Raw genomic sequence first — 72,089 nt, 5'->3', positions numbered from 1 at the left:
CCTCCAGTTCCTATGCCGTGCCATAACTGAACCAATTGGGTATTTGTTCCCTGTGTAGTCATGTCCTCCATTTTCCTCCTCTTCTGTTCTTGTTCCCTCTGTTTCAAATGTTAGATTGTAAGGCCCTTAGAGCAAAGACCAGTGCTCTTATATGCTGTAAGGTGCTACGAACACACTGCTAACACTATAGAAATTAATTTTGCACCATCTAAAATTTCCAGTGCTGTTCCATTTAGAGCACATTGCTGTAATCAACCTGTTGACAGGCTGGATTTTTGTCATGAAGACCTGCAATATTTAAGGATAGCACAGCATATAATTCCGGAGTCGAGACAGCACTTTGGCCATTTCCCTTTGGTGCTGCTGCTGGTGGTTCCAATCCTCTCTGAATAAGAGAGTTCATCAGCCACCAGCCCTACCGTACTTTTGCAAGTTGAAGAGAACTGTCCGTGGATCCTGATTGCTACATTCTCATGCATGCACATGCCAGAATAGCTCATGCTGCGGATTTTGCCCAACCTCATCGCAAGTCATAAATCAAGATGAAAAGTATAATAAACAAACCATCTCCGGGGAATCAACAAGAGGGATCTTATATCATCCCGACAGCCAGCTGCAAAAAGAAAGCAACACGCCCAAATTGTGGAGCAAGAGGAGATATACCTTGAACTGCAGAGAAACGAGCCGCCTGCATCTCTGAATGTATTACTCAGCTGGAAACGTTCTGGGCGTGGAGTGCGCAGTACATAGTTTCAAAAATGTACGGGAAGGCTTTGTGAGATGTCTCCAGCCTAGGCAGACATGCAAGTTTCAGATCAACAATGGCAACAATCATGCTGGAACAGATGCATATGTTCACACATTGGACAACCAACTGCCCACACAGGACATGAGAGTATAGCAACACCCTCCCACCCATGCTTCCCACACAGGCAAAGTGGTGTGACACACTCCGAATCTCACGGAGTGTCTCCCCTAGTATGACCCTATGTAGTATGACACTACAATCATAGAATCATAGAATAGTAGAGTTGGAAGGGGCCTATAAGGTAATCGAGTCCAACTGCCTGCTCAGTGCAGGAATCCACCTTAAAGCAGCCCTGACACATGGTTGTCCAGCTGCATCTTGAATGCCTCTAGTGTGGGAGAACCCATGACCTCCTTAGGTCATTGGCTCCATTGTCATACTGCTCTAACAGTCAGGATGTTTTTCCTGATGTCCAGCTAGAATCTGGCTTCTTGTAACTTGAGCCTATTATTCCGTGTCCTGCACTCTGGGATGATCGAGAAGAGATCCTGGCCCTCTTCTGTGTGACAACCTTTCAAGTATTTGAAGAGTGCTATCCTGTCTCCCCTCAGTCTTCTCTTCTCAACGCTAAACAAGCCGAGTTCTTTCAGTCTCTTCTCATAGGGCTTTGTTTCAGACATCTGAGGTTCAAAGAATGACAACAGGCCTGTGCAGTGACACACACACACACCATCCAATGGGAAATGCTCTTCTCAGTGAGCCCACTGGTGCCAACATTATTTATTTATTTATTTATTTATTTATTTATTTATTTATTTAGAATATTTATATACTGCTCCCCAATGAAAAATTTCAGAGTGGTGTACAAGATAAAATGAAAATAAAAACAGAATAAAAACAAAATTTAAAAGAAAAAAAATGTCTTATTTTTTGCACCAGGTGACTTTCCTTCTCATGGGACGCAATGGGTCTTTCATGTATTCATGGAATTGGTTATGGTTGTAACTAGGGGTGTGATCCGCTTCGCTTAGAATCGGAGAAGCAACAGCAAATTGGGGTGATCCGCCTCCTCCTGAGGCGGAGGAGAAGCAAATCGGGGGGGCAGAGAAGCATGGTGAAGAGAAGTGACCATAAGCGGAGTGCTCCTCTTTTCGCGGAGCGATCCGCCCGCTATTTTGGATTTTTCACCCATAGGATTGCATTGCGGAAAAGATAAGTGGATAACTTTTTTGTTTTTCAAGCTAACTATTTGAAACTCGCTGTGCTTAGAGAGTCGTGGGAAGAGGTCATTTTGAGCCTATTTTCAGCACTCTGCATTGTACAGTTTGCTTGCTATAATTTTTTAAAAGATAGGATAAAAAAGCGGGAGAGGTACCTTTTTGAAGTGCTGAGAGGCAGATTCAACTCCCAGTCATGATCACCTGATGAAGCATCCTCCAATCCCAAAGTTGGAGGGGGGATAGGCAAAACAGGATACTTAGTAACTTGGGATACTGGGAAACTTCTCTTTCTTAGTCTCTGAACGGACTTTTCCCAGTGTTTTTTTAAACAGTAGCCCCACCAAATGCACAAACACAACCTGAAATCATATACTAAGCAAATAAATAACAGATAGGAAACACAGCACTGCTACCCACCCTAAACTTGGTGAACAACTGAATAGATGTGGTGCACACACTCCTGCTCTTAGAGGGTCATCCGAACACTCCAAAGCTTAAACAGTCTAGAACTTCCAGAAGCTAATGCCTGTCATGACTTGAAGTGTCAGGTAGCGTCTTAAAGACTGGTACTTACTTAGGGCCAGTCAAATTGGTATATCCCCCTCCCCCTGGGCACGTCCACTTTCCTCTTACTGGTAAAAGACAGACATAGCCTTTTTTAAAAAAATTCTTCTTGTTGTTTATTCAGCAACACTGCTGCTTTTAATTCCACCCCTCCTTTGTTTATTTATTTATTTATTACATATTTATACACCCCATAGCCCAAGCTCTCCTGGCTTTTCCTCTTCAGTGAAGTCAGGCAGGCTTTCATTGTGGTTCAACTCCTTGTTGTTGTTGTTGTTGTTGTTGTTGTTGTTATGGCTATTAATATTAATTAGTACTGCTATTATTGACGTTATTATTTTGTTGTTGTTTAATATGGCTGTGATCACAATGCAGTCAATCAACTCTGAAGCAAGGATCACAAAGCTTTACTCTTATCCTCCCAACCTCCTAGTTATAGGATGAAAAAGAAAAGGCATCTCTCTGTGCTGCTCCCGCCTCACAGGGATGGTTTGCATTACTGGCTTTGAAACAATCCTTGGCTCACTTCCTTGTGCCCCCAGAAATGTCTGCTCCATGCCTGCCTGGCTGCCTTCCCGCTTCCCCCTGGGTGCTGCTGTGGTGGGGCATCTGCCGGGACTGACTCCCCCATGGAACTATGGCATATCTCTGCCTGCCTATCTGTCCGCCTGGTGCCTGGGAGCTATACTACATGATGGGCTTTGTGGTTCAACCCCACAAGCCTCTGGCATGCTTGCTCCAAGTGCTGCCTGTCCTCCTCTGTGCCCGCCTCGCAGGGATGGTTTGTGTGTGTGTTGCTTTGACTCAGGGTCCTTCCTGTGCTCACTTAGACTTTTTGAAGTTCCAAATAAATTTTTCAAGTGTGGAAGAAGATTCATATTTAGGTTTATCTACTTCCCAATTCATGGCATGTTGGGATTTCCTTTGAAATGGCCATGAATAAAGCCCATTGAGCTGTCTGCAGCTTCCCTGAGATACTGGGGTGTCCGATTTTCAAAAATCCCCCCAAAATCAGGGGAGGCTTGGATTTGCTTGAGGCTTGGCATGCATGTGTATACATGCATCGGGTGTCATGGTGCCTAATTTGACATTTCTAACGTGAAAATTGACGGAGTTCTAGCATGGGACTTGAATTGGGGTGTGTTAAAAGGTTAAACCCCCGCCAAAAATCAGGAGATGATGGAATTTGCTTGAAACTTGCCATGAATGTGGATCTAGATGGCATCTGTGAGGGTACCCACTTCAAAGTTTTTGATCTGTCAAAATGTCAGAGTAAATCCCATGTCTGGAAATGGGGTGTCTGATTTTCAAAAATCCCCCAAAAATCAGGGGAGGCTTGGATTTGCTTGAGGCTTGGCAGGCATGTGTATACATGCATCAGGTGTCATGGTGCCTAATTTGACATTTCTAATGTGAAAATTGACAGAGATATCAAAAGGGGTGTGAATTGGGCTTAGGGGTGATGTTTTAAAGGTTAAACCCCTGCCAAAAATCAGGGGATGATAGGATTTGCTTGAAACTTGCCATGAATGTGCATCTAGATGGCATCTGTGAGGGTGCCCGCTTCCAAGTTTTTATCTGTCAAAATGTCAGAGTAAATCCCATGTCTGAAAATGGGGTGTCTGATTTTCAAAAATCCCCCCAAAATTAGGGGAGGCTTGGATTTGCTTGAGGCTTGGCATGCATGTGTATACATGGATAAGCTATCATGGTGCCAAGTTTGAGGTTTCTAACATTAACAAAAAAAAAAGTTGTAGGCTTTTTTGGATTTCAATGCAAGCCTATGGGGGGGAAAGCGGAGCTCCGATCCGGATCCGGAGCTTCGCAGCGAAGCGGAGCGGACCATAGGCGGAGCGGAGCAGACATGATCCGGAAGTTGTGAATCTGAAAGGGAAGCGGATCGGGGGGGTCCGTGCACACCCCTAGTTGTAACTGTAGTTTTAATTACTTTGTGGGCTGGTAGTATTTTAGAGGGAGATTTTGTTTGTTTGCTGTTTTTAGCTGTTTAAAGTTTTGTGTGTTTAATTTTGTTGTAAGAACCTTTAGTCTTTTTTGAGAAAAATGGCTAAGAAATCTAAAACATGATCATTATTCCAGTGCTGCTACTAATAACGAACATGACACCTAACAATGAATATGACACTAATTGAGTGGCAATGTGAGGTAGTGGCTGGAACATAGAGGAACAAAAGAAATGGACTCCATTTTCTGCTCAGCGACAAGGTGTTTTGGCTCCTTCATTTTGTTTTGGTTTCTGTTTTTGCATATGTATGTTTTCACAGTAAGGCATTTGGAGGACACCAACGTGGTATCGTCCTGAAGTTTTGGACTACAAATTCCTTTATGGCTGACCATTAACCCTGCTGTCTGGGGTTGTTGAGTTGTAGTCCAAAACACCTGGATGGCACCATGTTGGGGGAATCATAATGAAGAAAGAAGAAAGCTTTGCCGGCAGCAGTGCTGCCCAGTGAGAGTTTCCACCTGATGGGAGATAGTACCTATAATTTCCACCTAGTCCTCCCAGGTGCAAGCAGAGCACTATCTTGATAAGTGACCTTGAGGCTGCAATTCCCTGGTGCTCACCATCGCTCACATACCATTCTCAGTGTTTCCATTTAAATAAAAACAATCCCAGCTCATTTGTATTATTACGTCCAGTTACAAGAAAGGAATTAAAAAACACCCTAACAATTACAAGGCCCTTTAGTTTAATAACTATTTAGTTCCAGAGATCGTGCTGCTAAATCACATGCTAAACATTAGCTTGTGACATTCAAAGCTTGGGACTGTGCAAATAATGTTATTCCCCCAGGAGCAAAGCACGTTCTATGGCAGGATCTTCTTGCCTTGGGTAGTACGTTCATTTCAGCATGTTGTTTTGTATGCCGCATCTTCTGGATCTGAAGCAACAGCCTGTTCTATAGATGGAGGCAAAATGTAGGCTAAACTGCAAAGAATTTTGAGTCAGGCTGTGATATTTGATAAGAACAAAGTGTACAGGAATATCTTTGAATACTCTCATCTGTGGTTTTGTCAGAGAGTGTAACTGGGAGGAAGATAGGATATTAAGCAACCTCATGTATTGTTAGTATTTTGTTAAGATTTATACCCTGGCCTTCACACACATTATCAAGGCAGTTTGCAATAAACCATCAAGGACTGGTAGGACATTTTTCTGTCTAAACATGTATAGGATTGCACCCTAAGGCTGCAATCATATACACAGTTACCTGAGAGTATGCCTCACTGAATGAAATGGGACTTATTTCTGAGTAGACGTGTGTAGGCTTGAACGGTTTAAAAAATAACAACTAATTGCTGTCTACTCACTTCTGAGTCCAATTCAAGTGCCTAGCTTTGGAGCTCTTGGGACCCAAATACCATATGAATTTCCCAGTACACTAACATCTTCAGATGATGCCTTTCTTCAAGTACGACCACTGGGAGGAGTTCATTGCGGATATATAAAGGTGAGGCCCATTCTTGCAAAGGTGTTTCAACTCTAGAATATCCTCCCTAAAGGAAGTTCAACTGGCGCCAACATTATAATCTTTTCAATGTCAAGTCATTTTTATTTGCCCAGACATTTTAATTAACTGTAATTCTTCTGCTTGTGGTATCATTTTATTGTTTGTTGCCTCTTGGTCTTTATCCCCAGGATGATGGTTAGTTTTGTTGTTTTTATTTGTAATTTTAATTTATTTTATAATGTGTGCACAGCTCTGGAGTCTGTCAGAGGGCAATCCCCTATTTGAAGGGTGGTCCAGTCCAGATCCAGTTTAAAGTTCAGGAACCATAGGGAGAGTAGGAGCCTACACAAGTCAACTGGTCAGTTTTTCCCATTCTGGTGGGGTGTTTTGTTATATAAATATCCTCTTTTGTCCTCTGTTTTGTGATGCATTTCCTCTTTGGGCAAGTTTTAAATGGCCACATCAGCTTGTTCCCCCACCTCTGTTAGCAGAACTTGGGCTACAGGTCACTGAACCTGGAGCTAAGGGGTTAATGTGTACCTGAACAAGGTGGGAGGGGATTCCTGGGATGCTTGTTTTCCCCTTTCCTGTCTCCTCCCCCTACTTCCTTCTTCTTGTTGTTCCCTGCCTCATGGGTTGCTGACCCCAGGATGGAAAGTCGGTTATTCCTAAAGTAAAGTTTCTTTCAATCCACCAACAGAGTGTTTCTTTTGTCAACAAACATGGCTACTCACAGGGAGCTGATTCAGATGACAAGAACCTCAACTGTCTTACTTATTCAAGCCTTACATGGCTTGGGACCACAATACCTGATGGAATGCCTCTCCCGACATGAACCTACCCACTTATTATTATTATTATTATTATTATTATTATTATTATTATTATTATTATTATTATTATTTGTATCCTGCCTTTTGCCCAATACTGTGCTCTACATCTAAGGTCCTCCTCCGAGTGCCTACTCTGAGGGAAGCTTGGAGGATGGCAACAAAGGAAAGGGCCTTTTTAGTGGTGGCCCCCCAATTATGGAATGATCTCCCCGATGGGGCTCCCCTGGCACCAACATATCCTTTTTGTCACCAGGTTAAGACCTTTCTCTTCTCCCAGGCAGTTTGTTAACTGCCTGGGAGAATTTGTTCATTTTTAACTAACCCCAGAATAGCTGTTTTCAGAAGGTTACTGTTGTTTTTATGTTTTTAAAATTTGTATATTTGTTTTTAATGTTTACTGTTTTTAACTTTTGTAAACTTCCCAGAGAGCTTCAGCTATGGGGTGGTATATAAATGCAATAAATAAAATAAATAAATTATTCTGTTTCAAATATACTGTACACCATCTTATGAACTTCACTTAAATGGAGGGGAGGTAGATAGATAGATAGATAGATAGATAGATAGATAGATAGATAGATAGATAGATAGATAGATAGATAGAGTGTGTGTGTGTGTATCTGTGCACTCTTTGTAGTTCTTAGACTACAAAATTGCTAGCAGTGCAACAGTCTGAGTCCTGTCCAGACTTTTGTCAAATCTTCCCATGCTGCCTGTTTCTCGAGAGGGTCAAAACAAGTACAGTAATAATGCTGATGTTTGATCTCAGTCCCAACCATGTAAACATGGCAGAATTGTTGCATCAACCGTTGGCCCAGCACAGATGGTTAATCCATCTGTAGCATTCTTTGATGCTGTCTCACACAGCAAGGAGCAGTCTGTCAGCAAAAGGTGGCTGCTTGCTTTGCTTGCAAAGCTTCAACCAGGCCAGACTGCTAACATCCAAAATGATGAATGCAAGAAATGTAGGTATGCGTTCAACCAGGGACCCTTGCTGTGGAAGCACATTCACTAGATTATGGCCCAGCATGGAATTGCCTCCAGTAGATCAAGCTCAGGGGAACCCGTTCATCCTGTTTGCAGCAGAAGGCACCCTGCACAGCACAGATTGGCCAGGACCTGGAAGGTCACTATCCCACTTCTCCCTTCCTCCCCATTGGGAAGGGAGGAATACTAAGGATGTGTAAGAAATGTGTTTCTGTCCATTCTTTATCAGAATTCACCCAGTTTGCATCTTCCAGGCTCAACATGGAGTCAGACGCGATCTGCAGCCAAAATCCTTATGTTTCTGAGCTTGCGATGTGGATTTGCAGACTAAAAAAAAAAAAGTGTTCTATAACATGTGCACATTTGAAAAATGTGGTGGTGGGGGGGGGGAAATGCACAGATTTGAAAAAGCAATAGAAGAACAATGCATGCATTCCAAATATGCCCACAACTGATGCATCCATTTGGAAAACGCAAAACAAAACAAAAAAACAAAGCCGACAATCCGATACGGACTTGAGTCAGGATGAGCTTTGAGATCCAATTTGAAGAACTTTGGTGAGCCTGGGTTTTGCTGATTCAAACCTCCCTAGGGAATCCATATGTTTTCAAGGGGGATAACAATGCCAGGCTGCTGCTCAGGCCTCTGGCCCAGTAGGGAACATAGGAATCTGCTTTATTATGGAGTTGAGCTCAGTAGTGTTGACCCTGACTGGCAGCAGCTCTCCAAGGTTTCAGGCCAGATCCTTTATTCACCCAACCTGGAAAAGCCAGGTATTGAAACTGGGACCTTCTTTATGCAAACCACACACTTTACCACTGAGCTGCAGCCTGCATCCATTGCCAACCCTTGGAGCCTTCCAGTCCTGTTTCTCTTCTTGCTTCTTCCTCCGCCCTCTCCAGGTGGGCAAGCAAACAAGCAGAGAGAAGAGCAAGAGCTGTCACCTTGGCACACCTTGTCCTCTGCCTCTGGGAGATGGAGTAGACCAGGGAGAGGTCAGTGATTGGTCAGTGACAATAAAGCTGGCAGGAGATGGGTTGGGAAAGCCAGGAAAAACACAAGTGCACACTTTACATAGGACAGAGCACTACTTGAAGAGCGGTGAGAGGACCGTCCTCTATTTGAAGGGCTGCCCAGACCAAGGTTTGTTTGTTTATTCATAGCATTTCTATGCTGCTCTACATCTAGATTCCAGAGTAGTGAACACTAAAAGATTAAATAATAAGGTAAAAGAAAACATTTAAAACCGCTATTTTTAAAACATACGGATAAAAACCATGGCTGGTCAAGGAATAAAGTGGTTTTCAGGAGGCGCCAGAAACAACAGTGTTGGTGCCCACCTGACCTCCAGAGGCAGGGAGTTCCATAGAAAGGGGGCCACCACACTGAAGGCTCTTCTCTAGGTGGACTCTAGTTGGGACCTAGGAGCATGCCTTCTTATGACCTCAGTGACTGGGTAGCTTGACCAGGTTAAATTGTGAATTTTAAAAATCAAGAACCATCAGAAGAGGGAGCAGGGAGCCTTGAAGCCGTCCATCAGCACCATGGCAGCCGACCGAGCAGGTGACCACTGATCACGATCATCCCCACTAGGGTGAGATATATTCTTTTTCGATTACAGTAATTACCGTGCAGCTACATATGTACATTTTATGGACATCTGTGCCCTATTTTCTCCTTTTCAGCAATGCCTCTGTGGAACGCTTAGGCACAAGCTGCGGTGTGCAATAGGTTCTGATCGGTTTGCCCGTGTGCGCTTACAATCTCTCATCAGAGAAGCCATCTATAAAGGATGCCTTTTTGGTTTTGCTTGTTTCCTTTGTCTCTTCGGTGAGGCAACCCATGATGAGCTCTGCCATTTTCCGGCAGCTGAAGGCGCCTCCTCTCCTCATCCGAACGGCATGCGCCTCGTCTGCCTCCGTGAACATCTGTCACAAGGAGCCGTCACCTGTCACCTTTTCCCAACTGACTTTAGAGAAGAGAATACGGGACGCGTAAATAATTTAGGGGCCGTCTCCGTTGGCAGAAGAGCAGACTTTTAAAATGACTCTACTGAAGTTTTGTCAGACAGCAAACAGGCTGTGCAGTGTAGGCCCTGCACAGAAACGGACACGCTTCTGACATTAGAGTGATAGCTTTTGTCGTTCAATAGAAACGGGAGCATTGCCAATACAACTTTGTAATGAACCATGTTTGGAGTGTGTGTGTGTGTGTGTGTTTGGGGGAGGACATTGCTGAGAGTATGCTAGGGTAAGCAGGAGGAGGAAGTTGAAGGGGGCATGGAAAGACAGTTGGGCTGGTGGTGGAAATTTGGTTGGTTGACAGCTGGAAGAGGGAGAGCAGAACGGATGGCTTAGGAAAGCACTATTTCTCCATTTGCTGCCAGGCCTCAGTAAATTTGTTTTCATTGTTTGTCAGACATGAACACTTTGCCTGCAGTTAACCTTGGGTAATCACCGATGAAGCTCATATTTAATGGGTTTAAACATCAAGCTTGATTATCCACAGCTATACCTAACCCAAGACCTACACTTAAAGGACGTACTTCAAGATGTAGTGATGGCTTTAAAAGAGGGTTAGATAAATTCCTGGAGAAAGCTATCAATGGCTACTAGTCTTGATGGCCATGTGCTTGCTCCAGTATCAGTATGCCTATGTACACCAGTTGCATGGGTGGGAGGGTGCTGTTGCACCTGTTGGACCTTGGGGGTCCCAGCTCAACAGCTGGTTGGCCACTATGTGAAAAGAGTGCTGGACTAGGGCTTTCTCCGCTGTGGCACCCCGGTTGTGGCATGAGCTCCCCAGAGAGGTCCGCCTGGCGCCTACACTGTACTCCTTTTGTCGCCAGCTGAAGACCTTTTTATTCACTCAGTATTTTAACACTTAATTTTAACTTAAATTTAAATTATACTGTTTTAACTCTGTATTTTAACCTTATATCAATTTTGCTGCGTGGTTTTATCCTGGTTGTGCTTTTTATATTGTATTTTGTATTTGTGTTTTTAACTTGTTGGTTGTTTTATGATGGTTTTAATTTTTGTGAACCGCCCAGAGAGCTTCGGCTATTGGGCGGTATAAAAATATAATAAATAAATAAATAAATAAATAAATGGACCCTTGATCTGATCTAGCAGGGCTCTTCTGATATTCTTAGGAGTGCATGACACAGCCACCTTTCTGAAGCTAATCAGCTTTGGGTGCTGTCAATACCTTTACGGGAGACTCTTTTTTTTTTCATAATATTGACAATAAATGCTTCCATTCTGGGCTTCATTCAGCTTGAGGGGGGGACAATTTTTGCCATGGAGAAAGAATTATGCTCCCCCTTGCACGATGCCATGGTTCTAATCCAGATTGGTGATAGATAAAAATCTCAGCTCCACTTTCTTCTGCATCCATTTAAATAATACTAATAAGAAGAACAAAAATATACACCACTGGCCATGGAAGTCAAAGAACTATGGCAACAGGGAAAGGTCACAATTATTCAGTTAGTCATATCAGTCACCGGCATCACATCAAAAAACTATACAGAAAACCTTCAGAAACTGGGCCTGCTAAAATACATCCACACCAACATCCAGAAAGCAGTCATACTTAGGCTCAATTGTCAGGAAATTCCTGAATCTGTAAAGGACAGCATGACTTGGTAATGCCCATCATGTCTGTCTAGAAAAACTCCCATGAGTGAGAAAGAGATGATGATGATGATGATGATGATGATGATGATGATGATGATGATCTCAAGTTCTTTCTCTCCCAAATAGGAAGAACTTTAAGAATTTAGGTAAATTCTTATCAAAGCCAAACTGAAACACATTTCTCAGCCATCTCCAATCCTGTTTGCCCCCAGCTGTTATTTGGAAGAAGATAAAACTAGACACATTAAATGCAATCGCACATTTAATGTATGATCTAGTGCGGTGCGCAATCTGTCATCCGGATCAGGCGATGACTCTGGATGTGAGACAACACGCGTGTCAGGAAATACATAAGCGTGCCCTGCTACAGTGGGAAGAAAGCAACTCCCCACCTCCTGTCTGTCCCTCTCTATTTGCATGCGTGATTCATTGATTGGATCCTGAAGTCATCTGAGAGCATGTGAGAAGTTGACATCAAAGCCACCAAAGGGAGGCAACAGAAGAAAGGTGTTACATCAGTGTCTGGCACTCCTGTAGGTTTATGCATTTTCAACCGTCAAGATTTCAACTTCGCTGCCATGTTGAATGGGAAAAAAAAGAATAGGAAAGAAAATATGCCATGCACAAAGCACATAAAGGAGTCACCCGCCACATGTGAGGCACTTTGCAAGTCATGGCAGCCTGCTAAGCATCTCACCCCCTTGAAAATACACTTGCAAGGAGGGTGTGCAGCTGGCACTTGAGGGCTGGTTAGAATGCAGCAAATCTGTCACTGTTCCACTCAAAGTTTAGAATAGCATGGATTCCTTCCAGTTTCCCTATCATTGCAACATTAACAAATTGCTCTGTTTGTGGCTCATTTCACTGTTGCACAAGCCCACTCTTAAATCCCTTCAGTCCCGTTTCAACATTAATGTTTTATATGACAATTTTAGCAATTAACTATTTTAATTGAATTTTAATGTATGTCATGTATTTTAAAGTATCTAATTTTCCTGTAAACCATGTAGAGATATTTTTTGAAATATAGTCAGCAGTATATTATATATGCATATACACACAGGGGATGAAGAAGAAGAAAAAGAAGAAATAGATATGTGGGGGGGGGTTTTAAGTCCAGGTAAACTTGCATTGTAATCAGAGGTGTAGAATCTCTTTCAGTCCATGCACTGAATTCTGTTTCAGAGAAATTCCAGAAATTTGGGGAAACTCTGCATTCTAGTAGTAGGGCAAAAGAGGTGGAGTCTCAAATACCAAAATTATCATCATATTTTAGCTGAAAGCTCTTCCTGCCAGTAAATCAACCTTAGGCAAGGCAATTCCCTCCTTTAGAAATGCAGTAAAAACCAGGACTGTGCACAGACCCCCTGAACCTCTTCGTGGCCCAATCTGCAACTTTCAGATCTGGCCGATCTGCTTCGGGTTGATCTGACCCTCCCCTGCTCTGCTTCATGGAGCGAGATCCAGTGGGGCAGATCAAGATTTTGCCCCCCCCCTTCCCTACTTACTTGCCTTTGCTGTGGGCAGCAGAGACAGGTAAGTGGGGAAAGGGGGGCAAAATGGGGGCCGAATAAGCCCCCTCCCCCACCGCCTTACCTAGCTCTGCCATCATCGCCGGATGGACTGCGGCAGCAGAAGCGGAGCCAGGTAAGCCCCCCTCCCCTCCCCACTTACCTGCCTCCAGCGCAGTCTGACGCAGGCTTCAACTGAGGGCCAGGCCTCAGCCTGCTCTTCCAGCTTGACCCCTGGCCCTCAGTTGAAGCCTACACTGGACCACGATGGAGGCACGTAAGCCCCCCCTCTCCCTGCCCCTTACCTGGCTCCGCCGCCATTGCCACGGCGGCGGAACCAGGTAAGCCCCCCTCCCCGCCCCAGTTACCTGCATTCAGAGCTCTGGATAGAGGCGAACTGCTTTGTCTCGATCTGCAGCTCCCCCGACCCGATTCGGATCCGCCTTTAGCAGAGGTGGATCGGGTCGCTCCACTCCAGATTCGCGATCCAAATCGGAGTGGACCACAGCCCTGGTAAAAACAGGTCTAAAGTTCTGAAGGCTTATTTTTAAATGCATACATATTTTTATTTAATTTCATTATTGCATTTATATCCCGCCTTTTTTCCCCTCCAATGAATCCGAGGCAGCGTACATCCTCCTCCTCCTCTCCATTTTATCCTCACAACAACAAGGCTGTGAGGTGGATTGGGCTGAGAGTCTGTGACTAGCCCAAAGTCACCCAGTTCATTTCCATGGCCGAGTGGGGACTAGAACCCCAAACCTTAGCCACTACATCACACTGGCTCTTTTAAACAGATTTTGTTTCACAATGCCTATTTTGATAGATGTGATTGCTTTATTACTAAGAACTGTGTTAGAACACCTTTTTGAAATCAACCAAAGTGGTTTACAAAAACTGGGGGGGGGAATCATACAAAAATAAAGGTCGTGTAAACCACTCAGAGAGCTTCGGCTATGGGGCGGTATATAAATTTAATTATAAATAAATAAATAGTAAAAGCAACTTTAAATACCATAGCAATGATTTGCAAAACCAAAAGCAAGATGTGTCTTGACCCCCTTCCTAAATGCAGAGAGAGAGTGTGGACCAGTCATAACTCTAACAGGAGTGGTTTCCAGAGTTTGGGAGCAACGCAGGAGAAAGCCCTTTCCTGTGTGCCTGACAAGTGGGCTTCTGAAAGCAAGGATATCTTCCAAAAGGCCTCTTCTGCTGATCTTCATAACTGAGCAGGTTCATACCTAGGCAGGTGGTCCTTCAGATAGCCAGGTGACAACCCATCTAGAGCTTTAATGCTTAAAACCATCACCTTGAATTGAGCCCAGAAAACAACTGGCAACCAGTACAGATCTTCCAGTATTAGAGTGATGTAATCACAATACCAGACACCGGTTAGCAGCTTAGCTGCCACATTTTGCAGCGATAGAAGCTTCCACATGCTCTTCAAGGGCAGCCCCATGGAAAGCACATTGTAGTAGTCTAACCAAGCTGTAAACAAGGCATGGATAACTGTTCAAGTTTTTGACTCCTGTTTAAATTTATGGAGGGAGTTTGCTCCAAACCCGCCCACTTCTAGGAGCCTGTTTTGAAACTGTCAGCTCTTTCATAATGAGAAAAATAACCATTGTTTAGGAATCCTAAAGAATTTTCGTCATGCCATGAGGAGCAGGACTTTTTGCAAATGCTCCCCCAATTGCATTGTTTTTGCCACATTGCTGAAGTTTTTGAAGTACACCAGGCACTCTCTCTGCACCTTGGGCAGAAGAGATGGGCCCTTTTCCTTAGGTTTGTCTCGTCCAATAGCCCTTCCCCTAATGTCCCCCTCACTGAGATAATCTCACCATCACTAGGGATGGGTAGAAAATTCATTTAATATGAGCTTCTTAGCTTGGCACTTTCGAACCACTCTGCAAACCGAAATTCCGTTATCCTTCAAAATTCGCACGGCTCCAAATTTTGCAGTGGAGTTCTCCAATAAAACAACAACATTAAAATGTGTTACATCAGGAACATCACTTGCAAAAAAAATGCATCTATTAGGCAAAAATGTGTGCACACAAATGCATGTATTTGGAGAAATGTACAGGAAAAAATGCTTATGAATTTTTATAAGAAGGAGAAGAAGGAGAACCTCTCAATGTTCAGGCTGAACTGAACTTCAGCCTGGAGAAATTCTCAAAGTTTGAGACAGGCCAACCTTAAGATTGAAAAAAATAAGAAACTGACAAACACCAACACTGAGAAATTCATCCAGACCTAGCCATCATTCCCCACCACACACACAGTCTTTCCTGATCATCTGTCAGTCACAGAGGGGATGCTCCTCCTTCCTTTGCTCAGTGGGGGAGGCCCATTAGCTCCACAGCCTGCTTTCTTTAAGGCTCCGTGTTACAGTTTGCTGGGAGATTTATGATCTGAGCAGCTTTGATGTGGGCCTCTGATAACCATCAGGGGTATTTTGGTTTCATGACACAGCCAGTCAGTAAGCTCTGAATGAAAAGGGTTTATGGGCAACTATGTTTCCTGGAGCTATAGAGATGGCGAGTGCCGCATTCCAAGGGAAGGTGGCAATTAAAGTACACAGACACGTAAAGGGAAAGGGTTGAGGGGAGGACGGCTTTGTGATAGAGCTCAGCTTTTCCTTTTCAAGGCATGGACAGAGAGCTGGGGGTAGGGGATATTTTCATTTAAATCAGAAGCAGCCCTGAAACAAGAGCACAGAGCTGTGTAGAATTTGTCAGAGGATTAGTCCAGGGGGGAAAGCGAGTCCAGGGCTTTCCCGTTTCACACTTAAACTGTTATTCCCCATTAGGCTATTCATGTTTGACTCAGGGAAAAGATAATAAAAAACAGAAGACCAAGCAACCATCACAGCAATGCTGAGAAAATTGCACTAGATGAGCCAGCAGGAAACATTTCACTTTTAGTGACATCTTTTCCCCCCACCCTTCCTCCAAGGAGATCAGGGTGATATGTAAGATTATCCCCGTTGCATCTTCACAACAACCCTGTGAGGTAGGTTACATCAGGCCACGTTAGGCTGAGAGAGACAGAGAGAGAATGCACCAGTAAGGTAGTAGTGAGTACTGAATTGCAGGTGCTCATCATAATGGTGTTTGTAGCCTTTCCCCAAAGGAGAAGCCAAAATTGCAGGCAACTGCCTTGATCCATATCAACAAACTAGTTGGAGCAGTTTTTGCTTTCATTAGCGGCAATTCTTTCCTTCCTTTTTAAGCTAATAGGCCTTAATTACCCATTCAAGACCAGGGCATCCCAAAATACTTTGCTTTACAGCAGGGCTAGCCCACAACGATATATTATTACTGGGGAAACCCATGGGCAACGTCCCCAATAGGACTTACTGCTGAGTAGACATGCATGAGATTGTGCTGTGAGTCTCTATTTTTTCAAGGTCCCAGAGGAAACAGTGCTCTGTGCTGAAAAGGCTGATATTCCAAATACTTTTCTCGAGCAATCCTGCCTTCCCGCCCCCATCCCTAAATAATAGTCATTAGAGCAGAGCAGAAAATGAGGCCCAGCCCATGGACTAAATTATCCACTAGGAAATTATTTACTCAGCCTAGTGCTAACAAGACACACCATCTTTGAAGGCAGAGCCCCAGGGAGCGAGGAGAGGTTCCAAATACATTTCGCAAGCCAAGGCAATCACAGCATTATTCTAATAGAAAACTGGATTCTACCTCCAGAATTCCCTAAGCGCTCTGCTTGCCCAATTCAAGCCCCAGTTAAGCGCCAAACATGCTTCTCAGGTGAGGCTCTAAGGTTGCATCTCTAGTGGGCAGGAATACTGGGAGACACATTTTATTGATTGATTGATTGATTACATTTTTTATACCGCCCGATAGCCAAAGCTCTCTGGGCGGTTCACAAAAATTAAAAACATTCAAAGTATAAAACAACAGTATAAAACCATAGTATAAAATACAATATAAAAGCTCAACCAGATAAAAACAGCAGCAATGCAAAATTACAAATTTAAAACACCAAGTTAAAATTTATTTATAGACTGTTAAAATGCTAGGAGAATAAAAAGGTCTTCACCTGGCATCTAAAAGCATATAATGTAGGTGCCAAGTGAACCTCCTTAGGGAGCTCATTCCACAGCAGAGAAGGCCCTCCTCCTGGTAGCCACCTACCTCACTTCCTTTGGCAGGGGCTCGCGGAGAAGGACCCCTGAGGATGACCTTAGGGTCCAGGCAGGTACATACGGGAAGAGGCATTCCTTCAGATAACCTGGCCTCAAGCCATTTAGGGCTTTAAATATTAATACCAGCACTTTGAATCGGGCCTGGACCTGGACTGGCAGCCAATTAAGTTGGAAAAGGACTGGCGTGATGTGGTCTCGTCGGCCAGTCCCTGTTAGCAACCGTGCTGCCCTGTTTTGTACCAGTTGAAGTTTCCGGACTGTTTTCAAAGGCAGCCCCACGTATAATGCATTGCAGTAATCTAAACGAGAGGTTATCAGAGCATGGATCACTGTAGCTAGGCTATCTCTGTCCAGATAAGGGCGCAGCTGGTATATCAGCCTAAGCTGATAAAAGGTGCTCTTTGCCACTGAGTTCACCTGTGCCTCAAGTGACAGTTCTGGATCCAAGAGCACCCCCAAACTACAGACCCAATCCTTCAAGGGGAGTGCAACCCTGTCCAGGACAGGGCAAACATCACCTCACCGGACAGATGAACCACCCACTAACAGTTCCTCCATCTTGTCTGGATTGAGTTTCAGTTTATTAGCCCTCATCCAGTCCATTACCGTGCCCAGGCACTGGTTCAGAACAGCCACTGCCTCACCTGGGTTTGATGAAAAGATAAAACAACCAACAGTCTAAAAACACAAATACAAAATACATATTTGTATGCACACAGGTGCAATACAACCCTCCCATCACCACCACCATCTCACATCAATGGACATAGGGACACAGGAAGCTCTTTATACACCTTCCTGCTCAGACTGATCCAATCACCACCCTGGGTGGGCGGAGTCAGTCCAGATGTCGAAGGTTCTGTGCTGAGAGGCTGCAGTTATGGGTCTCACCACATGGGGCAGTGGTCTGCAGTTCCTGATGAGTGGAATGTAGGACTGAACGAAGCAAAGGAATGATAAAGGCATGCAAACTAGGGTGGCCCTGCCTCCTCCTTTACAAATGATAGTCCTCTATTTGAAGGTCTTTCCAGTCCAGATTGAAGATAAAGTGGCCTTGAAGTTGCCCATCAACGGTTAGCACCTAGGCAGCAGACTTCCCATTAGGTTGAGATATAGTGTATTTCTATTTCCAAATATGTACCAATACACAAAAAATGAATGTATGCAAATCAGTGTCCCCTTTTGCCCTCTTTTTTGGTGACATGGCAAGGCATAAGTAGCCACCCTAACTTGTAACGTCCCTATTCTATCCCGGTAACACATGGCTGAAGATGCTATCCAAGCTGTTGTATTCCTTTCTGTGGGGTAACCTAACATCCAATGATGGAAAGGCCAAGAGGATCCTGTTCTTTGGCTTACAGTTGTACTATAAAACCAGAATTGGCCTGCTGCACCTATTGGTGCTATCAGTGTAGAGCTCCATGGTCCCACTCAGCAGAATGAGCAAGACGGACCTCAAATGCTGCAGGGCTGGCTCAGGGGAGGAGCCATAACTCAGTGTGATAGAGCACATGTTTTGCATGCAGAAGGACCCAGGTTCAATCCCCAGCTTCTCCAGGTAGGGAGAGGAAAGAATCCTGCTTGAAAGCCCAAAAAGCTGCTGCCAGTCACTATTAACACTATTAGGCTAACTGGACCAATGGTCTGACTCAGTATAAGGCAGCTTCCTATGCTCTTATGTTCCATGTGTATCACATTGCTGAAGTAAGTGAACTAATACCAGTGGAGGCTGGTGGCTGTGATGCTAGTGGGGCTGGGAGTCTGAGGGCTCATCTGTCCCTATGAGCCTTCCGGGAAGGAGGTGGGAGGATCCCAGGCTTTCCAGCTTCCAGGATCCTTCCCCAGCATCCAAACAGCAGTGTGAGATCCCAGAAGTAAGGAGGGACATTGCAGGCAGCATTTTTTTTCCCCTTGGAATGGAGACTGGAGCGCAATTGCACTCCATCACAAAGTAAGTTTTTTTAAAAAAAACTTGTATCTTCTCCCCACCCACCCCACAATGGGCATGGACTGCCCCCACACAGCTCCGTGCCCAGGGCTGGTGCCAGGCTTTTTTGCGCCCTAGGCAAGGTGACCTGCTTTCACCCCCTCCCACCCCACCGTATCCCCCACCACCCCAGGTAGGCGGAGACAGGTTACCTGTCCCTCTCCCGAAGTCCTCCTGGCTTGGCAGGACACTGCAGTGGGGGGATCAGCGGGCGGGCGGGCAGCTCCACTTCCATCCGTTCCCCCCTCCCCCAAGCTTGGCTTTGGCTGGGAGGGCCCAGCCGAAACCAAGCCAGGACGCTGGGGGAAGGCAGTCAGACGGCTCCATGTTCTGACTTCCGGCGCATGCCGGAAGTCAGAACGTGGAGACGTTCCTCCCCCCCGCCCCCCAGCATCCCAGCTTGGCTCTGGCTGGTAGCGCTCAGCCGAAACCAAGCCGGGACGCTGCTGGTGGTGGGGGAAGGAACGGCTCCACATTCTGACTTCTGGCATGCGCCGGAAGTCAGAACGTGGAGCCGCCCGCCCCCGCCCCCCAGTGTCCCGGAAGGCTTCGGAACGACGCACCCGGAAGCTGTCCTCACTTGGCCAGAGAGGCTCTGGGAGTGGGAGGGCGACTTCCAGGCACGCCATTCAGCACCCCCTTACCAGTGTGGCGCTCTAGGTGGCTGCCTAACTGGCCTCTATGGAAGCGCCGGCCCTGTCTGTGCCCATTTCCAGAGCTCCACTACTCACGGAGAAGAAGGGATAACCCATGATTGCGCACCACACTGGCTGTGGTCCTTGGAGGTGTCCCAGGAAATCCACAGTCCCAGTTATCCCAGGGAAAGTCTCTGGTTGTCCCTGCTTGACTCTGGGATCCCATATCCATTATCTGGATGATGTAGAGATGACCCTGGGATATACGCATGGTGTAGACATGCCCAGAATCAATCAGGTCTGTATAGCAGCTATCCAAGGTGCTATTTGGATTTCCTAAGTATTCACCAAAATTCACCAGATTTCTTCATATTCAGGACATTTGAATACAGGAGAAAGCAAAACTAAGAGATCCATCAATCCCAACATCCTGCTGCAAATCATGGCTTAAATCAGTACATTCCATTGGGTTTTGATGTTCATCACACCAGCTGTCCTGCTGTTAGTCCTTCCCCTCTCCTTCCTCTAAGCTTTGGAAATGTGGAGAAAAGGACATTCAGGTAGAAGCCTGAAGGACCAGTGAACAATTTGTTTTTGTTAAGACTATTGACATCAATTATATTATATTAGTCATTTCTTTATGGAGATTGAAAGCTCTCTCTGCTTCCTTTGGACCAACATATCTTCAGAACTGAGCTTCAAGAAAGTGAATCATATCTGATGACTTTCGACATCCCAATAGCTGGGAGATTTATATAGGAATGGTCTTCCTGAACTTTACTTAAATATCATGGGATGGAGGATCCAGCATGAATATTAACAGGCTGTCTGGAGAAGGGTACAAAGAGAAATGTATAGACGTTCAGGCACATTCACAGAATGGCCTGGAGATCTGATGAGAATCTATGCCTGTAAAAGCGATGGAATTACTGTGATCAAAAATAAAACACATCATTTTCAAAATGAGCAGGAGACTTACGAGCAATATTGAAGTAGGTTCCCATGCACTGTATGTGAATCCTGCTGTGTGAACTTGCCTAAGGACACTCATTTTGTTCAGAAGTTCCATGTCTACTGCAGTATCCATGCATCCACCCCCACCCACCCAGTTACCCAAAGAATGAATTGAGCCAGTTTGTATTCATAGGGAGAATGACCTGGATACAGAGCTGGTATGAATTATTTGTACCTTCCTATCATTCGGCAAACCCATGGAATGTTGGGGTAAATTTCAGCACTACTATAGATACTTAATACTTAAAAGGTTGTCACACAGAGGAGGGCCAGGATCTCTTCTCGATCCTCCCAGAGTGCAGGACACGGAATAACGGGCTCAAGTTAAAGGAAGCCAGATTCCAGCTGGACATCAGGAAAAAATTCCTGACTATTAGAGCAGTGCGACAATGGAATCAGTTACTAGGGATGTGCTTGGCTTCTAATCGGACCGGCGAATTAGAAGCGGAGCGGGGTGCTTCGCCTCCCCTTAAGGTGGAGGCGAAGAGGATTGGGGGGCCGGTGGAGCGTGGCGAAGAGGATCAAGGTGAAGGCGGATCCTTCACCTCGATCCGGAGCTCCGCCGGAAAGGTAAGTTATTATTATTATTATTAATTATTTATTTATATAGCACCATCAATGTACATGGTTCTGGTTTACCGGGCCCTGCCGCTGTCGCTGTCGCCCATGCGGCAACAGCGGCAGGGCCCGGTAAACCCCCCCTCCTCTCCCTTACCTGCCTCCGTCCACAGTCCCTTGGCTTCTTCAATTGAGCCCGCAGTTCAACCAGGAAGTCTAGGCCGCACTTGCGGTCCAGACTTCCTGGCTGAACTGCGGGCTCAATTGAAGAAGCTGACGGACCGCAGACAGAGGCAGGTAAGGCCCCTCCCCCTTGGTCCCTTACTGGGCTCTGCCGCTGTCGCCACACGGGCGGCAACGGCGGCAGGGCCCAGTAACCCCCCCCGCCCTCCTTTCCCGGCCTTACCTGGTACCACTCCCCTCCACTGCGGAGCTCCGATTCAGAGCCGGAGCTCCGCGGCGAAGAGGAGCGGAGTATGGGCGGAGCGGCACAGAGCGGAGCGGGCCAATCCAAAATTTTTGGATCGGCCCACGGGGTGGAGCAGGGGGTCCGTGCATACCCCTATCAGTTACCTAGGGAGGTTGTGTGCTCTCCCACACTAGAGGCCTTCAAGAGGCAGCTGGACAACCATCTGTCAGGGATGCTTTAGGCTGGATTCCTGCATTGAGCAGGGGGTTGGACTCGATGGCCGTGTAGGCCCCTTCCAACTCTGCTATTCTATGATTCTATGATTCTACTGCTTTATAATGGTATTGAAGTGCACTAACAACTGTTGGGGCCCATTGACACATTCCATATACTGTTTTCAAGCTGCTTTCATTGTGTTATATCCTGTTTGGTGTAGATCTGGCATGATGGCTATTCAATTTGGGTGTTGGCATCAGGTGGATTTTTCTACCCAACAACCACAATGAAATTCGTAGGCCCCTAGATCTTCCTTTCCTTTTAAATAAATAAATAAATAAAGCCACGTGTTCATCATCAGTCTCTCAGCACTGAATAGGCTTGTTTGTTTTGCTGTTGTTCCTTGCAAGCAAATCCCACCTACAGTCTTAAATGGTACAATCCAGGCACAGATTTACTACTTCAGTAAGAACTAAGGCTTTAGCTAGACGTAGCAGTCCAGCGGGGTGGAGGGGTGAACATCCCACAATATTTTTATTGAAAGATCTCCCTGTCAGTACACATGCGGTGCACGACGACCTCAGTGGGAGAGGTGTCACGCCTGCCATTTTCTTTTTTTTTTCTTTTTTCTTAAGAGGACAGCAACGCACGAATGCTTGTGCGCAAAAGGTAAGGTTTTTTTTTAAAAAAAAATAATTACTTTCCCTGCTCACCCCACCCCACCACTAATGGGCACAGTGCTCCTGAGGAGTGCTGCACCCCATGTGCAGGTCCCGGCTCCACACGAGGAATCATGAGGAGCCGGGACAAACTTCGGCACCTGGCCACACTTTCTGCGGTCGCGGGAAAAAAAGTCCTAAAAGAGAGGGTGAGATCCTGGGGTAAGGGAGGGATCATCCCTCCCTCCCTGATCTCGGGATCCCCTGTGCGTCATGTGAATGCACAGTGATGATCCCGGGGATCACCCCAGGATAAAGCCCCATCTAGCTATGGCCTAAGATTAATCCAGTTTGTGTTTTTGAAAATGCAAAATGGAGTAAAAATGAATAGATGATGTAGAGGACCTAATTATCTGGTCTACCAAGCAACAGCATTTAGCTCTTGTGAACTCCAAAATAGAATCTTTTCCCATGTACCTTCTGCTCTCACTTCTGCCCATACAGAAAACCTCTGCCAAATGACCTCATTTAGCAATGCTGGCAATATCCACAACCACATCTCTACAAGTTATAGCTGCATTTGCACAGAGACATATGGCATAATTCACTTCCCCAGTCTGAACCTCTTTAAAGCAGACTTCTGCAACCTATGCGATCCAGATGCCTTGGACTACAACTTCCATCGGCCCCAGACAGTATGGCCACTGGCTAGGGATGACGGGTGTTCTAGTCCAGAGGATCTGGAGAGCATCAATTTGGGAAAAGCCACTTTAAAGCAAGGGACATCAATTACACAGATGATGGTTGTGCATGCATTTCACTTCCATGGACACAAACAACAGGACTAGCTACTTAAAAGTGGAATGGGTAATAGAGATGACTGAGGAATGTAATCCATTGAAGTGTTTTTAAACAGATTTACCCAGGTCACATCTCCCAAACTTTACAAAGAGCTGATTCAGATTTGCTTTTCAAAATTGGCAATTTGGTGGACTTCCCAATATTGCGCATATTAGGGAAAATGCAGATGCTAGGAGGAAGTGCACACAAAATGTTTATATATGAGAAATATGCACACGAAACATAATTTCAGCAATGCATAGTACTTGGGGAGAAATGTGCAGGGGAAAGGTGTACATTAATGCATAATTACAAAAATTGCACACACAACATTGCAACCCTCTGTATAGCTTTTAGAAAGAAAAGAAAAGAAACTAGAATCTCCGCTGAACTGCAGAAATTGAACAGAACAAGCTTGACCTACAAATAACAGCCTTGGCAAGATCAAAATTTGCAGATCCATCCATGCTTAAAATGCATGCCAAAAGTCAGGACATATTCATGTACTTGCAACTATCCCTGATTACCAGGGAACATAGGGAGATACCTTATACTAGGTGAGACTGCTGGTATATCTAGTCCAATATTGTCAACACTGATTGGCAGCATCTCTTCAGGGTATCTCTCAATACAAGGTGCCTCGTATTGAACCCAGAAACTCATGGGTGCAAAGACAACTCATGGGCCACTATGTGAACAGAATGCTAAGTTAGATGGACCCTTGGTCTGATCCAGCATGGCTCATCTTGTGTTCTTATGTTCTATCTTTGGACTACGGTCCTTCCCATCTGGGTATGAAAACCAGGGGGAGAAAAAAAATGGCTACAGACACTCCCAGTTTTCTGGTGTCTGTCTCTGATGAATTGTTGTTCCTATCCTATATGGCATCCCTGTTGGGCTGTTCAAAGGATGCCTTATGAAACACTTTGTCAAGGCAGGATGGAGACTCAGGCAGCAATCCTTGATTCAGCAATAGCGGTGTTAAGAGCACAAGGCTATTTTTCATTTCCAAAATATTGGAGATTCTGCACCCAGTCCCTTGAACCATGCAACAACCCACCCACCCCATGCACTTGAATCCAACATTTGGAGTGAGCAATGTTTTCCCCCCCTGACTCCTCCCTGTGCAGAATGAAATCTAGCTTCTAATGCAGCTGGAAAGTAAGCCCCCAGCATTCGCTTTGGGTTAGCAAAGGTAGCAAGGCAAGCAGCCACATTGCTTAGCTCTGCAATCTACCCAGGACAGATGAGGTGTCTGAAATTACACGACTCAGCATAAGGAAATGAAACTTTTTTTTAATTGGATTCTGCTTGCCCAGCAATCACGCCAGAGGCTGTATTATATGGGGCTGTGTACATGTAAAATGAAATTTACAGCACATGTTGACTGTAGCGGACACATCTGGGCTTCCAGCTCCTGCCTGTTCTTATCCAAAGGGTTTTGCAGTCCATGGCAGAAGGAACATGCACAGGCTTGGAAGAAAGGAGAGTCTACTGCAAACAGAAATGCAGAAAGACACACACACACACACACACACACGAGAGAGAGAGAGAGAGAGAGAGAGAGAGAGAGAGAGAGAGAGAGAGAGAGAGAGAGAGAGAGATTAATTCCCCCTCCCCAAATCCTAGTGGCTAAGCTGTTGTTGGAGTTCAGCTCTTTGAAAGAACGGGAAGATTTCCAGAAGGACACTTACACCGCCAAGGATATTGTGAGGGAAGATAAATCTTTCCATGATGTGAAGGTATAGGCAAGCCTGTGCATATGATCACATCGGTTGGATTTGCCAGGTTTGACTTCGAGCTCCAGCATTTTTTTTCCCCTCCTCAAGGTCTCAGGGGAAGAAGTTAAATCTCCAGGTGAGGAGGCAAGGAGGAGAAATTGATTTTCTCAGCTTTCTCTCCCCATTCTAAATAATGCTGGGTTGAACTTTGGGAATGCCAAAAGTTCAGCCCAAATTTAGGGGATTTCAGGGAAGGGTGAGTGGAGAGGTGAGAAACTGCCTCCCTTCATTTGTCTTTGGGGATCAACAGGGGAAATCCACCAGTGTTCTTCCTGTTGCCATCAGCCACCATTTTATCTATTTTTCCTAATGGGGAATTAAAATGGTGGCTTGATGTAGTGAGACCGCTGCAAAAGCATGGGCAAATTTTATGCCCTACACTCTGAAATACACTGTGCTCCTCCCCAGCTGAAATTTCGCAATGTGCTTTCACATTCAATGAATAGGGCTGCAAACATCAGGGGTCATTTTGGTCCAATCCACATATCTTTTCAGCCTTATTATCATAGATTCATAGAATAGTAGAGTTGGAAGGGGCCTATAAGGCCATCAAGTCCAATCCCCTGCTGAATGCAGGAACCCACCTTAAAGCATACCTGACAGATGGCTGTCCAGTTGCCTCTTGAAGGCCTCTAGTGTGGGAGAGCCCACAACCTCCCTGGGTCATTGGTTCCATTGTTGTACTGCTCTAACAGTCAGGAAGTTTTTCCTGATGTCCAGCCAGAATCTGGCTTCCTGTAACTTGACCCATTATTCCATGTCCAGCACACTGGGCTGATCAAGAAGAGATCCTGGCCTTCCTCTGTGTGACTACCTTTCAAGTATTTGAAGAGTGCTATTATGTCTCCTCTCCTCTTCTCAAGGCTAAACATGCCCAGTTGTTTCAGTCTCTCCTCATAGGGCTTTGTTTCCAGGCCCCTGATCATCTTCATTGCCCTGCTCTGAACCCCTCCAGCTTGTCTGCATCCTTATCTTTTGGTGGAGGTGCAGGGGGGTGACAAAGATTTGTATCAATACAGCATAATAAATCTGCTTTTAAAATACATGTGAAAGTGCATAATAATTCAGCACTGGGAATTAGCTGAGAGAGAGGCTTACAGTGCAATCCTATGGGGATGGCTCACGGACTTTACAAAATACTTTCTTATTTGTTGGTTTAAAACTTTTACTTCCTTTGCAACAACAACAAAATGTCCAAGATGACATATCAACAAAAGCTCCTAAATTCATTTTTTTTCATAAAAAAATACTAATACCACCAATATGGTACCATTTAATGTATCAGCCATTTCCCATTGACACTGAAATGTGTATATTCAGGTCTCAAAAGTACTGCCTAACACTCTTATCCCATGGGCCCTCAGAGCCTGTATGACATCGGAGCAGTTAAGCCAATGGGAATGAATGAGCTTGTGACCTCAATGCCTGTCAACCTCAGCCCTTCACTGCCAAAAGTTGCTCGACCCATAGCCGGCAAATATGCTCATTAACCCTATCTTTCACACCTTTTGGTCTACAATAGTTATCAATTCCCACAATTACCCTTTGAGGAAAGTGAGGCTGAAACGCACAAAAGCTCATTTCAGGGTGGGGGTGGGGGAAACCCATCAGCCACCTAAAATATAGACATGTCTAATTGCAACTAAGTGCTGGCTTTGAAGAACATAAAGAAAGATCTTTCTTTTTAAAGTTCCTTCCCCACCCCCTATCCCCGACATCAAGCGGTTCCCCATAAATCCAGATGAAAGCTGGAAAAGACTGGGATGCATAATAAAAGCTGTCTCTTGCGCTTTTCTTAAGTGCATCTTGCAACTGCCTCCTCCATTTTCTTTTGCTCCCTATTCACTTCATAAGCATGTTCATACAGCAGCAATATAAACAGCTCCTTGCTGGATCCGTCCAAAGGCCCAGAAAGGACCCCACCTTGCTTCCCACAGGTGGCCTACGGGAAGCCCCAAAGTAGGAAAGAGCCACCTTGAGTGCCATTTTTTTGGTAGAAAGGCAGGGGTACAAATCAAATCAAACCAATAAACCATAGCTTTTTTCTGCTGTCGTTTCCAAGCGACTGGTATTCAGGAGTCTATCCAGTCTGCTTATCCTCCTCGAATGGGTTACCTCACCTTGGCAGTTCCTGCCTCTAATCCCAACCAGCTTCCTGCTTTGGATCCATGTTTTGTGTCAAATTACAGCTCTCTTCCTTCCACCCTCATCCAACGGTTCTTAACTTTAGAACTGATATGAAGAGGAGGGGAGGGAGAACTCAGTATATAAAAGAAGTATCTGGAGACAACTACTGTACTTGTCTCATCTCCAGAAAGCAAAAGATATTCATGGCAGATGAAAGTCGGTGCCTTCCAGCCTTCAAACAGAAAATTCAAAGTACTTTCCCCCCAACCCCCAAGGCTATCAAGCAGTTAAAGAATTTTTGGTTGACTCGCCATTTTAATGGATTCATCGATGAATGAAATCAATGATATTGCACATTTGACCATTTTCAAATACTTCAATAGAGGTGCATTTTGGAGAGGCTGAAGGAAATGTAAGCGGGTTTTCAGTACAAAGCTACCCTCTGTTGTTCGAAAAGAAGGCCATTTTCCCCCTGTTATGGTAACATGTAAGAATAAAAGGAAAAATTCTCAGAAAAATACATGTGCATCCATAATTCACTGCATCAATTCCCTTTGCCAATTACCACAAGCCTTGACTACCGTAATGCTTTCTACGTGGGGCTGCTTTTGAAGACGGTGGAGAAACATCATGCAGAATGCAGTCTCCCGGATATTAGTGGGTGGTCTGATCATATGACACTGATACAGGTGCATGTCCATGCCCTGTTTAAAGTGCTGCTTTTAACCTTTGAAGTCTTAAATGTTTGGGGCCCAAGTTACTTGAGGAACGCCTTCTCCTGTACCAGCCTGCCCGGATTATGAGGTCAACAGCAAAAGCCCTTCTCACACTTCTACCGCCAAGGGTGGTTAGGGTGGAGAGTACAAGGGAGAGGGCTTTTTCAGTGATGGCCCCACATCTGTAACCAGGGGCTTATCACGCCCCTTCTTGCTTTTGCTGGCCTTCCCATAGTCCATGGGCTGCAGGTTCTATAGGTGTCATCTTTTTAAATAGCATTTTAATGAATACTTGTTTGTGTCCATGTGCACAAAAGACAAGATGAATCCACTCCTAACTCAGAGCTTTAACTTCTAAAAAGCCCAGGGGAAGGGGACCCAAACATAAAACTCTATCTATTTACAGTAGCAGAACTTGAAGGCGGGGGTAATAGGTGGGTGGAGAGTTAGGTACAAAATAGGGTGACTGACATTCTGGGGGAGGTGGATACAGTAAAATAGTGACTGTTGCTAGCAGATAGAGGTAGTTTGGCTACATATAAATCAACCTGCCTGCTCATTAGGATCAAGGCTCTGAAAACCCATGAATTTTTGCTGGCCTTTTCATAATCTATGGACCACAGGTTTGTTTATTTATTTATTTATTACATTTTTATACTGCCCAATTTTAATAGCATTCTATTGCAAATATATTGCCTGTTTCTATACTTTTGTATCTTGCAGGCCACCTTCAGAAGTTTTTAGCCTTAAAGGTGGCCTAAAAATAATTTTAAATAAATAGAAGTAAAATCAGCTTAAAATCATTGCTCATAACAGCCTGACCCGATCTATTGGTGCTGTGGGGTGAGCCGAGGTTTATTACGGACCTGTTTATATTGTTCTAATTTTATCTGTATGATGCCCTGAGATCCCAGTGATAATAGGGTGGGATACAAATGTTTCAATAAATAAATAAATAAAATTAATGGACCAGGACTTGGGAAATCCAGGTTCTAGTCCTCACTCAGACATGAAGTTCACTGGATGACTTTGGACCAGTCACTGACTCTCAGCCTATCCTACCTCACAGGGTTGTTGTGAGGATAAACCAGAGAGGAAGAGAACCAGGTCAGCTGCCTGGCATTCCTTGCAAGAGGAAAAAAAAGTGAGATATAAATGCAATAATCAATCAATAAAATATAGCTGGTAGAGCAGAGCCTTCAGCAATGCTCCCCTATTTTTAATCTATGAAATGTTGGAAAGTATATGCCTTCTTGGGCAAATGAAGAGAGTTTAGTGCTGGATCCATTCCTGTGTTCAACAAGAGCCCATCCTCAGATCGGTCTCTTAACTGCTAACTTCAAAGGGTAGCCGATGAATTCTTGGCAATTGTTAGGACTATTAAAGTCAGAAATGCCGGCTGATGCCAGAAAACAAAATTAAAGGAGGCATAAGAAGTCTCCCTCCTGTCTGACAACCCAAAGTAATAAACTGAGAAGTGCCCCCAAAGCATTGGACTAAACACAAAAGATAAAACTAGGGTTAACTTTTGAGCTCCATCAATGTTCATTATATGTCAGCTCCAATTCACGCATGTACAGTCCCAGGGCAAATCTGTGGGGGGGTGGGGGGCGGGTTTCATTGGAACCGCAGCAGGGAAGGGAAGGGTTAAAACACACACACACACACACACCACTTCATCACAGTCCTGATCTGGATTTCGCCCTCTCCCATGCCTGGTAGTTCAAAAGCCATTCACAGTAGGACAAGAGATGCATCTAACATCCCATGTGGTGAGCAATGCTCCTTAGATCAGACAAAACTGGGATAAATGGACAGACGGTCTGACTTGATAGAAGGCATCTTCGCATACCTATGTATACACACAAACATCTTTCCAGAGACGGTGATACTTAGACCGCAAATCCTGCAAAGCACTAAACCTGCTCAGTTTGTGCAAATTATTCCAGCGCTATTTTTGCAAGAAACAGAACAGAAGTGGCAACGCTGTGGGCAATCAATTCAGGTTCCTGTCTGGAGTCTGACGTGCAAGCGTTTAATCAAACCCCATGAAAGTATTGTGCACAATGAACTGTTTAGCGCATCTCATGCTTAGCAACAGGGAGACTCAGACAAGGGTGTGTAGGAAGAAAGAGGAGGCCATGGGCTCGTGGTGGTGCTGCTAGGCAAACAAACAGGAATCAGGCCACACACAATGATGCATTTAACGTAACATGTAATTTGGCCCTAAATTAATACAGCATTCATCTGATGGAGTAGACCAACCTTCCCTGGAGGGGAAAGCTGTCAATGACCACTAGTCCCGATGGCTCTGTGCTACCTCCAGTATCAGAGGCAGTAAGCCTACGTACACTAATTGCTGGGGAACATGGGTGGGGACGGTGCTGTTTCATTGTGTCTTGTTTGTGGGTCCCTGGTCGACAGCTGGTTGGCCACTGTATGAACAGAGTCCTGGACCAGATGGACCCTTGATCCGATCCAGCGTGGCTCTTCTTATGTTCTAATGTTCCCCAACCTGGTGCCCTTCAAATGTGTTAGATTACAACTACAACTGTGATCATCCTCCCCACTTAGATTAAAGGGTAGATCTGTAAACAGATATTTGCCCTAATGGCTGAACAGAACCTCCAAGTTCCAAAGCAGCATGCTGCTGAATACCAGTGGCCAGAGAGCACTGATGCCCTCAAGACCTTTGGCCTGCTTGTGGACTTCCTGTTGGCATCTGGTTGTCCACCATTAGAAACAGGATTATAAACCTGATGGTCCTGAGCTAACAGATTACTTCTGAAGTTTCCTAGTTATGGCTTAGAGAATGCCCCCCCCCAACTTCCATCCTTCCATTTATTTATTTGTAGGTTTCATTTTTAAGCACACCCTTCTTCCAAGAAGCTCAAGGTAGCACACCTGGTCTCAGCCTCTCTGCACACCGTTCGTTCCATCTAGTGGCACCATTAAAGTAGGACTTTGGGGCAGAAGACAAGGGCCTCTCTTAGGAGAATGAGAAGGGCAGGGGTGGGTGGTAGGGTGGGTGGAAACACCACATAGCTTCACTTTGATATAAGTGAAGTAATACATATTACCATCTAAAACAGCTTCCCACATGTAAGCCATAGCTAGATGGGGCGAAATCCCAGGATGATCCCCAGGATCATCCCTGTCCATTCAGATGATGCACAGGGGATCCTGGGATCAGGGAGGGATGATCTCTCCCTTGCCCCAGGATCTCACCCTCCCCTTTAGGCCTGGTTTTTCCATGGTCTTGGGCTGAGTCCAAGACCACGGAATGTGTGGCTGGGTGCCACAGTTTTTCCCGGTTCCTCACGATTCTTCGCAAGGAGCTGGAACCCTCACATGGGGCCTCAGGAGCACTGTGCCCATTGGGGCTGGGGTGGGGGAGCAATTCATTTTTTAAAAAAACTTATCTTTTGTGCATGAGCATTCGTGCACTGCTGGCCCTTTAACTGTAAAAAAAATGACGGGCACGACGCCTCTCAGTCTGAGGTCATCACGCACTGCGTGTAAACAGAGGGGGGATCTCATGATAAAACCACTGCAAGAACTTCACCCCTCCATCGTGGACTAAGCTAAGGCCGTAAAGACCAGGGATGGACTTCATGAGGTAACTCCTTCAATGGGGCTTTTGCAGATCAGACAGCGTGGACAGCCAAGTAGGCTGCAGAGCAATCGAGAGAAAAGAAAACACACAGCACCCTTTGACACCTTGAAATAATAAGAGAAGCTCAAAAATTCCACCCAAAGAAATTCAGAGGATAATGTGGAAGAAATATGGAAGGCTTTTTCACAAGGGAAGGCGACTTTTAGGGAATCTGAGTATAGATTTTAGCACATTCTATTTAGATCTGCTCACTTAGTGCAGTTTAATTGATAGATTAATCAACTAAACCTTTACTTACACACACACACACACACACACACACACACACACACACACACACATATATATATATATATATATATATATATATATATATATATATATGGCTCCCAGTTCATCAGTAAGGCTGAGATTGCAAGACATACCTCAATACAAGCCACAGAGGAACACCTGGGGGGAATCCGCACGTCGTTCTGAAATCGCTTCTAAGCGACCCCAGTGCGGCGTGAAAGCGAGCGTGTAACTTGCCTTTTGAAGAGCCGACGAAGAGACGTCCTTCCTGCCGCCACCGCCGCCACCCAACTCCTTCCTCGCCGGCTGGGACGGAAAGCTCGGGGGAAGAAGGCGGGGTGGAGAGCTTCTTCCGCTCTCAACCCCGCCTTCTTCAGCTGAGCTCTCCTCGCCGGTCGGCAAGGAGGTCTGCGGGTGGCGGCGGCGGCGGTGGCAGTGGGAAGGACGTCTCTTCGTCAGCTCTTCAAAAGGCAAGTTACTCGCTCGCTTTCACGCCGCACTGGGGTCGCTTAGAAGCGATTTCAGAACGACATGCAGATTCCCCCCAGCTCTCTCTGAAGAATCTACTGAAAGAGTAACTTAAAGATAGCTTATTCTTTACGTTTACTTTATATCCAAAGCAAATTGATCACTTTGTATTTCAGGAGGTGAAGAAGACCACAATGGTTTCTTTCCATTAAGAAGAACTGCACAGGGACCTGAAGTAGAAGCTGCTCTGTTGAAATCACTGTCAATAAACCATTTTAAGTAAGTATCTTCTGCCAGTGATGAGATCTGACCTTCTCGATTTTTAAAGCCACTTTAGCTGTAATAGGGAATGCCCCACATTGACCATTCTCAATGCATGAAAGTGGAACTATTGGAGGTGAAACTATTTTGAGTTTCATTCCGAACCAGCCAGAACTTTGAAGGAGCTATCCAAGCTATCCCAATTTTGGGATTAGCATTCAGCACCTTGGATAGCTCTTTAATAGTTCAGATCCACCAGCCTCCACTTCTTGGAAACGGCATTTGCTTCTTACAATGGGCTGTAGCTTTTGTTTGTCGGTGCCTCTGGCTACATGGAAATGAGATGTTATATCAGCAGAGGAGCCGCTATTGAAGCCCCCTCATCATAGGCTATGCAAATGAACTACTTTCTTCCCAAAGTCAAGCTTAGGTTAAACACATTCTTGTGGGTTTTGTAGCAGAAGGTGACTAGGCACAGCACTGATTGGCTGGTGCTAGTAACATCACAAATCCGTCTCCCCTATTTCCTAATAACTAGAGTGTTTTTGCATCTTTTGGGAAATCGGTTGTGTTATTTTCACATACAAAAAAAAAAAAAAAAGGTGACAAGTATGTGCAAGGATGAACCTGCAGAGAAGCCTAGAGGAAGTAGGTCAGGGGTATAAAGCAGATAGCTGAAACAAGGACGGATGGGCCAGAAATTTGTAACCATTCAAAGGCCACAGGTCAGAAATTTCGAGGGCGGTCAGAAACAGATCTTGCTTTGCCCAGGGTTGGTTGCAGACAGAGCCCTTATATTGTCCCTCAACCTAACCTCTCAGACTCCACCCCCTTGTTGAAGAAAGATGGACTTAAAGAGACACTGGAACGCCATCATTCCTTCATCACCTCTTGTCAGGCACACTGATTGGATTGATGAGCATATTTGTCATGCAAGACCTTTGGTGGGAAGTAGGGATGTACGGGGATATCATTTCAGTGTGTTTTCAACCAAAATGTACCCAATTTGCATCTCCCAGGACTGCCTAAAAGCACAAACACAACCTGCAATCGAAGTCCATGCATTTCTGGGCTTTCAATGCAATTTGTGGAACAAACAAAAAATGCACTCAGAAAACAGACACATTTGGGAAATGCATAAGGGGGAAAATGCATACTTCTGGAAAACACGTGCAAGCACAATTTAATCAATGGAAGAAAACATGTACATTTTGAAAATGCTCCCAATTGATGCATACATTTGGGGAAAAGAATGCAAAAATGCACATTGGTTCAGTGGAGGCTGGTGGCTCCGATTTCCATGGGGCTACGAATCCATTCCAGGTTCCAGTCAGAACTCTAAAGTCATTCCAAGGTGCTGAACCCATTTGGGAAGATTGGCTTCAGCATCCTGTTTGGCCACTGTGTGAACAGAAAGCTGGACTAGACGGACCTTTGGGCCATGGCTAGACCAGGCCTATATCCCGGGATCATCCTGGAATCATCCCTTTACATCCAAATAACACACAGGGGATACCAGGAGCAGGCAGGGATGACCCCTCCATTTGCCTGGGATAATCCTTAGGTGTAACTAAGGCCTTGGTCTGATCCAGCATGGCTCCTCTAACCTTCTTACCTTCTTATGCAGATTTGAGCCTGGTGCACCTTAGCAATGATCAACCTAGCATGCTACCACCTACTCAGTGTGGAGCAGAAACGCACAACTGCAGCCTGTCATAGGTTGCAGCCTCTTTCACTGGAAAGAGGACATGGAGGGAAAGAAAGAGAGAGTTGGGCGGATGGGTGCAACTCAACACCAAAGAGGAATCAGGCCTCCTAGGTTACAACAGAAAACACCTGCCACAGGCTTAAGTGCTAACGACGGGCCCAAATGAGTGGCACAGAGGTTAACCCTTGCATTAGCAGTACCCCCCTCTTTGAAGGTCAATGATGCCACTTCAAATGGTGCTAGTGAGAAGAAAGAAAGAAAGAAACTTCAATCAAGGACTGCCGACTCTATTACTTGTGTTCAAACTCTCGCCAGTCATCCATGTAATTGAAATAACTAAGGGGATTTTCTCTGAGCCGGCGCAAGGAGAAAGGGTAGGCTGGTCAGAGGCCCTCCTTGGAAAGGAACTCCTAAGTGAGCTGCCCTTTCCCTCGAGACTGATGCTTTTATTTTACTTATTTCCATGTCAGTGGGAGGTTGCATTTAGGAGGCCGTTTTCCTTCTGGCAAGGGAAAGCAGGAAGGAAGGGCGCTCTCTGGAGCCTGCACACCAAGAATCGAGGGCTCATTAGAGCTGAGTCAAAACTTTGCTGGCAAACTTCTTTTTTTTTTTTAGCTCAGAAAGGGGGCTTTTCAGAGAGGGGGGAATTTCCATGGAATTACTCCCTGCCTCTGCCTTTTTCACTGTTATTGGCCACCTGTCCCAGCAATTGCTCTTCTTGCTGTTGCTGGAAACCGTATTTTAGAAGTGTTGTTATTGTTGTTGGAGCAAGGGCAGGAAGCCTAGCCATCACTCCGATTTGGCTTCATGGTGACTTGGTGTAGCTAATCATATTCAGCTATGTGATGACATTTGAAGTCAAATCAGAGGGTTGCATCTCTATATACACTTGCCTGGACCCTAAGATAATCTTCAGAGGTCCTTCTCCTGGAGCTCCTGCAAAGAAAGTAAGGTGGTTGGCTACTAAGAAGAAGGCATTTTCTGTTGTGGCACCCATTTGTGGAACAAGCTTCCCAAAAAGCTTTGGCTGCTACCTACATTATACTTTTTTCAGACCAGGTGAAGACTTCCCCCCCCCCACGAGGCATTTTAGTTTTCCAGTTTTTGTATTAAATATGGTGCTGTATTTTAATTCTTCACACTGCTTCTAGGTTCTATTTGGTTAGCTATCTATCTGTCTATCTATCTATCTATCTATCTGTCTAGACTTTAGTATTAAACTTTTACATTGCATTTTATCTTACTGTATTTTATGGTTTTACTTGTTGCAAACCACCTGGAGAGCTCTAGCTATTGGGTTGTATAGAAGGGATGTCCCAGGCATCCATCTAGATCTGGGAGTCCAATGGACACCTCCTGCATCCCCCCCAGGAACCTGGATGGGCGGCTGCAATGTGTTTGGGGGCCCTGGGTCAATCACCTGCGTGGCCTGATAAGTTTCTGCTCATATATTATTCCTTATTAAAGGGTCCACATTTTAGTGGATGTGATATGTGGAACTCCCTGCCTCATGTTCTGTGGCTCAGTGGCTGTATTCAATGTTTTGGTGAGATGATTTTAATTACTTAATGGTGCAATGCTATCTATGTGGTTCACTGATGTTATTCATTGTATGTTTTATCTGGATGCTTTTAAGAGTGTAATTGTAGTGATGGTCACCAATTTGAATGGATTTTAAAAGGGATTGGACAAATTTCTGGCTAGTAGTTCTGGTGGGTATATGATACCTCCAGTACAAGAGGCAGTAAGCCTATGTACACTAGTTGCTGGGGAATATGGGCAGGAGGGTGCTGTTGCACCTGTGTCCTGCTTGTAGGTTCCTGGTCAACAGCTAGTTGGCCACTGTGGGAACAGAGTGCTGGACGAGATGGACCCTTGGTCTGATCCAGCATGGCTCTTCTGATGTTCTTCAAAAAGGCCTACAGATCCCAGCATGCTGGGAATTGAAGGCCTTTTTGTCTTTCTAAACATGGAAAGGGTTGCACCCTAAATTTCATGTATCTGTTTGATAGCTTTCCACCATCCAAAAAGACAAAAGGGAAGGAGTTAACTAACCAACTGCAGCTTAAGACATGCCTGTACACTGCGGCACCAGTTCATCATGCTGACTGTCATAGCAAAATCAATTCCTTGTGTACTTTTGGGAATTACAGCTCTCATTTGGGTGTGATTTATTTGCTCTATAACATGAGCATAGCTATTTGTTTCGTCGTTGCAAAAGTTCAGCTAAAATTGCTTCAAGTTCCTGGTTTTCAAAAATGGCATAATGTCTGTCGGCTCCTCTCTGGTGATCTACGGATTATTGGGTGGAAAGGAAAGACTTCCTTCCATGGTCTTGGGTTTGCCATGCACAAACGTCCACGGCACTTGTCCCAGAGGAAAAGAGAGCCTCACATTCGGACAGCTCCCATTCTGTGTTCGCAAAGGGCTTTACGAAAATTCTATTAAGATGCAAAAGGTGGGTTGGTGTTATGATCCCCAAATTTACAGATGGAGAATGTGCTGAGGCTTAGGAAAAATGTTCACTGGAAATGATGGGAGCTTCAGCACAACACATCTGAAGAGTTCCAAGAGCCAGTATGGTGTGAGAGCCAGTGTGGTGAGTGCTTAGAGTGTTGGGCTGGGAGTCGGGAGACCCAGGTTCTAGTCCCCACTCAGCTATGGAAGCTCACTGGGTGACTTTGGGCCAGTCACAGCCTCTCAGTCCAGCCTACCTCACAGGGTTGTTGTTGTGAGGATAAAAGGGTGAGGAGGAGGAGGAGGATTATGTACACGGCCTTGGAGGAAAGAAGGTGGGTATAACCGTAACAAATAAATAAGTTTGGGAAAGATGCCCTATACCAAGGATAGGCTAGCCAGTGCATTCCTGACATGTTGGACTACAACTCCCATCATCCCTGGCCATTGCTAGGGCTGATAGGATTTGTAGTGTGGTTCAAGAGGTGGAAATGTAACATCTTTTAAATGCCTCCTGAAAACGTATCTTTGTACACAGGACTGTAACTTCTTTTGTTTTTATATGGCATTTTTAACTTTTAAAGTTTTGCAGTTATTCTGATTTGTTGTGTTTTATGGTTTTAATTGTGAACTGCCCAGAGAGCCTTGGCTATTGGGCAGTATAAAAAATGTAATAATTATAATTATAATATAGTCTCAAACATCTGAAGGGTGCCAGTTTGCCTAGCCATATCCCAGACATAAATACATCCTTAAACCTAAAATGCTTTCTTTGCTGCTGATATTGCCAGCGGCAAACTGTTCCAAAGGACCTTCCATCCACAAGTAGTAATGTCATATAAAAAACTAAAGCTGGGAATTCTTGGGCATGTCTCCAAAAGGTGCTGAGTCAATTTGGGGCAAAAAGAGAGAAGCTCGCCACAGGTTTCCGAAGAACTCTGCATCGCTGGTTTGGACCCAGATAATTGTACTTGAACCAGTTTGAGATGAGTCAGCTCATTTGTCTAAAGCAGATAAAATCCAAACAAGTAGTTCTTTCCAACTGATTCTTATTTGATCCTTCCTTGTTTTCATTTCTGGTTTTCTTCCGTGTTGCCTCCCGTGTCCGGATGTTGCAGCCATGCTCTCTTGTTACCATTTCTGCTGAGCAGTGAAAAATAATGACTCAGCGTTGGGTAATGGTTTGGAATCTCATCCGCATTTGCAATTTCAGTGGAAAAGTGGGGGAAAGGATCTTCGGTGTGATACTCTTTGCCCCCTGCTCACACGCACACAACCCCTCCCCAGTCACCTTCAAAAGCCGGGAGAAGCAACAGACGTAACTTGAGCTCTGAGGGAGAAGTGATAGGAAGTATAAACTTCTCAACAGGGGAACCAAAAAATAGACAATAAATCAAATCGCCCTCTAAAGTGCGGAGCCTCTTCCTGCCCAAAAGGAAGTGTCAGCTGTGGATGGCTTGATGGAACTGCCTACATTAGGGTAACATTGTTTTCAATTTGCGATCTGGTTTTCCAAATATACCCCTCTGTCAAAGCCACAGCAGTTTCTCATTCTCCCCCTTTTATTTGCCTCACTGCTGTGGCAGTGAAAATGTATTGGCTTTCCAGTTAGTGATTACACATCATCACATACCTAATTTATAACACCATACCCCAAAGAACAGATGTAATAAAGCGAGGCCAGGAAACAGCAACGTTATAAAACAGAGCAGTCGGCTCAAAGGGGTCGGAATGTGTGCAGGAAAGATACCCTTGGGCAACCCAGCTTGGGGGCTTGGAGCTCATAAAGCCAGGCTTGTAAACTCCTGCCTCTGTGCATGAGGGTGGACATGGACATACGTGACTGCATGGGAAGCCGGGTAGACAGAATGTAGCCATGTGAAGGAATGATTGGGTTCTCCTGATGCCAGGAACAACAGCTGAAGTTCTGCAAATGGGTGACATTAAAGCTGCTGAAAAGGGATATTGGTGAGTTGGGAAAGGTGCAGGGCAGGAGGTGGGTGGGGAAGGCAACCAAAATGTTTGCTGGAGCAAGCCTCCTATGAGGAAAGGTTACAACATCTGGGACTGTTTGATATGGAGTTCACTCATAGCTTCTATGATGATGCTCTAGCGGCTGCATGTTGAACCACTTGTGCTTCCCAGACATTCTCCAAGGTCACCCCTCCCCACCCCACCTCAACACATACACACAGAGAGGGAACGTATTGCAGAAGCCAGTCTGAAAAATGACCATTCATATATGCAGAAAGGGGCAACTGAAATGATCAAGGGGCTGGAGCAGCTCCCCTATGAGGAAACATTACAACATCTGGGACTGTTTAGCTTCGAAAAAAGGTGAGTTAGGGGAAACATGAAAGAGGTGTACAAAATTATGCATTATGTGGAGAAAATGGAATAGAGATTCTCTCTCTCTCTCTCTCTCTCTCTCTCTCTCTCTCTATCTATCTATTGTGTAAAGTCCATTTATTCTGCATTTTGTGTATTTTGAAGTGCCTTTCATGTGGCGCAGAGTGGTAAGCAGCAGTTACTGCAGCCGAAACTCTCCCCACGGCCTGAGTTCGATCCCAGCGGAAGCTGGTTTTCAGGCAGCCGGCTCAGGTCGACTCAGCCTTCCATCCTTCCAAGGTCGGTAAAATGAGCACCCAGCTAGCTGGGGGAAAGGTAACTGCGACTGGGGAAGGCAATGGAAAACCACTCCACTACAAAGTCTGTCAAGAAAACGTCAGCGAAAGCAGGCGTCCCTCAGGGAGTCAGCAATGACTCAAGTGCTTGCACGAGAGGTTCCTTTCCTTTCCTTTTTCATTCCATTATCTCCTCATTGATGGAATCTGGGTTTGGTTTCTTTTCCCGAATTTGTGCAAATTCAGACCTCCAGAAATTCACGCTTGTGTAAATGTGCATATCCCCCAATATTATGTATTGTTATTTATTTGTTGCATTTATATCCCACCTTTTTTTCCTCCAAGGAACCCAAGGCAGCCTACATAATCCTCCTCCTTTCCATTTTTATCCTCACAACAACAACCCTGTGAGGTAGGTTGGGCTGAGAGTCGGTAACTGTCCCAAAGTCACCCAGTGGATTTCCATGGCCAAGTGGGGACTAGAACCCAGATCTCCTGACTCCCAGTCCAACACTTTAGCCACTACACCACACTGGCTCTGAGCAAATCTTGAGCAAATATGAGCAAATCTTCCCAAAAATTCACATCTTCATGCTTTAGCACAGGGGGAAATACACATTTTGGGCTGAGGTTTTAGCGCTCCCTCATTTTTTATTTTTTATTTTAATGAATTAGCACAAAATTCAAGAAAATCAGAAAAGTGTTCTGCAAGTCCACTGAATTCCTGCAGATCTTCACGAAAGCCTGTCTAGTGAAGGATTTGCAGGTTGAATTCATAAAAATCTGAACTCATTTGATTCTGTTCTGTATTTTTTCGACATGCTGCTCCCATGAAGCTGATTATTATTATTATTTATTTATTTATTTATTTATATAGCACCATCAATGTACATGGTGCTGTACAGAGTAAAACAGTAAATAGCAAGACCCTGCCACATAGGCTTACATTCTAATAAAATCATAATAAAACAATAAGGAGGGGAAGAGAATGCACCAAACAGGCACAGGGTAGGGTAAAACTAGCAGTATAAAGTCAGAACAAAATCAAGTTTTAAAAGCTTTAGGAAAAAGAAAAGTTTTTAGCTGAGCTTTAAAAGCTGCGATTGAACTTGTAGTTCTCAAATGTTCTGGAAGAGCGTTCCAGGCGTAAGGGGCAGCGGAAGAAAATGGATGAAGCTGAGCAAGGGAACTAGAAACATGGCATCAGAGGAGCGAAGACCACGAGTGGGGCAATAGTGTGAGATGAGAGAGGAAAGATAGGAAGGAGCTAGACAGTGAAAAGCTTTGTAGGTCAACAGGAGAAGTTTATATTGGATTCTGAAGTGAATTGGAAGCCAATGAGGAGATTTCAGAAGTGGAGTAACATGGTCAGAGCGGCGAGCCAAGAAGATGATCTTAGCAGCAGAGTGGTGAACAGAAACCAACGGACTGATGTGAGAAGAAGGAAGGCCAGTGAGAAGAAGGTTGCAGTAGTCCAACCGAGATGGGTGGGAGATTCAGGACAGATAATACAAAGAACTTCTTCACACAGGACACAGTTAACTATGGAATTTGCTGCTACAAATAGTTTGACACCAATTTGGATGGTTTTAAAAGGAGATTAAGGAAATTCCTGGAGGAGAACGCTTCCAATGGCTACTAGACCCTAGGCTATATGCTACCTCCAGTATCAGAGGCAGTATGCCTATATACAGCATTTGCTAGGGAACATGGACAAGAGGAGCTGTTGCACTCATGTCCTGCTTGTGTTTTCCCATGGGGAGCTGGTTGGCCATTGTGTGAACTGAATGGACCAGATGGGATCTTGGTCTGATCCAACCTTAAAGGGTTGTCACAGAGAGGAGGGCCAGGATCTCTCCTCGATCCTCCCAGAGTGCAGGACACGGAATAATGGGCTCAAGTTACAGGAAGTCAGATTCCGGCTGGATATCAGGAAAAACTTCCTGACTGTTAGAGCAGTACAGCAATGGAACCAGTTACCTAGGGACGTTGTGGGTTCTCCCACACAAGAGGCATTCAAGAGGCAGCTGGACAACCATATGTCAAGTATGCTGTAGGGTGGATTCCTGCGTTGAGCAGGGGGTTGGACTCTATGGCCTTTTAGGCCCCTTCCAACTCTACTATTCTTTGATTTTATGATTCTATGTTCTTATGTTCTTCAGAGACTTAGTGCACCAGAAAACATACACAGATGTGAATTTGACCATATAAATGCATGACTGTAGATGTCTATCACCTGTACCTATGTTCAGCTATCCAGTGTGGTGTAGTGTTTTGACCAGTGGAATGCATCCCGGTATCCTCCAGATACTTTGGGCTACAACTCCCATCATCCTGGAACATTGGCCATGTTGGCTGTGGCTGATCACCAGGTTGCCTGTCCCTGGTAGAGTGAGCCTTTCTAGACAAGGCTGTTTAACCTGCTGTTTATACTTCTAGTTGTGTTGCAGAATTAATATCAGATCTATACAATGATTATTTTTCTTTTCTGCCTTTCTGTACTTCCAGATACATAACCTCTAAGCGGCGCTGTACTACAGTGGACTGTCGCAACTAGGGGGCTAGCACTTTGTTTCACTTTCATAAAAATACTGGATTTCTCCTGATCAATCACATACATCCCTGAAATATTGCTTTTAAAAAGCAGAAATAAAACTGAACAGTGACAACATTGTCTAAAGCATCCATAAACAACCAATGAATGCCCCATCTAGAAAATCTCAATGTTACACTAGAAGTGAGGAGATCCAGGTTTAAATCCATGCACAGCCATGATGCTGATGGGGTGACTTCAAGCCAGTCACTATTGCTCCACTTAACCTACTTCAAAGGATGTTTGTTGTAAGTATAAAATGGGTGTCAGGGAGATGATGATGATGATGATGATGATGATGATGATGATGATGATGATGATGATTTCTATACTACCTGAAAGCCAAAACTCGCTGGGCAGTTTACAAGGATTAAAAATCATTAAAATACATTATACAAAGTTTAAAAACCATTTACATAAACACACGGACAGTTTACACAGAAACAACATATGTCTAAAACAATTTTTGCCTGAGAAAAGGGAAACATCTTAACCTGGTGCTGAAAAGGTAACAAAGGTGACACCAGGTATGTCTCATCCGCGAGATCAGACCATGATGGATAGCCTTGTACAATGCTCATGGGTTCCTTGGAGGAAGAACGAGGATAAAAACATAACAAACAATAATTAAAATGTGTGGCTCACAGCTCAACCCACATTTGACATATTCCCACTGGAATGACTTCGGGCAGCTTTGAGGAGACATATCTCCTTCTCCATGTGCAAGGATCCATTCAACCACACTTCTCAACTTGGCCTGTCTGACCTTAAGTATCAAAGAGATGGATGATAACCCAACTGATGACTCCAAGACAAGATCTTTCATATTCAAATATAAGTACCTGTGATAGGAGGCAGAGGCCCTAGCTATACTTACCTTTTGTTCCAGGGGAGAGGAGAGGAGACCTCGCGTTGGGATTAACACGAGACCTCGCCCCCGTTTACACGTAAGGCGTAACGACCTAAGGAAGAGAGGCGTCGCACGCACCATTTTTTTAATTTTTAAAGGGAGAGGAGTGCATGAATGCTCGTGCGCTGAAGGTAGGTGCTTTTTAAAATTTCATTTCATTTCCCCACTCTCCCACCCTAACCCGATGGGTGCACCGCTCCTGAGGAGCACTGCACCCCATGAGCGGCTCCCAGCTCCGTGCAAGTAATCGTGTGGAGCAGGGTCAAGCCGCGGAAACGGGCCACATGTTCCACCATGAAAAAAGCTGGCCCAAAGGGGAGGGCAAGGGAGGGATGATCCCTCCCTGATCCCAGGATCCCCTGTGCATCATCTGGACACACAGGGACGATCCCGGGGTTCACACAGGGACGATCCCTTAGCTTGGTCTAGCTAAGGCCTAAGGCCTAGGATCATCTCAGCATCAAAGATCAAAAGTTTCATCATTCCAGACTTGCCTGTATGGCATGTTCTGTAAAACACACCTAGGATGGCTTAGGGTCAAACCAGATGCAATGTCAGATATCTGCATGAGCAAATAGAGCAAATAGCAGCTAGCGCTGATTTAAAATAGAAAAATTGAGGAGGGATTTAAATACCCTCCCCTTTCCCCAGTGTTATGGCCCTATCCTAATTCTGGGAAGCCACATATTTGCTTTTTATTTATTTATTTTAAAACTGTGAGAGATCCAATCACAAATCTCCCCATATCACCTTTAGTCAGTAAGTTTCACATACTCTGGCAAAAGAAAATTGGAAAAAAAATATCCCTAGCCCCCAGAAGATTGGACCGAGAGATGATGTTGATGCCAAATGTAGCATGAAATCAAACCATTTAACAGCAATTAATAATTTCGACTGGTTGTAACTATTTTATCGGTATCTGTACTGCTGTTTAGTTCCATTGTTGAATGCATTTCCAGCTAGTTTATCATTAACTATTTATCACTGTTATCTTATATTGTTTGAACTGGAGTTGTAAGCTGTCTCAAAGGCTGTTAGAAAACGGGAAAGGTGGGATAAAAATCTTCTATGTACACCAGTGGGACTTGGACAAAAGAAGAAGAAAAAGGTCTTTCACTGTTCAGCACAGCTCTGGGGCAGGCATCAAGGGTAGGTATGGTTGGGCAACTGCTGATGACCCACCCAGCCCAACAGGGGCCCACTAACAAGAACCCCCTAGAGTTGCTCCTCTTCCTCCTCACCACTGAAACCTGCTTATCCACCTGCCCCTCACTTTGATCCAGACAATGATGGTGGTGAGAAGAAGGAGTAGATGCCACTGCCTACTTGCTGAGAAAGAGGGTGAGGAGCAATAGCAGCTGGTGACAATGATGGGGAGACTCACTGCGGGAGGTGTCGTGACTAGGCCTGTTCCCTTTAACCTGGGGGAAGGAGTTTCAGGTGATCAATCAAAATCAGATTCTGAAGCAGAAGAGACAGCGCCAGAAACAAACTAGCCTACACGGGAAGTGGGGGAGGTGATTCTCATGGTCTTTCCACCAGCTGGGGATGAACCTTCACCAGACCTTATCACTGAAAACGTTAACAACACAGTCTGTGAGAAATCAGTATCCTTCAGAGGGGAAGGGCCCTTCAGAACTAGCTGATCCTAGAGTCCGACACAGACTCAAACGGGCAGAGCTAAAGGAAGGCAAGAGAAGGCTGGCCCAGCTAGCTTCTCGCCAAAGTCTTCTTCAGAACCAGCCTCCTTGAAGTTAAAGCATTCTGGGAAAAGGTTTTCCCTTTTTCTTGAAAGGATAATAGTCTTTCTTAGTTCACATAGTTTTGCCTAGAGGAAAGTTCCTAGTGGTTAGACTCTCTTTAGGTGGGAAGAGATGTTTATTGCCTGAATAAAGCTTTGTGGATTACATGGCAGACCTCTTTATCGTCTCCCAATAAAGCAGGACATTTTTGGGAAACATGACAGGAGGGACCATTGAGAGAGCCTTGCCCATGCAATGCTCAGTTCCCTTCCATCAAATATCCAACTTCCCATTCATGCATTTCAATTCAATGATGTATATTCCACCTTTAAGGACAGATTCTCCCAAAGCAGCTTCTAAAACAGGAGAAATCAACAGCAAAATTTCAGTAAAATACATAACAGTTAAAAACACAGCAGATAATAAAAACAGAGAGAAAGAGAGCCACATTACAGTCAATCCCAGAAAGGAAACATATAGTTTTTGAACCTTTTCTAAGGATCAAACTAGATGTGACATTTGTCGTGTAGTTTGCCATTGCATTTGTTAGACAAACAGCTGGTGTGGAGGATGGGGCAGCCAGATCCTCCCATCGCAAATAGCAAGGACAAGGGAGGGGGGAATTCCAATTGGGACTGCAGCAGGGACAAAGGCCTAAAGTCCCCACCCAACCCACACTCCCATGCCTCAGTCCTGATCCAGCTCAGACAAAATATGGGTACACAGTGCCAAGCCCTAGTTTCACACTAAAAGCTGATAAATGGGGGGGGGTGTGTGCTTGGAAGAACTTAATGGAAATGGAGCAACCTTTGTGAAGACCCTGTGCCAGTACCTGCCAATCTAATCTTCGCTCTGAAGCAGATTTTAATACTCATATGAATGATCACAGTCCAAACATGTTGAGAGTTCTAACACAACTTGTGACCTTCCAGATGTTTTGGCCATCCACTCCCATCAGCCCTGCTAGCATAGCCAACGGTGAGAAATTATAGGAATTGTAAGCCAAAACATCTGGAGAATGTTGGTAATCATCCAGGATCACTACTAAATCTTATCTTGGTACTCTGTAACCTGCCTGCCCCTGTTCACTTTCAACACTGGCTGCTCATGTTCATGTGGCAAAGTCACGGCTTTGTCTTATGGGGAATATTGGGATGGTCATGAAGAGCTGGGGGGGGTTAATCAGCATTTCCTAAAATTGAAAACTTCTCTCTGTTTCCAACCCCCACTAGAAAAATCCTCCCCCCAGCAACAGTACTGTCGAGCTGAGACCATTTTTTTGAAGAAGAGCTACCTGAAGCAGTAATTTATCTTCTAGCCTTTCCCTTCCGCAGAGACATGAAATCTACTAACAGGGTTGGAGAATAATCATCCGAGATAGACATAATACCCCTGGCTCTGATAAAGCATGCAGAGACAAAAGTTTAAGGAACAATGTGCCACGCATACACCGATAAAAGCCAACTTAGCATAGAGCAATGCTCTATTACGAGGACTCTTGAGTTTCAAAGTGGAATGTAAAATTCCTAACATTTCGTTATCAATAACTTACTTTCTTTTTTTGTTATTGTTGTTTAATAATCCTGGGTAATAAAAAAAAGGACCCCTCTCAAGGGCTTGACTTAGATAAAGGAATGTAAATGAGTGATAAAGGCTTCTGCATTTAGCTACCACAAAGAACTTCTAAATGCCTATTGTTCTCTTTTGTATCCGCAAGGGGGGTTACATCTATCTTCTGCTTGCGTCCTTGGCTTCTCTTCCATACCATGAGGCTTCTGCTCAAACACAGAGAGAGACAAGCTACATTGACCTTAAGGAATTAACAGAATGGTTAGGACAGCTCTCCTCTTAGAAGGGAGCTACTGCTCCCATAATTTATTTTATTTTATTTATTATGTTTATGTCCCGCCTTCTTTCCTCCAAGGAACCCAAGGCAATGTACATAATCATCATCCCCTCCATTTTCTCCTCATAACAACAACTCTGTGAGGGTAGGTTGGGCTGAGAGTCTGTGACTGGCCCAAAGTCACCTAGTGGGCTTCCATGGCTGAGTGGGGACTAGAACCCAGATCTCCCGACTCCCAGTCCAACACTCTAGCCACTACACCACACTGGTTTTCATAGACACTGATGCTCATATACATATTTCAGTAATGGAATAATGTCTATGCCGGTACAACTCACATTTCTTTGGACTGATAACCACAGTGCCAGCTACAGGCTTTGGAGTGGCATCTGCTGCTCCTTCCTTCTCACCACTACTAACGCAAGCCTAAGGAGGTCCATCTAGACCAGGTGGTGGGCAACTTGCATCCCTCCAAAGGTTTTGGCCCACAGTGCCCATCAGTCATAGCCAAGATAGGCAAGCCTGGGGGATGATAGGAATGGCCTAAACATCTGGTAGATTCCCCATGGGGGTGGTTGCATAGGTCCGTGGTAGGACACATATTTTGCATGCAGAAGGTCTCAGGTTCAATCCTCAGCTTCTCCAGGTAGGAAGAGGAAAGAATCCTGCCTGAAACCCTGGAGAGCCGCTGCCAGTCGGTGTTGACAACACTGGGCTTGATGGACCAAGGGTGTGACTCAGTAAAAGGCAGCTTTCTCTGTTCTTATGTTCCAATGCCCACCATGATCTAGACCACGAGTAGGCAACCATGGACCTTCTAGGTGTTTGAGATTACAACTGCTCTACGCCCTGCCAGCATGGCCAATGATCAGGGATTCTGGAAGTCAAAATACAAACACTATTTGGAGGTTGACAATCCCAGATCTAGACTAAGGCCAGATCTACACCAGGCAGGATGTAACACTATGAAAGCAGTATACGGTATGTGTCAATGGGCCCCAACAGTTGTCAGTGCACTTCAATACCACTATAAAGCAGTAGTGTGGCTCCTGCCTTTTATATAGAGAGCCAGTGTAGTGTAGTGGCTAAGGTGTTGGACTGGGAGTTGGGAGATCTGGGTTCTAGTCCCCACTCGGCCATGGAAAACCCACTGGGTGACTTTGGGCCACTCACAGACTCTCAGCCCAGCCCACCTCACAGGGTTGCTGTTGTGAGGATAAAATGGAGAGAAGGAGGAGGATTATGTACGCTGCCTTGGGTTCCTTGCAAGAAAAAAGGCGGGTTATAAATGCAATCATAAATAAATAAAATAAATATACCACTTTCGTATCACTTTCATAGTGCAATATCCTGCTTGGTGTGGATTAGCCCTGTGTCTACTTTCTACAAACCATGCATCATTTTGTAAACCTCTGGTTGCCCCTAAAATGGTATCTGCAAATCATGATGAAGAAGATAACTACCACCCATTCATTGTTCATCTCTGGATGCAGCACCTGAAGGTTTCACATATTTAGCTTTTGCTTTCATGCATTTATTTTTAGTTTGCTTCCAGAGTCAGTATCAAAGGTAGGTATGGTCGGGCACCTGCCAAGGGCCCACACACCCGAAGGGGCCCGCTGACAAAAGCCCCCTGGATGTGCTCCTCCTCTTCAGCATGACAGGCTGTTCATTCACCTGCCTCTTGTTCTGGCCCAGACAACAGAGAGGGTGAGATGGAGGAGCAGTAGATCCCCCTGCCTAGATGCTCACGGGCTCGTTGCCTGTCAATCAAGCCAGTGGTAGAAATAGTGAGAAAGGAGGTGAGGAGCAGGAGCACCTGATGGCAAAGGTATTGAGAAGGTAGAATCAATCAGGGAAGGGGTTCATGTAGGAGGTATTGTCAAGGACCCTCCAAAACCTGGAGTTTGAAATTTTGATTCCAGCCTTGTGCAACAACATAGGCCTTAGCTAGACCAGGTTATATCCCAGAGCAAACCCCAGGATTGTCCCTGTGCATCCAGATGACACATAGGGGATCCTAGGATCAGGCAGGGATCATCCCTCCCTTGCCCCGGGATACAGCCCTCCCCTTTGGACCAATTTTTCCGTGGTCTTGGGCTGAGCCTGAGACCACGAAGCATTTGGCCTGTTTCTGCAGGTTTACCAGGTTCTGCGCCCATCAGAGGTAGGGTTGGGGAAACAGGGAAAGTAGTTAATTTTTTAAAAAAACTTACCTTTGCACACAAGCGTTCGTGTGCTCTGTCCCCTTTAAAAAATAAAAAATGGAGGGCATGACACCTCTCTTCCTGAGGTCGCCATGCCTTAACGTGTAAATGAGGGCGAGATTTCATGTTAATTGCAACGCTAGGTCTCCCCTCCTCTCCCCCAGATTTTCAGGTATGTCTAGCTAAGGCCACAGTCCCAACTTAAGCCTGCTTACTCATGAAGAAGGTAGCTCTGCTTTCACTGGGGCTTCTTCCCAGGTAAGTGCACATAGGGTTGCAGCATTAAAACCTGCAAAAATTATAGGTGTGCCCACAAATTGTCTTTCTGACATTAATGAGGTTCTTCTCGTGCACAACACTGGGTGAACCCACTGCTTCTTCTGCCAGGATCGGGGCCTTGCTGAGCTTATTAGGAAATCCTGGCCTTGGCTTGCATATACAGTTTAGAAAGTGGCCTTGTACAAATGAGTTAACTTAAAAACTAATCACTTCTAAAGGTCAAAGCTCCCATTCATAATCGAGTGGAACAAAAAGCTAATTAGAGGCCTTTTGTCTGAGTAAATGAGGAAAGCGCATTCTGGGTACACTCAGGAGCTGCCTGTGTTCCAGAGGGCTCTTGGTGGGGTTATTTTCATCATGAGGTATTTACGAGGAAAACGCTTCTACACCCGTGAATAGGAATAATGCCGCAGAAATGGCAACGGCTTTCAAACTTGTAATAATGTGTCATTAACCTGCCGTTCGGGATTGAAGGGTAAATAGGAATGCAGGCAGCAAGAGATAAATTAATGCTTGGCCTTTCCTTGGGTATGCTCCGCCAGAACTTGCAGGGGTGTGCTGAAGGAAAAAGCATGGAGATCACTAAAAGGCAGGAAGGTCTATGGCAGGGGCGGGCGATCTTTTTTCCAGTGGCGTAGCGGAGCCAGGACTCAAAGCGCTGGGACATTTTGATTAGCAGGGATGATTATGTCATCTGCCACACACAAACACACACACTGTTCCCTCTGACCTTAGCTGCAGCACTCACAGTACCAATGTATTTTCCCAGCAGCAATACATTGTTGTGAGCTCTCCATGACGTGTGAAGCCGGGCATCCTGGGTTATACAGGGAACAACCCAGAACCTAAAATTGCACCCGTGGTAGATTGTTGCGATGTGCAATTTCACTCGTGTCCCGCCTGTAGGTTTCCCATGACCAACTGGCTGGCCACTGTGAGAACAGGACGCTGGTCTGGATGGACCCTTGGTCTGATCCAGCAGGGCTCTTTGTGTGTTCTGATGAACAGGCCCACAGTGATTCACAGCATACTTGTGGTCTGCTATGGGTACATGGGAACGAAAACCCATAGTGCTGGAGGAAGGCACATTCTGGTCTCTGCTACCAATAATAATGATAATAATAATAATAATAATAATAATAATAATAATAATAATAATAATAATAATAATATATTTTAGGGGTGTGCATGGACCCCCCGATCTGCTTCTCTTCCAGATCCGCAACTTCCAGATTGGGTCCGCTCCGCTCCACTCCGATCCGCCTATAGTCCGCTCCGGTTCGCTGCGAAGCTCCGGATCCAGATCGGAGCTCCGCTTTTTCCCCCCATGGGCTTGCATTGAAATCCAAAAAAACCTACAACTTTTTTTCTGTTAAAGTTAGAAACCTCAAGTTTGGCACTATGACACCTCATGGATGTATACACATGCATGCCAAGAATCAAGCCAATCCAAGCATCCCCTGATTTTCAGGGAAATTTTGAAAATCGGACACCCCGTTTTCAGGCATGGGATTTACTCTGACATTTTGACAGATAAAAACTTGGAAGCAGGCACCCTCACAGCTGCCATCTAGATCCACATTTATGGCAAGTTTCAAGCAAATCCCATCATCCCCTGATTTTTGGCAGGGCTTTAACCTCTAACGCAGCACCCATAACCCCAATTCACACCCCTTTCGATATCTCCATCAATTTTCACATTAGAAACCTCAAACTTGGCACTATGATAGCTTATTCATGTATACACAAGCATGCCAAGACTCAAGCCAATCCAAGCCTCTCCTGATTTTTGGGGAATTTTTGAAAATCGGACACCCCAATTTCAAACATGGGATTTGCTCTGACATTTTGACAGATAAAAAAAATTGAAGTAGGCACCCTCACAGATGCCATCTAGATCCACATTCATGGCAAGTTTCAAGCAAATTCCATCATCCCCTGATTTTTGGCGGGGCTTTAACCTTTCAACTCACCCCAAATCAAGTCCCATGCGAGAACTACGTCAATTTTCACGTAAGAAACCTCAAGTTTGGCACCATGACACCTCATGGACATATACACATGCATGCCAAGACTCAAGACAATCCAAGCCTCCCCTGGTTTTTGGAGAATTTTTGAAAACCGGACACCCCAGTATCTCAGGGATTTAAAGCTGCAGACAGCTCAATGGGGCCATTTCAAAAGAAATCCCAACATGCCATGAATTGGGGAGTAGATAAACCTATATGAATCTTCTTCCACACTTGAAAAATTGATTTGGAACTTCAAAAAGTCTAAGTGAGCGCAGGAAGGACTTATCCCCTGAGTCAAAGCAAGACACACACAAACCATCCCTGCGAGGCAGGCAGGGGAGGCAGGAGGGAAGGCAGGCAGGCAGCAGACATTTCGGGGGGCATAAGGAAATGAGGCAAGGATGGCTTATTTCTTTCTAAGCCAGCAGTAACGCATTGCAAACCATCCCTGCGAGGCGGTCACGGAGGAGGAGGAGGACAGGCGGGCAGAGAGCCAGGCAGAGATATGCCATAGATCTAGTATGGGGGAGTCAGTCCCGGCAGATGCCCCACCACAGCAGCACCCCGGGGGGAAGGCAGGCAGGCAGCAGACATTTCTGGGGGCACAAGGAAGTGAGCCAAGGATAGTTTCAAAGCCAGTAATGCAAACCATCCCTGTGAGGCGGGAGCAGCACAGAGAGATGCCTTTTCTTTTGCATCCCACAACTAGGAGGCTAGGAGGATAAGAGTTATGCTTTGTGATCCTTGCTTCAGAGTTGATTGACTGCACTGTGATCACAGCCATTATTAAACAACAACAACAACAATAGTAACATTAATAATAGCAGTACTAATTAATATTAATAGCAATAACAACAACAACAACAACAACAACAACAACAACAACAAGGAGTTGAACCACAATGAAAGCCTGCCTGACTTCACTGAAGAGGAAAAGCCAGAAGAGCTTGGGTTATGGGATGTAAATATAAAATTGAATAAATAAATAAATAAATAAACAAACAAACAAAGGAGGGGTGGAATTAAAAGCAGCAGTGTTGCTGAATAAACAACAAGAAGAATTTTTTTAAAAAGGCTATGTCTGTCTTTTACCAGTAAGAGGAAAGTGGACGTGCCCAGGGGGAGGGGGATATGCCCATTTTTGATTGGCCCTAAGTAAGTACCAGTCTTAAGAAGCTACCTGTCACTTCAACTCATGATAGGCATTAGCTTCAGTCTCTCCGCTGGTTACTCTTTGGAGGGCTCTGATGACCCTCCAAGGGTGGGAGAGTGTGTGCACTGGGCACGTCCACATGCCCTAGGGGACCTCATCCCCTTGCACCTCATCTATTCAGTTGTTCACCAAGGTTAGGGTGGATAGCAGTGCTGTGTTTCCTATCTGTTATTTATTTGCTTAGTATATGATTTCAGGTTGTGTTTGTGCATTTGGTGGGGCTACTGTTTTAAAAAACACTGGGAAAAGTCCGTTCAGACTAAGAAAGAGAAGTTTCCCAGTATCCCAATTTACTAGTATCCCATTTTACTTATCCCCTCCTCCAACTTTGGGATCATGTGATCATGAATCTGCCTCTCAGCACTTCAAAAAGGTACCTCTCCCGCTTTTTTTACCCGATTTTTTTAAAAAATATAGCAAGCGAACCGCACCACAGAGTGCTGAGAGTAGGCTCAAAATGACCCCCAGCCACAACTCTCTAAGCACAAGAAATTTCAGAAAGATAGCTTAAAAAACAACACATTTATCCCCTATTCTTTTCCGCAATGCAATCCTATGGGCGAAATGTTTCAAAATGGCGATCGGATCGCTCTGCGGAAAGAGAATCGCTCCGCCTATGGGCACTTCTCTTCGCCTTGCTTCTAAGGGTCTGCGGTCCGCTTCTACTCCGCCTCTGGGCAAGGAGGAGCAGGCCAATTTGCTTCTGATTCTCCGATTCTAATCAGAGCGGAGCACATGCCTAATGGTTACTAGGCTGCTAACCCTTTTGCAGCACATGGTTGGTGAGGATGCTTAAACCATGGTTATGTAGCCACTATGGCTAGGAATGGTTGATTAGCAGGGACGAGAACTTCATGTGCCACGCCCCTTGGGCTTCTGTGTTCCTTCTGAGCTTAGCTACAATCCTTTCAGTACCCAGTGCTGGGGGGGGGGCAGGCAGGGGAGAGAATGGATCTCCCCAACAATAATATATTTTTGTGATCTATCCCTCTTGTAATGCAAAGTGTTCTGGGGTGGCTTTGGTCTCAAATGGGTAATTAAGACTCATTAGCTTTACAAGAGAGAGAGAGAGAGAGAGAGAGAGAGAGAGAGAGAGAGAACTGGATCAACCCAATTGCCTGCATTTTTGGACTCTCCTTGCTGGTGTGGCTATGTGGACTGTCATGATGAATGTCTGCATTTCACTGCAATCTGCCTCCCTTTCAGCCCTTTGGGTTTCCATCACAGATCACAAGCATGGTAGGAATCACAGTGGGCTTGTTCATAAAAAATGGTGGATCACACCAAGGGTCTATCTAGTCTACCATTGGGGTAATCTGTCAAGAGCCAAATGTCACTGGTGGGCAGAGACAAGGGTCAAAATTGAGTGGTGCCAGACAAAAAAGTGGGTGGGGTTTTCAATATAGCAGTGTTCTGTAACACTCTCTCTCTCTCTCTCTCCACCACCACCACTTCTCTGTATCTCACTTGCTATGTAGTCCAAAACAGCACCACCCGTGAACAAGAGGGGGTTATCAGCATGCTGAGAGGTTTGCAAAAATACCAAAAAAAAAATCTTTAGGGAGGGGGGCAAAAGAAACAAAACCCTGTATGTTAGTCTAAGCTCCTTGGAAGAAGGGTGGATAGAAATGTAATGAAAAATAACTAATCTGGAGCAACATGCAGCCATGCAGGTGACAAAGGAACGTGGAAAATCCCTTCTACCAAGTTAGATCATTGATGAATTCAACTCAGCATTGTCTACAGCAGGCTTGGGGTACCTCTGGCCTTCTTGGACTACAACTTTCATCATGTCTTACCATTGGTCATACTGGTTGGGGCTCATGGGCATTGGAGTCCCATAGGTGCTTCTCCCTTAGTAGGCTATACTGAATGCATTTCAGAGAAGAATCCTTTCCAGCCCTACCTATGGATGGCAAGGGTTGAATAGGGGAATATTTGCATGCATTGTGCATCCTCCCCAAACCCTCTTTTTATACAGGAGGTTTAGAGCAATCAGACTTCCCACTGGCTTGAGATTCTGGGCCATTTTTTAGTTGATGTTGACCACTGAAAAAAATCTTTGAGCCTGTTCAGACCACATACTAAGCCATGGTTAGGCCACTAACGCTTTTGCAGCAGTAGCCACTATGGTTAGGAATGGTTCATGCAACACAATAAGGCCATAGCTAGACCTAAAGTTTATCCCTGGATCGTCCAGGGGTCAAACCTGTTCATCTAGGTGACACACGGGGGATCCAGTGCTCAGGCAGGGGCGAGCCCTGGATGATCCCAGGATAAACCTTAGGTCTAGCTGTGGCCTAAGTCATGGTTTACACTAGGGGTGTGCACGGACCCCCCACTCCGCTTCACTTTAAGATCCGCCATTTTCGGATCGGCCCACTCCGCCCCGCCCCCACTCCGCCTGTGCCCACTCCGCTCCGCTCGGAGCTCTGGATCCGGATCGGAGCTCCGGTCCCCCCCCATAGGGGGGGTTACCGGGCCCTGCCGCCATCGCCGCCCATGCGGCGACGGCGGCAAAGCCCGGTAAGGGACCAAGGGGGAGGGGGGCCTTACTTGCCTCCGTCCGCGGTCCGTCACCGTCTTCAATTGAGCCAGTGGTTCCACCAGGAAGTCTGGGCCACAAGTGCGGCCCAGACTTCCTGCTGGAACCACGGGCTCAATTGGAGACGCTGACGGACCGCGGACGGAGGCAGGTAAGGGAGAGGAGGGCGGGGGGGCTTACCGGGCCCTGCTGCCATCACCGCATGGGCGACAGCGGCAGGGCCCGGTAAACCCCACTTACCTTTCCGGCAGAGCTCCGGATCGAGGCGAAGGATCCGCCTTCACCTCGATCCTCTTCACCACGCTCCGCCGGCCCCCCAATCCTCTTCGCCTCCGCCTTAAGGGCAGGCGAAGCCCCCCGCTCCGCTACAGCTTCTCCGGTCTGATTAGAAGCGGAGCACATCCCTAGTTTACACAACACAGTAAGCCATAATGGTTAGCTTAAAATGCTTAACCACCATGGCTTAGCATGTCACCTGAACAGGGTCTATGTCATGGTTCACATTAAACCATAATGTTTAGCTCAGAAGGCTTAACCACCGTAGTTTAGAGTGTCATCAGAACAGGGTCATTCAGAGCAAGACTCAACCACCACTACCATCAATTAAGTATTGTAAGGAAAGAAACTGATAGGGTTGTTATCACCCTCCTGCATGTGGTGCCCACAAAGTAACCTGGCAGGGACACCACAAATGATCCTGCCCTCTTTTTTCCCTGGGTTTTTTCCTGTTCATGGGAGCCCTGGCTTCCCAGCCCAGCCCAGCTGTCCTGCAAAATTGTCACTCCAGCTGTTATGAAGCAATGGGTTCCTGTTGCCAAGATATGGATTTGGTTTTAATAACAGTTAGTGCAAACATTGTAAATTTACTGCTGCGAGAGAGCGTTTTTGAAAACGTCCAAGTCTAGCTATAATTTTTCAACCGCACCAGCTGTTTGCGCTCTGCTCATACCTGACATGGCACTTTGAAATAGCAATCACTGTATTTATAAGAAGGGAAGGACTCATAAATATGTCAGGAGCGGAATATACAATGCCATATTTCACCATTTTCTATTTTAAAATGGTGAGTTACGGCTACAGAAATGTGGCCCCATTAAAGGTGATATGATGTATTTTGTGTCTTGCTCAGGAGCCTATCCATCACGGAGACAATAAAGAAAACCGCACTTACTTTCCCCCCCCCCCTCTCTGTCGTCTGTAATTTATGATGCCCCAAAAGCTGTAACCTTTTGGCAGGCTTTGCAGAAACGGCTGCACTGTTAGCAACTAAATAACCTTTTATAAGGTTTTAAATGTGTTGCTACAATCTCAATGCACTTGCCGTATCGACCCAAAAGATCTTGCGGGGGGTGGGGGAGCAGGGTGCGGGAGGGGGAGGAGAAAACATGATCTATAGCTAGATCGATAACAGGATATAGATTGTCGAAAGATTCCCCTAACGATTTTTGCCAGCTGTCATCTTTCAGCATGCATCTCCCAGTCCTTTAAGGCTTTAGGCTCCACTCAGATTAATTAACCTTGCTGATGCTCTCAGATCACCGTGCCCAAGAAGAAAGGAGACTTCGGTAGTTTGGTGGAAGCCATGGTCAATTGCAGCTCGCTGTACAAGATGACTGAAGAGACCCCTTCCCAAACAATGAGACTATTGTAACTATCATGAAACACACACACACACACACCACTCCTTTCAATAACAGGACCAAATAATAACAAATAGTCTTGTGGCACCTTAAAGACTAACACATTTCTTCTGGCATAAGCATTTGTGGACACTGAAGAAGTGGATGGTGTCATAGAATTATAGAATTGTTAAGTTGGAAGGGGTCACAAGGATCATCTAGTCTAACCCTCTGCAATGTGCAGGAAAATCAGTTAAACTGTCTGTGAGAGGTGGCTGTCCAGCCTCTTCTTAAAAACCTCCAGAGGCGGAGAACTCACAACCTCCATAGGTAGACTGGCCCACTGTTGTACAAATCTTAAAATCAGGATGTTTTTCGTTATATTTAATCAAAATCTAGGTAGCTGTGACTTATTTCGGGTCCTAATTACTGTGGCAATGGAAAATAGTTCTTCCCTGTGGCACCCTTTTTTTGTACCTGAACACTGCTAACAGGTCTCCAATCCATGAAAGCTTGCTTTATTTATTTATTACATTTACATCCCATCTTTTTTCCTCCTTAAGGAGATGGCATACATAATCCTCCTCCCACCTCATTTTATCCACACAACAGCAACCCTGAGAGTCTGTGACTGGCCAAAGTCACCCAGTAAGCTTCCATGGCCGAGGGGGGACTAGAACCCAGATCTCCCAACTCCCAGTCCGACACTCTAATCATTACACTACACTGGCTGTCATACCAAGATAAATCTGTTAGTCTTTAAGGTGCTCCAAGACTCTTCATTGTTTTTGCTGCAGCAGACTAACACAGTTCCCCCTTTGAAAACAGAACTTAATGATGTCATCCACAACACCAAGTGTTCATTCACCTGCTCATCTTCTAGTGTGATACACGGCATCGTGTGTCCGCAGTGCACTTCTGCATTCGACCGAGGGCAAACAGGTCAGTCTCTGCACAAAAGTATAAATGAACACAAATCTGACATTTGAAATGGCATTACTGAAAAACCAGTGGGGGAACCTATCCCCCTACAGGATGCTCTGTAACTGACCTTATAGTGATTGTTCTTTAACAAATGGACATCAAGGGGAGACTAGCTGAATTGCAATTCATTAAGAGATTCAATTCTATCACCTGTGGGCTTAATCAGGATAAGGGGTTTGTGTGTGTGTGTTTGTGTTTAAATCACACTAGGTATATTAATTAGTAGGGCTGAGTAGAAACCCCCTAACCTATTTTGGAGACTGATTCGCGGCTGGTGGATCGGCCTTGATCCATCTCGGCCCGAGTTGAGCCCAACCCACTCCAGATGCTGATCTGGATCTGAATTGCTCTGGATCAGCTGGGCATGAGGCTGAGGGAGGCTGCAGGTGCTGTAACCCACCTCCCCCATGCTCACCCCCCAAACCTGGCTCAGTTACCTGCTGCCCCCACTCCCACCCCCAGCCACACTCATACACAGCACTTAAAGGACCCATGTACCTGCACCCGGCAACCTCCTGCTCATCCATAGAAATGGCCCTTTAAGGCCACTGTTGTGTGCAATGTAGATCTGCAATGAGACAGAACTCCCATCTTCGATAAAAATGGCATCTCCCACGGAGGAGTGGTTTGCTGCCGGGCATGAAAAGTTGGGTCCAGGAAATCCTGGGCATAAGTGGATGATTCAGAGGCCTTCACAGCGCTTCAGAATGATCCCGACCTGCTTCGTGCAATCTGAAGCTATCCAGTAGGGGTGTGCACGGACCCCCCGCTCCGCTTCTCTTCCAGATCTGTGATTTGCGGATCGGGCCACTTCGCTCCGTCCCCGCTCCACCTATGTCCGCTCCGCTGCGGAGCTCTGGATCCGGATCGGAGCTCTGTTTTTTCACCCCCATAGGCTTGCATTAAGCTAAAAAAGTATACAACTTTTTTTTTGTTAAAGTTAGAAACCTCAAGTTTGGCACCATGACACTTCATGGATGTATACACATGTATGCCAAGACTCAAGGCAATCCCATCATCTCCTGATTTGGGGGGAATTTATGAAAATCGGGCACCCCATTCACACCCCTTTCGATAGCTCTGTCAATTTGCATGTTAGAAACCTCAAACTCACCACCATGATAGCTTATCCAGGGATACACATGCATGCCAAGACTCAAGGCAGTCCCATCATCCCCTGATTTTTGGGGAATTTATGAAAATCAGGCACCCCATTTGCAGACGTGGACTGTTCTCTGACATTTGGACAGATAAAAAAAGGGAAGTGGGCACACTCACAGATGCCATCTAGACCCACAATCATGCCAAGGTACAAGGCAATCCCATCATCCCCTGATTTTTGGCAGAGCTTAAACCTGCAGACAGCTCAATGGGGCCATTTCAAAGGAAATCCCAAGATGCCATGAATTGGGGAGTAGAGATCAACCTAAATATGAATCTTCTTCCACACTTGAAAAATGGATTTGGAACTTCCAAAAGTCTAATTGAGCGCAGGAAGGACTTCTCCCCTGAGTCAAAGCCAGAGACAAACCATCCCTGAGAGGTGGGCAGGGGAGGAGGGAGGGAAGGCAGGCAGGCAGCAGACATTTCTGGGGGCATAAGGAAGTGAGCCAAGGATAAGCCAGTAATGCATATAAAATGGAATAAATAAATAAATAAATAAATAAATAAATAAATAAACAAAGGAGAGATGGAATTAAAAGCAGCAGTGTTGCTGAATAAACAACAAGAAGAACTTTTTTAAAAAGGCTATATCTGTCTTTTACCAGTAAGAGCGGGGGTGGACGTGCCCAAAGGGGGAAGCATCTGCCAATTTGACTGGTCCTGTCTAGATACCAGTCTTTAAGAAGCAAACAATCACTTCAACTCATGATAGGCATTGCTTCACTGGGTGTCTCTTTGGAGGGCTCTGATGGCCCTCCAATTACAGGAGAGTGCACAGGGCACGTCAACATGCCCTAGGGAAGCTCATCCCCTTGCACCACATCTATTCAGTTGTTCTTCAAAGTTAGGGTGGGTAGCAGTGTTGTGTTTTTCCTATCTCTTATTATTGGCTTAGTATATGATTTCAGGTTGTGTTTGTGCATTTGGTGGGGCTACTGTTTTAAAAAACACTGGGAAAAGTCCGTTCAGACTAAGAAAGAGAAGTTCCCAGAATCCCAAGTTACCCATTTTGCCTATCCCCTCCTCCAACTTTGGGATCATGTGATCATGACCGAGAGTTGACTCTGCCCCTCAGCCCTTCGAAAAAGGTAATCTTTTTCCCGCCTTTACCCTACTTTTAAAAAAATTCTAGCAAGTGAACCACACCACGCAGAGAGCTGAGAGTAGGCTCAAAATGACCCCCAGCCATGTCTCTCTGAGCACAAGAAGTTTCAGAAAGATAGCTTCAAAAACAACACAGTTATCCCCATTTTTTCCCCGCAATGCAATCCTATGGGCGAAATGTTTCAAAATGGCGATCGGATCGGTCCGCGGAAAGAGGATCGCTCCAAAAATGGGCGCTTCTCTTCGCCTTGCTTCTAGGGCTCCGCGGTCCGCTTCTACTCCGCCTCTGGGCAAGGCCGAGCAGGCCAATTCACTTCTGATTCTCCGGTTCTAATCGGAGCGGAGCACATGCCTACTATCCAGGCTCAACCCAGATTCGAACAGATTCGGCTCAGGATTCAGATAGCCCTATTAATTAGCCTATTAATACCACCAGCTGTTTTGGGGAATGGCCAATAAAAATAAGAATGATCATTGTCTCCATTTCATTTCCCACCTTTTACAACTCTCCAGCCCTACCCCGACCTTGTGTGCTGTATGTATACCTGTGCCTCAGGATAACGTTTCATGCATCTGATAAAATAGATTGCATTGTTGGAGGGCAGGGCAGAGTTCTGGAGTGAGCAGGACAAAAGTGTTGGAAAAAGCAGTGCAGATGAGCGATGGGAAGTCAGATAGCTTGAAGTTGAAGTAGCCTTCTCACTACCATCAGTTAATTAGCTGGGGAAATTTCCCTAGCATGAATCAGCTTGAACAAGCAAAGAAAAAAGATTGGGAAGGTGGTTTATGCTATTCCAATGATAAAATAGTTAGAAAGGAATGTGGGTGGTTTGGTATTAATATTATGCATTTCACTGCTATTATCGCCGCCTTAGATAGTTTAACTTAATTGTAATTTATCTCTCATTGGGGTGTGTATGTTAATATTTGATGATCTTCGCGATACGTTGTTATTCAGTGAAATGTTTATGAATTGCTGAATTGTGGATATCCTGTCTGTTAAGTGAATTGCTGTTATAATTAAATTACCATTCCCTCTATTTCCGCTGGCTGTGGGTGCCGTTGCTCATAGAGCCAAAATGGCATCACCCACCAACAAGGAGGAGGTAACTGTAAGCTTAGGGGAGCCCCAAGGTTTGCAAAAAGGACAAACAATATTTTTTGGAGAGAAGCCTAAATGGGGGAAGGCCAAAATCAGTGCATGATCATTGGCCATTGGAATGCTGTCTGATCATTGTGGAGGGTTGGGAAATGGGGGGAATGGCATGGAGTAACTGGAACACTGAACAGTAGTATGCCATGTTGTGACAATTTGTTTGCAGGTCAATCTCACTGTCGTGTTTCTCAAAAGCTCCTGCCTTCTTGGAAGACAATAACGAGGCCTGCTAAGTAATCCACAAAGCTTTATTTAAGCAATAAACACCTCTTCCCACCTGAAGAGAGTCTAACCACTTGGAACTTTCCCCTAGGCAAAACTATGCAAACTAAGGCCTGAGCTAGACCTAAGGTTTATCCCGGGATTGTCCCGGGGTCATCCCTGTTCATGTAAATGACACACAGGATATCCCAGGAGCAGGCAGGAACGACCCCGGGATGATCCCGGGATAAACCTTAGGTTTAGCTAAGGCCTAAGAGAGGTGTGGCATTACACCCCACAAGTCAATTCCAAATGTATGTCTGCAGTTTGTAAGTCTGTGGTTTTTAGAATGTTGGCCTGAGTGGGCGGAGTTAGAATGTCTTGGGAGTGGGGAGGAGTGATATATAAGGGAAGGACTGAGGGGATTGAGAGTTCTTGTTCTTTTCAGGAAAGCTTTTCAGGGGGACTTGTTAGGTACTCTTAGAGTCTGTAGTGCTCTCTGTATTTATGGTACTTAAGTTCTGGGAAATTTGAGAGTCAGTGTAGTGAGTGGTGTCTTTAGAGTGTGATGTGCACGTAGTGGAAGTATATTAATCAATACTGATAATAAAGAAAGTTCAAGAGTGATTGTGTGAGAAAAAGGAAAGCGCGAATGTGAGAGTGACAGGATTGTATGGAAGGTTTCAAAAAGGTTTTTAAATGTTGTTATTTGAAACAAAGCTTATGAACTTTTAAAAATAAATTTTGATTGTTTGTTTTAAAACTACCACAAAAATCCCACGTGTCTGTTTGGTGTTTATCATCTTAAGTTACACATTCAGCACCCACTCTGACAATCATTCACCTAAGCAGATATAACTCACAGCGCATTATTATATATATTAAAATCCTTCTCCATTTTAAACCCCTTTCTCCACATAGTTTGGAGGAAGGTGGGCTTTATCCCTTGCCTCAGGCGTATCAAGCGGTGGTGCTTAGCTTGAGCAGGGAGTAGCCTCGGCCGGGTCTGGTGTTCAGAGTCTGTGTCGCCCCATAAGAAGTGGTGGCAGACGTGAGGTCTGGTGTTCAGAGCCTGTGTCGTGGCAAGAGGCAATTGTCCTTTCAAGAGGAATGGAAAGTCTTTTCCCAAGAAGCGTTAACTTCAGAGAGACTAGTTCTGATGCGACTTCTGATGCAATGCAAGCCGGGCCGACTTTCTCTCGCCTTCCTTTCACTCCGCCCGTTTTTGTCTGCTGTGTACTCTAGGATCGGCTAACCTGTCCATGCTCTCTCCTTCGGAAGAATGTTGGCTTCCCACTGACTGTGTATGATTTGCCCTTGAGGAGATAAACTCTGGAGAGAGTTCACCCCCAGCTGGTGAAGAGCCCGTGAGAGCTTTCTCCCCCACTGGCCTGTGTCTGGCGCCGACTCCTCTACTTCAGAGCCTGATTCTGCTTGATCACCTGAAACACCTTCTTCCAACCCAGGGGGAGCAGAGGTAGACATGACACTCACAGTCTGCAGAACTCCCTGCCAAGGAAGATTAGGGCCTAATCTACATCAAGCAGAATATTGCACTATAAGAGTCAGGAGCTACCCCAATCAGGATTTTATCCTGGTTGTGCTTTTATATTTATTTTATATCATGCCTTTATACTGTTTGTATTATACTTTGAAGGGTTTTAACTTTTGTGAACCGCCCAGAGAGCTTTGACTATTGGGCAGTATAAAAATGCAATAAATAAATAAATAAATACAATGATGAAAGCGGCATTTGGGCCCCAACAGTTATCAGTGCACTTCAGTACAGCTATAAAGCAGTAGTGTGGCTCCTGCCTTTTATATACCGCTTTCATTCCACTTTAATAGGGCATGTCTACACCTCCTGGCAATCTGGAAGGGAGGGGGAAGGGAAAGAGGGAAGAAGCCGGAACAGCCAGCCAAACCACTCAGGATCATCCCAGGACTGCAGGGGAAAACAAGAAAAAGGGGTATGGCGATATACCGGGGAAATGCAGGGATCATCCTTCCCTGCTCCTAGGATCCCCTGTGCGTCCTGTGGATGCACAGGGACGATCCCAGGACAATCCCCGGGATATTGTCTGGTGTAGACATGCCCCCAGTGCAATATCCTGATTGGTATAGATTAGGCTTAGGTGAGCTCCTTCCTTGCTATCCTTTTGCTGGCAGGCAAAAATATCTTTATTCAAACTAGCATCCAAGCGGGCTGTTAGGCTGGGTGCTTTTGTTATTAACTTGTGTGTTTTTAATTGTTTTTTAGAGTTTTGTGCTCAGCATTCCTTATTCCCCTACAGGTTCTTCAGATGACCTTGTCCACCCTCCAGTTTTGCTTCTGGATTTTAAGAGCACTTTCCCAGAGGTTTTTGGGGTAAGGAAAATGGAGCATTATTTCTGAAAGCAAAAGAAAACTGAATTTTCCTACTCGTATAATCATGTTGTGCCGCTATAGCACAGAGCCACCTAGAGGTTATGTAGTGGAAAAGCTGGGATCTCTATCCTGTATCAAAACCTAAAGTAGATACAGCCTATTAATAGCCTGGTGTAGAAAAGTTCCAAATGTATTTGTTTTGCCATTGTGTTAATCAATTTTTATTTATCTATGTTTGTCCACTGCCTTGGGTTTCATTTTCTTGGCAGAAAGGTGGGGTACAAATCAAATCAAGTTCATAAATAAATAAATAAATAAATAAAATATTGCTCTTTACTGCTTATTTGAGGGAGAGGTTATGTATTGTAAGCAGCTTTGAGCAGAATCTTGTCAGAAACAGCATAAACAATTTTCTGTAAGCGTCATTTTTGTAGAAAATTGGATTTTTAAAGCAAACCTGTGAGTATCAATCCCCATGATCTAGAATGAAACTCTTTCCTCCCTTCCTTGTCAAACACTTGATTGGTGGGATTTATTTATTTTTTTAACCGTCCTTGGCTGTTAACAGCTCTGCAATTTCATGGTCTGCAATTGCAGTGCCTTCTTTCAGTAGCCTGCATCCTGGTTGTGCTTTTATATTGTATTTTATACCATGTTTTTATACTGTTTGTTTTATACTTTGACTGGTTTTAATTTTTGTGAACCGCCCAGGGAGCTTTGGCTATTGGGTGGTATAAAAAAAAATGCAATAAATCAATAAATAAATTTGCCTCTTTCTTTCTTTTGTCAGTCTTGTTTTTCTCCTAAAGTTCAAGTGAACCCCCCCCCCCACAAAAAAATGGTTGAGCAAATATTCAGACATCTTTGTTATTGAACTGGGTGTTGTGGGATTACAATGGTGAATGTAGCATTATATTGAGAATGCAAAACAGAAAAGATAAAGTCTCCAATATAACGCCTTAAAATAGGGTGACCATATTTGGGAAACCAAAAAAGAGGACACCTAGTGTGTGTGTGGGGAAGCAGCTTTCTGAGTCCTGCAGAAAGTACGTTATTCCCCCGCCACCTTAAAGAACCCGATTGGAGTGGAGGAGGGGAAAGGATTTCATTCTGCACCACCACCATCCACTCCAATTGGGGCCTTTTTTATAATGTCCATGAATGACCCACTTTCCCCTTTAAGACCTCAATTGGAACTCGGGGTGGGGGAATGATGTGCCTCAAGAAAGCATGTCACTCCCTCCTGCCATGCTAATGGCAGCCTTAAAGGGGAAGGTGTGTCATTCCAGGACATTATTGAAAATTATAGAAAATCCCCCCTGACACCATGGAAAGAACAAAAACCAGGACAAATCCGGGGAAATCCGGACAGTTGGTCACCCTACCTTAAAACAAACACACAAGTTGCGGGAGACCTAACAGAACTGCACTGGACCAATGAGATAATGTTTATACAACGTTATAAATGAAGTACTTGATGGTAGACAAATGATCCTACCAATGGCAGAACAAACATATCAATCATATCAGTTTACGGAACCCTGGTATATTCCCATTTTGACTATACGTAATCTTCATCAGGAACACCTACAGACAATTCTTAAGATGCATAACGTGCTCTAATTACAAACTCTAATAACAGATGTCATTGAAAAATGGTTTCATTTCCTGAATACATTGATTCTTTAATGGTGTACTGGTTAATAAGGCAAAACAACCAATTGTGTTTATAGGTTGAGACTGAGGTAGGCCTTCTAGGGCCTAATTTACACCAAGCAGGATATTGCACTATGAAAGCAGTATAGAAAAGGCAGGAGCCACACCAAGCAGGATATAGGGGTATGAACGCAGTATATGGTATGTGTCAGTGGGCCCCAACAGTTGTCAGTGCACTTCAATACCACCATAAAGCAGGCGTGTGGCTCCTGCCTTTTATATACCACTTCCATAGTGCAATATCCTGCTTGGTGTAGATTAGGCCTAGGAGAAACCTCCAGTACTGCATTGGAGGAAGAAATTCTGGTTGGAAACTCCACTTTAAAATGTACTTGCAGCAGTTTTGGAATGTATGGATTAAAGGATTATTGCTGGTGTTGGACATGATATCTGGACTGGAAGCACCCATACAGCAGCACTTAAGCAGGGTTGAAACTGTTTTAAACAGCATTGTGTAGACTAGAGTGGTTGGGGAAATCCACAATGGCTTCAAATGGATTGAGATTTCTATGAATCTGACCTGAGGATTCCACAGTGCGGACTGGCTTTTTCCGAGTAACGTGGACATGAGTGCTAATAGGCACTTGTGCAAGCAGAACGAAACTCTCGTACATCCTTAAAAAAAAAAAAAAAAAAAAAAAAAAACAGACTCCATCAATGAGTTGATGGGGGATGAAAGATGCTCTTCAATTTGCGAAACACAGCCAGAATGAATTTTAGCAGCGTAGACATGCCTTCTTTTACACAAGCTTGTCCCACGGGCACTGTTTGGAGGGTGCTCTTTGCCCAGCTTACACACACACACACACAAATGTTTACACATGGGTAACATAATGTGTACTTTGGCCCTGAGAAATCATGATTGCCCCAAGATCACACTGGGGCTATGTCCCCATTTCTTCCCAATCCTACTTCAGCACTCTAAACTATTATATCACACTGGCTCTCTAGGAACTTCATGAGCTATGCAGCCTGTACAACGTACTTCACATTTTCAGTACACAGGTATCGGGGCCTGGGCCAGATCTACACCTTGTGTCAAAACATTACATAGGTGGAATAAAAAGCAGGAAATAATACTATATGGTATATGGAATGTGTCCTCTGCCCCAGCAGTTATCAGTACACTTCAATACCTCTATAAAGCAGCAGTGTAGATCTAGCCCTGGTTTTGTTTTTTTCTTAAGTAGCATGTGAACCACGGGCTGCATTCAGCCTCCTATGACCCACCGGGTCAATGAGCCACCAGTCCTATGACCCACTGGCCCCAATGCACCTCCAAATGAACCTTTTTTTTAATGGCTTGCAGACAAGCTAAATTTGTCAATTTTATCATTACTGGGCACAATGGAAGTGTTTGCAGCACTTTTTATACCCAACATTTTAAACTTTATTTCTCATCCCTCCAGCAATTGTGGGGAGGTCGGGGGTGGGGCAGAATTGGCCCCTGCACCTCTTGCAGTTTCCCATTCCTGCCCAAGGGTCATGACGTATTTTTTTAATGTTCCGGCTCAAGCACGCAGCCAACCCTTACAATGCATTATGCTTTGGTCGGTGGCCTAAAATCTAGGGGGCTGGGGGAGGGATGTTGTATGTGTGGGGTGGGGGGGTATTTTAAACTTGGCTTGAGTGAAGTTTCACTGCAGAGCTACCATTGGTCCTTCCTGTGTGCCTGACTCCAGTGGTTCATGGAGATAACTGATCCACTTTGGAGATTTTAATTATTAACACTGGACACTTTTCAGGATTCTAAAGTGCCGAGTGGGAGGCAATTACCAGGCAAAGGCCTCCTTGTTCTTGGGGCTTATTCAATCAAATATGAAAAAGACTCAGGGACTGCAAGAGCAAGCAAAAAACAGGCACGTTGACAGCACGCTGCTCCCATGGAGCGCCTCTCCTGTGACTCCACCTTTGTGAAGTGGACTCTCTTGTTATTCCTGGAATAACCCCGCACGTCCCAACAGTGGAGGTTGGAGGCTCCAGTTTCGGAGGGGCTGTGAATCCATTCTGGGTTTTAGTCAGAACCAGCCAGAACTCTAAGAGAGCTGTTCAAGGTGCTGTATCCCACCCTCAAAACAGATTCAGCACCTTGGATAGCTTTCTTTTAAAGAGTTCCGGTTCGTTCTGACTAAAACCCAAAATGGATTCACAGACCCACCAAAAGTGGACCCACCAGCCTATATGGTCCCCCAGTGGTGCTGGGTCCATTTTTTTGAGGGTTCATGGACAAGGCATCCTCCATAGGCCACCTCCCTGAGCAAATCAACTCTCCCCCTCAACCCTGGCGCACCATTATCACCAGCTGGTATTGTTCCTTACCTTCTTTCTTATCACTTACTTGCTTGACAGGCAAAGAACCAGGGAGCCAGTAGGCCGTGACATCTCCAGCTCTTCCTTCTCACCACCACCACTGTCTGGGCCAGAGTGAGATGCAGTTGAATGAGCAGGTTGCCATGGGGATGAGGAGGACCAAGTTCAAGAGCTCTTGTCAGTGGGGCCCAGCTGGGGTGTGAGTCCTTGGCAAAGTGCCCCATCACATCTACCTTTGATGTCATCCCTGCCTCCCAAAGCAGCTACCAAATCATTATTAGTGTAACCTTGTGCAGCGTAAGCCAACCTGTGCAATGCCTGGAGCCCTGCCCTTTTTGGCCCAGAGCAGCAGCCGTGAGGGAATAAAAATTTTAACCAGAGGAGATAAAAGCGCTGAATAGTGCAGAAACTTGGAAGCGCTGAGTAGGGCAGAAACTTCCTCATCTTCTCAAAAAAAAAAAGGAAATGCATCCCCTGAAAAGAGGACAAAAAGAGAAATCAATTTGTATAATGTCTGTGTATGCTAATTTATGCTAATTATAATTTAAATAGAACTCACCTTAGCAGAGGAGATCTTAACCTGCTCAGTTTGCTGTCTGGATGCTAACTGTGGATGGACAATCTCAAGGCCCTTTTCCTCCACCTTTTGATTGCACCTGATCTTCAAACCAGACTCGGATTGGGGGCAGCCCTTCAAATAGAGGACTGTCATCCGTAAAATATAACATATGGCTACCCTAATTTTGAGGAGATTTGGAGGAGAGCTGTTTTGAAGGGTTTCTGAGAGGAAAGGCAGGCTGAGGACACTAAAAAGAGGTTTTGGGTATGAGGGGAGTGAAAACTACAGGAGACCACAGAGTTGGGCACAACCACAGCATCCTTGTGCCCTCACACAGTGATAATCTAGCAGCAGCTCCACAGCCAATGGCAAGACAGAGACACAAGGCTTTTCTACACCAGGCAGTTATGGTCCACTTGTCATTCCCTACTCATAGTTGTTGACGGGTTCTTTACATGACATCACGGCCCTCCAGTTTTGCTTCTGCGTCTAATCAGCACACACAGTGAGGTTTCTTTATAGCAGGGAAATTGCCACATTTAATTGTGGAAGTGAAGGAAAGTGTGATTTCCTCTTGTGTAGTTTCACTATTCCACTATAGCACAGTGCCACCTAGAGATTATGTAGCAGAAAACCAGGAAAGGAAACGCTCCTTATGTAGTGCCCAGATCTCAATAATGTGATGAAACTGAATTAACAGCCAAGCAACAGCCTTGTATAGAAGGCAGAAATGCCTACAGCTGCATCGTAGCTCCAAAGAGTGCAGCCAGAGATGGATCTAATAGTACACCTGTGGATCGCTCAGTTTTTAGAATCCATCCCCTCCTTTTTTGTTGCTTAGAGGCTTCCATTAAAATTGGTTACCCATCTTGTTTTCTCTCATCTCTGTCCTCCTCCCTGTTAAACAAGTCATCTGTTTTCTTCTGCTGTTTACTAATCGGTCCCTGGTTTCTCCTGTACCTCCTTTCAGAAAATGCTGAGACTGGTGGGCTGGAGGCATTTTGGAACTCTGTCGTTCTTCCCCTTCACCAATCATATGACTCTTAGAAGAATCCAGGTCCTATAGATCCTTCCAAAACAAGGGATGCTGGGAGGGAAAGTAGGGTTCCATCTAATGTAGGGTGACCATATGAAAAGGAGGACAGGTCTCATGCATGCTTAACAGTTGTGTAGAAAAGGGTATTTCAGCAGGTGTCATTTGTATACATGCAGCACCTGGTGAAATCCCCACTTCTTCACAACAGTTAAAGCTGCAGGAGCTATACTAGCGTGAACAGATACAAAAGAGGGCAGGGCTCCTGCAGCTTTAACTTTTGTGATAAAGAGGGAATTTCACCAGGTGCTGCATGCATACAAATGACACTTGTGGAAATTCTCTTTTCTATACAACTGTTAAAGATACAGAAGCCCTGTCCTCCTTTTCATAGGGTCACCCTAATCTAACGTGGTGCCAAAGTACTCAGCCCAGTGATTCTTTAAGGTTACAGGAATGTGAACGATCAGGTCTCTCTGCGTTCCACCTCGAAGCTCAGTCTGCCTTGTTCCCATTCCTGTTTGTTCAAAGAGGACATGTGTGTATTCAGGTGCACATTTTCTTAAAGTGTGCACCCAAATCTGTACTCCCCCCACTGACTTTCCCCCATTGAAATGCACCCCCCTCAAAAAAAAAAGCTTTTTTTTAAAAAAAAAATGAAGTCATTTTTTCCTGACGTACACATTTTGCAAACATGATTGCAGGCTTGGGAATATGTGTGCTTTGCCCGAAAAATGTGGTTACCATTTGGGGGTGCCAAGGGGGCAAATTCTGAAGTTTAACAAACTGAAACAAAAAAGCTTGTACATCCCTATTTCAGGGGATCGAACCCCCCCCCAAAAAGCCTCGAATGTATATTTATTTATTTATTTATTTAATCACTCTTTGGGGGCTTGCCAAAATTTTGTGATGATGTGGCATTCCCAGTGGGCCACTCTGAAAGAGACCAGCAGGCGTTTGCATCTGATTGCAATTCTGCCACCAATTGAAGTGGAAGCAAAAGGGTTTTTTTAACAGAAAGACTAACCGCAACCCTCTACCACCTCGTACCTCTCATGTAAGCCACCCTCTAAGATTCCTGCCCCCCTCCAAGTCTCTAAACCTGCCCACAAAAGAGAGAAATGGCCCACAAAAGGTAGGGTATTTTCATCCCAGCTATCATTGCATTAGCATTATAAATAAAAATGAGAGGCCGTGTTATTAAATGTAAAATACGCCAATTTCTCCCACGACTTGCAGAGTAGTTCATAAATATGATGGCTTAATTTCATCTGTAATCCAAATGGCTGATGAAGCATTACACAGTTCTGTGTTAATTGAAGTTGTTAACAAAGCTAGAGAGAGGGAGGGTGAGGGAGAAAGAAAGAGAGAGAGAGAGAGAGAGAGAGAGAGCATGTAAAAGAAAGAGAAAGAGATTATTATGTATAGACTCTTTATTCTTCAGGGGTATCATCATCACTGATCATAAATGGAAATGAATTTGTCACCTCCGTGTGCTACGGTGGGCTTCCCAAATGCAGATGAAGCTGAACTGAACAGACAGATGTTCCCACTGGAATAGTGGGATGCGAACATGATGGAGCGAGGCTCGTGCGTTATAACTTCTTTGCACAAGGGGAAATTAATTTGTGGAATGTCTTGCAGCAAACGTGGAGATGGCCAGTAGGCTAAGCTTTGAAGAGGCTTAGACCGATTTGTGAGGCTTCGGTTCATCAGCCAGAGAGGATAGAGCTGTCAGCCAAAACAGCTAAATAGAAGCTCCATATCTAGAGGCAGTATCCACCCACCAACTTCTGGACTAGCCAGGCCTCCACAGCAGCCTTTATGTGACTAGCCACACCCTCCAGGATAGCCATTTTGTGGTGGTGCCCACAGCAGTTTCTCAAAATCCCAAATGTGCTCACGGCGCTAAAAAGGTTGAGGGGGGAGGGGTAATCTAACAGATAACATAGGCCAGATCAACACCAAGCAGGATATAGCACTATGAAAGCAGTGAAAGCAGTATATAAGAGGCAGGAGCCACACTACTGCTTTATAGTGGTATTGAAGTGTACTGACAACTGTTGGGGGCCATGACACATACCATATACTGCTTTCATACCACTTTCATAGTGCTATATCCTGCTTGGTGTAGATCTGACCATAGTCTCTGAGGCCTACATCACATATGTAGGGTGACCATATTTTGGAAACCAAAAAGGAGGACAACATGGTCGCCCCCAAGGGGGCGTGTCCAGTACCAAGGGGGCGTGCCCACTCAAACATAGCCTTGGTCACATGTCTGATTTTACAGCACACATTTAAGACAAATCTGTTCTACATAACATCTTAATGTTAAAATCACTGAAATAAAGAACAAGTGAGAGATTCAATGTATCTGAAATTAACTTCACTCACTCCTACTTTTGTAGGTTTTGCTGTACTTTGAAGCTTTTGCTATACTCTGTGTGTTACATTCTCCCCTTCCCTCAAATATCTTTTCTGACTGTATCTTCACTCATTGCAAGCTGCTGTTGTTGTTTGCTACTGGCCCCAGATCTGTTTCAAATTTGTATTGGCTAAAGCTCTACCTAAAAGCTATCATGGTGCCAACTTTCATCTCTTTATCTTTAAAAATGACAATTTAAAAAATAATAATTTTAAAACCTCAATTTTTAAAAAAACACCTAAAAAATCAATGGATGAACGGATCTGTTTCAAATTTGGTGTGGCTAAAGCTCTACCTAAATCCTATCATGGTACAAAGTTTCATCTCTTTAACTTTTAAAATGACGATTTTAAAAATAATAATTGTAAAACCTCAATTTTTAAAAAATTCCTAAAAAATCAATGGATGAATAGATCTGTTTCAAATTTGGTGTGGGTAAAGCTCTACCTAAATCCTTTCATGGTGCAAAGTTTCATCTCTTTATCTTAAAAAATCACGGAGTTATAAGCATTTTTGTTAATTCCCATTAGAGCTGCTCTTTGAAAAAAAATCCGGATTTTTCCTCCCCCTCCCGAATTTGCCATCAAAAA

This window comes from Elgaria multicarinata, chromosome 12, assembly GCF_023053635.1.
Source record: "Elgaria multicarinata webbii isolate HBS135686 ecotype San Diego chromosome 12, rElgMul1.1.pri, whole genome shotgun sequence".
Taxonomy (NCBI): Eukaryota; Metazoa; Chordata; class Lepidosauria; order Squamata; family Anguidae; genus Elgaria; species Elgaria multicarinata.
This window is presented reverse-complemented; position numbering follows the sequence as displayed.